This window comes from Hypanus sabinus, chromosome 18 (genome assembly GCF_030144855.1).
Source record: "Hypanus sabinus isolate sHypSab1 chromosome 18, sHypSab1.hap1, whole genome shotgun sequence".
NCBI classification, from domain to species: Eukaryota; Metazoa; Chordata; class Chondrichthyes; order Myliobatiformes; family Dasyatidae; genus Hypanus; species Hypanus sabinus.
In genome coordinates this window covers 74,208,007-74,280,095 of record NC_082723.1, presented here as the reverse complement: position 1 = coordinate 74,280,095, position 72,089 = coordinate 74,208,007, and positions in this window count along the sequence as shown.

The window sequence follows — 72,089 nt, the reverse complement described above, 5'->3', positions numbered from 1 at the left end:
ACCCACCCCTCGCAAAACAAAACAGTGACAACAACATCAAACCTCAACCCCCTCGCAAAACAAAACAGTGACAATCACATCAAACTACAAACCCCCTCGCAAAACAAAACAGTGACAATCACATCAAACTACAACCCCCTCGCAAAACAAAACAGTGACAATAATATCAAACCACAAACCCCCCTCGCAAAACGAAACACTGACAATAATATCAAACTACAAACCCCCTCGCAAAACAAAACAGTGACAATAACATCAAATTACAACCCCCCTCGCAAAACAAAGCAGTGACAATCACATCAAACTACAACCCCCCTCGCAAAACAAAACAGTGACAATCACATCAAACCACACCCCCCCTCGCAAAACAAAACAGTGACAATCACATCAAACTACAACCCCCCTCGCAAAACAAAACAGTGACAATCACATCAAACTACAACCCCCCTCGCAAAACAAAACAGTGACAATAATATCAAACCACAACCCCCCCTCGCAAAACAAAACAGTGACAATCACATCAAACTACAACCCCTCGCAAAACAAAACAGTGACAATCACATCAAACTACAACATCCCTCGCAAAAAAAACAGTGACAATCACATCAAACCACAACCCCCCTCGCAAAACGAAACAGAAACAATCACATCAAACCACAACCCCCCTCGCAAAATAAAACAGTGACAATCACATCAAACTACAACCCCCCTCGCAAAAATATCAGTGACAATCACATCAAACTACACCCATTCTTGCAAAGCAAATCAGTGACAATCACATCAAACCACAACCCACTCGCAAAATAAAACCATGACAATCACTTCAAACGACAACCCCTCCTCGCAAAACAAAACTGTGACAGTCACATCAAACCACAACCCCCTTGCAAAACAAAACAGTGACAATCACATCAAACCACAACCCCCTCACAAAATAAAACAGTGACCATCACATCAAGCCACATCCCCTCCTCGCAAAACAAAACGGTGACAATCACATCAAACCACAACCCCCTTGCAAAACAAAACAGTGACAATCACATCAAACTACAACCCCCCTCGCAAAACAAAACAGTGACAACAACATCAAACCACAACCCTCTCGCAAAACAAAACGGTGACAATCACATCAAACTACAACACCCCTCGCAAAACAAAACAGTGACAATCACATCAAACCACAGCCCCCCTAGCAAAACAAAACGGTGACAATAATATCAAACTACAACCCCCCTCGCAAAACAAAACATTGTCAATCACATCATACTACAAACCCCCTCGCAAAACAAAACAGTGACATCAACATCAAACCACAACCCCCTCGCAAAATAAAACAGTGACAATCACATCAAACCACAATCCTCCTCGCAAAACAAAACAGAGACAATCACATCAAACCACAACCCACCCCTCGCAAAACAAAACAGTGACAACAACATCAAACCTCAACCCCCTCGCAAAACAAAACAGTGACAATCACATCAAACTACAAACCCCCTCGCAAAACAAAACAGTGACAATCACATCAAACTACAACCCCCCTCGCAAAACAAAACAGTGACAATAATATCAAACCACAAACCCCCCTCGCAAAACGAAACACTGACAATAATATCAAACTACAAACCCCCTCGCAAAACAAAACAGTGACAATAACATCAAATTACAACCCCCCTCGCAAAACAAAGCAGTGACAATCACATCAAACTACAACCCCCCTCGCAAAACAAAACAGTGACAATCACATCAAACCACACCCCCCCTCGCAAAACAAAACAGTGACAATCACATCAAACTACAACCCCCCTCGCAAAACAAAACAGTGACAATCACATCAAACTACAACCCCCCTCGCAAAACAAAACAGTGACAATAATATCAAACCACAACCCCCCCTCGCAAAACAAAACAGTGACAATCACATCAAACCACAACCCCTCGCAAACCGAAACTGTGACAATCACATCAAACCGCAACCCCACCTCTCGCAAAACATAACCGTGACAACCACATCAATCCACAAACCCCCCTCGCAAAACAAAACAGTGACAATCACATCAAACCACAAACCCCCCTCGCAAAACGAAACAGAAACAATCACATCAAACCACAACCCACTCGCAAAATAAAACCGTGACAATCACATCAAACGACAACCCCTCCTCGCAAAACAAAACGGTGACAGTCACATCAAACCACAACCCCCCCGCAAAACAAAACACTGACAATAATATCAAACTACAAACCCCCTCGCAAAACATAACAGTGACAATAACATCAAACCACACCCCCCCTCGCAAAACAAAACAGTGACAATCACATCAAACTACAACCCCCCTCGCAAAACAAAACAGTGACAATCACATCAAACTACAACCCCCCTCGCAAAACAAAACAGTGACAATAATATCAAACCACAACCCCCCCTCGCAAAACAAAACAGTGACAATCACATCAAACCACAACCCCTCGCAAAACGAAACTGTGACAATCACATCAAACCGCAACCCCACCTCTCGCAAAACAAAACCGTGACAACCACATCAATCCACAAACCCCCCTCGCAAAACAAAACAGTGACAATCACATCAAACCACAACACCCCTCTCGCAAAACAAAACAGTGACAATCACATCAAACCACAACCCCCTCGCAAAACAAAACTGTGACAATCACATCACTCCACAAACCCCCTCACAAAACAAAACAGTGACAATCACATCAAACCACAACCCCCCCTCGCAAAACAAAACAGTGACAATCACATCAAACTACAATCCCTCGCAAAACAAAACAGTGACAATCACATCAAACCGCAACCCCACCTCGCAAAACAAAACCGTGACAATCACATCAAACCACAACCCCACCTCTCAAAACAAAACAGTGACAATCACATCAAACTACAACATCCCTCGCAAAAAAAACAGTGACAATCACATCAAACCACAACCCCACCTCTCGCAAAACAAAACCGTGATAATCACATCACTCCACAAACCCCCTCACAAAACAAAACAGTGACAATCACATCAAACCACACCCCCTCTCAAAACAAAACAGTGACAATCACATCAAACCACAACCCCCCTCGCAAAACAAAACAGTGACAATCACATCAAACAACAACCCCTCGCAAAACGAAACAGAAACAATCACATCAAACCACAACCCCCCTCGCAAAATAAAACAGTGACAATCACATCAAACTACAACCCCCCTCGCAAAAATATCAGTGACAATCACATCAAACTACACCCATTCTTGCAAAGCAAATCAGTGACAATCACATCAAACCACAACCCACTCGCAAAATAAAACCGTGACAATCACATCAAACGACAACCCCTCCTCGCAAAACAAAACGGTGACAATCACATCAAACCACAACCCCCCTCGCAAAACAAAACAGTGACAATCACATCAAACTACAACCCCCCTCGCAAAACAAAACAGTGACAATAATATCAAACCACAACCCCCCCCTCGCAAAACAAAACAGTGACAATCACATCAAGCCACAACACCCCTCTCGCAAAACAAAACAGTGACAATCACATCAATCCACAACCCCTCGCAAAACAAAACTGTGACAATCACATCAAACCACAACCCCCTCGCAAAACAAAACAGTGACAATCACATCAAACCACAACCCCCTCGCAAAACAAAACAGTGACAATCACATCACTCCACAAACCCCCTCACAAAACAAAACAGTGACAATCACATCAAACCACAACCCCCCCTCGCAAAACAAAACAGTGACAATCACATCAAACCACACCCCCCCTCGCAAAACAAAACAGTGACAATCACATCAAACTACAACCCCCCTCGCAAAACAAAACAGTGACAATCACATCAAACTACAACCCCCCTCGCAAAACAAAACAGTGACAATAATATCAAACCACAACCCCCCCTCGCAAAACAAAACAGTGACAATCACATCAAACCACAACCCCTCGCAAAACGAAACTGTGACAATCACATCAAACCGCAACCCCACCTCTCGCAAAACAAAACCGTGACAACCACATCAATCCACAAACCCCCCTCGCAAAACAAAACAGTGACAATCACATCAAACCACAAACCCCCCTCGCAAAACGAAACAGAAACAATCACATCAAACCACAACCCACTCGCAAAATAAAACCGTGACAATCACATCAAACGACAACCCCTCCTCGCAAAACAAAACGGTGACAGTCACATCAAACCACAACCCCCCCGCAAAACAAAACACTGACAATAATATCAAACTACAAACCCCCTCGCAAAACATAACAGTGACAATAACATCAAACCACACCCCCCTCGCAAAACAAAACAGTGACAATCACATCAAACTACAACCCCCCTCGCAAAACAAAACAGTGACAATCACATCAAACTACAACCCCCCTCGCAAAACAAAACAGTGACAATAATATCAAACCACAACCCCCCCTCGCAAAACAAAACAGTGACAATCACATCAAACCACAACCCCTCGCAAAACGAAACTGTGACAATCACATCAAACCGCAACCCCACCTCTCGCAAAACAAAACCGTGACAACCACATCAATCCACAAACCCCCCTCGCAAAACAAAACAGTGACAATCACATCAAACCACAACACCCCTCTCGCAAAACAAAACAGTGACAATCACATCAAACCACAACCCCCTCGCAAAACAAAACTGTGACAATCACATCACTCCACAAACCCCCTCACAAAACAAAACAGTGACAATCACATCAAACCACAACCCCCCCTCGCAAAACAAAACAGTGACAATCACATCAAACTACAATCCCTCGCAAAACAAAACAGTGACAATCACATCAAACCGCAACCCCACCTCGCAAAACAAAACCGTGACAATCACATCAAACCACAACCCCACCTCTCAAAACAAAACAGTGACAATCACATCAAACTACAACATCCCTCGCAAAAAAAACAGTGACAATCACATCAAACCACAACCCCACCTCTCGCAAAACAAAACCGTGATAATCACATCACTCCACAAACCCCCTCACAAAACAAAACAGTGACAATCACATCAAACCACACCCCCTCTCAAAACAAAACAGTGACAATCACATCAAACCACAACCCCCCTCGCAAAACAAAACAGTGACAATCACATCAAACAACAACCCCTCGCAAAACGAAACAGAAACAATCACATCAAACCACAACCCCCCTCGCAAAATAAAACAGTGACAATCACATCAAACTACAACCCCCCTCGCAAAAATATCAGTGACAATCACATCAAACTACACCCATTCTTGCAAAGCAAATCAGTGACAATCACATCAAACCACAACCCACTCGCAAAATAAAACCGTGACAATCACATCAAACGACAACCCCTCCTCGCAAAACAAAACGGTGACAATCACATCAAACCACAACCCCCCTCGCAAAACAAAACAGTGACAATCACATCAAACTACAACCCCCCTCACAAAACAAAACAGTGACAATAATATCAAACCACAACCCCCCCCTCGCAAAACAAAACAGTGACAATCACATCAAGCCACAACACCCCTCTCGCAAAACAAAACAGTGACAATCACATCAATCCACAACCCCTCGCAAAACAAAACTGTGACAATCACATCAAACCACAACCCCCTCGCAAAACAAAACAGTGACAATCACATCAAACCACAACCCCCTCGCAAAACAAAACAGTGACAATCACATCACTCCACAAACCCCCTCACAAAACAAAACAGTGACAATCACATCAAACCACAACCCCCCCTCGCAAAACAAAACAGTGACAATCACATCAAACTACAACATCCCTCGCAAAAAAAACAGTGACAATCACATCAAACCGTAACCCCACCTCTCGCAAAACAAAACCGTGACAACCACATCAATCCACAAACCCCCCTCGCAAAACAAAACAGTGACAATCACATCAAACCACAACACCCCTCTCGCAAAACAAAACAGTGACAATCACATCAATCCACAACCCCTCGCAAAACAAAACAGTGACCATCACATCAAACCACAACCCCCTCGCAAAACAAAACAGTGACAATCACATCAAACCACAACCCCCTCGCAAAACAAAACAGTGACAATCACATCACTCCACAAACCCCCTCACAAAACAAAACAGTGACAATCACATCAAACCACAACCCCCCCTCGCAAAACAAAACAGTGACAATCACATCAAACTACAACATCCCTCGCAAAAAAAACAGTGACAATCACATCAAACCACAACCCCACCTCTCAAAACAAAACAGTGACAATCACATCACTCCACAAACCCCCTCACAAAACAAAACAGTGACAATCACATCAAACCACACCCCCTCTCAAAACAAAACAGTGACAATCACATCAAACCACAACCCCCCTCGCAAAACAAAACAGTGACAATCACATCAAACAACAACCCCTCGCAAAACGAAACAGAAACAATCACATCAAACCACAACCCCCCTCGCAAAATAAAACAGTGACAATCACATCAAACCACAACCCACTCGCAAAATAAAACCGTGACAATCACATCAAACGACAACCCCTCCTCGCAAAACAAAACGGTGACAATCACATCAAACCACAACCCCAACGCAAAACAAAACAGTGACAATCACATCAAACCACAACCCCCTCACAAAATAAAACAGTGACCATCACATCAAGCCACAACCCCTCCTCGCAAAACAAAACGGTGACAATCACATCAAACCACAACCCCCTTGCAAAACAAAACAGTGACAATCACATCAAACTACAACCCCCCTCGCAAAACAAAACAGTGACAACAACATCAAACCACAACTCCCTCGCAAAACAAAACAGTGACAATCACATCAAACCACAGCCCCCCCTCGCAAAACAAAACAGTGACAATCACATCAAACCACAGCCCCCCCTCGCAAAACAAAACAGTGACAATAATATCAAACTACAACCCCCCTCGCAAAACAAAACAGTGTCAATCACATCAAACTACAAACCCCCTCGCAAAACAAAACAGTGACAATCCCATCAAACCACAACCCCCTCGCAAAACAAAACAGTGACAATCACATCAAACCACAATCCCCCTCGCAAAACAAAACAGAGACAATCACATCAAACCACAACCCACCCCTCGCAAAACAAAACATTGACAACAACATCAAACCTCAACCCCCTCGCAAAACAAAACAGTGACAATCACATCAAACTACAAACCCCCTCGCAAAACAAAACAGTGACAATCACATCAAACTACAACCCCCCTCGCAAAACAAAACAGTGACAATAATATCAAACCACAAACCCCCCTCGCAAAACGAAACACTGACAATAATATCAAACTACAAACCCCCTCGCAAAACAAAACAGTGACAATAACATCAAATTACAACCCCCCTCGCAAAACAAAGCAGTGACAATCACATCAAACTACAACCCCCCTCGCAAAACAAAACAGTGACAATAATATCAAACCACAACCCCCCTCGCAAAACAAAACCGGGACAATCACATCAAACCACAACCCCCCCTAGCAAAACAAAACAGTGACAATCACATCAAACTACAACCCCCCCTAGCAAAACAAAACAGTGACAATCACATTAAACTACAACCCCCCCTAGCAAAACAATTGGGAAGTTTTTAAGGAACAACAGAACTTAACTAAAAAGACAATACGTGGTGAAAAAATGAGGTACGAACGCAAGCTAGCCAGGAATATAAAGCAAGATAGCAAAAGCTTTTTTAAGTATGTGAAGAGAAGGAAGATATTTAAGAACAATGTTGGGCCCTTGAAGAATGAATTGGGTGAAATTGTTATGGGAAACAGAGAAATGGCAGAAGAATTTAATGAGTACTTTAGATCTCTCTTCACTAGGGAAGACACAAGCAATCTCCCAGATGTATGGATGGGCCAAGGACATAGGGTAACAGAGGAAATGAAACAGATTGACATTAGGAAGGAAACGGTGATGAGTAGACTGATGGGACTGAAGGCTGATAAATCCCCAGGTCCAGATGGTCTGCATCCTAGGGTACTAAAGGAGGTGGTCCTGGAAATTGCGGATGCATTGGTAATCATTTTCCAATGTTCCTTAGATTCAGGATCAGTTCCTGAGGATTGGAGAATGGCTAATGTTATCCCACTTTTTAAGAAAGGAGGGAGGGAGAAAACAGAAAACTATCGGCTTGTCAGCCTGACATCGGTGGTGGTAAAGATGCTAGAGTCCATTATTAAGGATGAAGTAGTGGTATATCTAGATAGCAGTGATAGGATTGGGCCAAGCCAGCATGGATTTACCAAGGGTAAATCATGCTTGACTAATCTGTTGGAGTTTTTCGAGGATGTAACCAGGAATTTAGACGGGGGAGATCCAGTGGATGTAGTGTACCTCGATTTTCAGAAGGCATTTGATAAGGTGCCACATTGGAGATTGGTGAGTAAAATCAGAGCTCATGGCATTGGGGGCAGGGTTTCAACATGGATAGAAAACTGGTTGGCAGATAGAAAGCAAAGGGTAGCGGTGAATGGGTGTTTCTCGGAATGGCAGGTGGTGACTAGTGGGGTACCACAGGGCTCGGTATTGGGACCACAGCTGTTTACCACTTACGTTAACAATTTGGATGAAGGCATAGAAAATAACATCAGCAAATTTGCTGATGATACCAAGCTGGGTGGCAGTGTGACATGTGATGAGGATGTTAGGAGAATTCAGGGTGACTTGGATAGGCTGGGTGAGTGGGCAGATACTTGGCAGATGGCGTTTAATGTGAATAAGTGTGAGGTTATCCACTTTGGGAGTAAGAACAGGAAGGCAGATTATTATCTGAATGGTGTAGAGTTAGGTAAGGGAGAAATACAAGGAGATCTAGGAGTCCTTGTTCATCAGTCACTGAAGGTGAATGAGCAAGTGCAGTAGGCAGTGAAGAAGGCTAATGGAATGTTGGCCTTTATTACAAAGGGAATTGAGTACAAGAGCAAGGAAATCCTCTTGCATTTGTACAGATCCCTAGTGAGACCACCCCTGGAGTATTGTGTACAGTTTTGGTCTCCAGGGTTAAGGAAGGACATCCTGGCTGTAGAGGAAGTGCAGCGTAGATTCACAAAGTTAATTCCTGGGATGTCTGGACTGTCTTACGCAGAGAGGTTAGAGAGACTGGGCTTGTACACGCTGGAATTAAGGAGATTGAGAGGGGATCTGATTGGAACATATAAGATTATTAAGGGATTGGACAAGATGGAGGCCGGAAATATGTTCCAGATGCTGGGGGAGTCCAGTACCAGAGGGCATGGTTTGAGACTAAGGGGTAGGTCATTTAGGACAGAGTTAAGGAAAAACTACTTCTCCCAGAGAGTTGTGGGGGTGTGGAATGCACTGCCTCGGAAGGTAGTGGAGGCCAATTCTCTGGCTGCTTTCAAGAAGGAGCTAGATAGGTATCTGATGGATAGGGGAATCAAGGGATATAGGGACAAGGCAGGAACCGGGTATTGATAGTAGTTGATCAGCCATGATCTCAGAATGGTGGTGCAGGCTCGAAGGGCCAAATGGTCTACTTCTGCACCTATTGTCTATTGTCTATTGGAGCAGAAGGGTCTGCTTGTGGTGTATCTCTGAATAAAGATAAAATGGCAAAGAGCCTGTTCCTCTCCTGACAGATGCTGACTGGCCTGCTGAGTGCTATGGTATTTGTAATGCATGGAACTTTGGTTAGCTGCTAATCGTGGACAAAAGGTGAAGGGGCAAGTTGAATGAGCACATGTGCGAGACTCCTGCTCGAGACTGGGCTATACGTCTGCCAACAACCCACCCTACCATCAAAAAGGTAGCATCCATCGCTAAGGACTCTCGCCATCCAGGACGTACCCTCTTCTCATTTCTAACATCAGGGAAGAGGTACAGGAGCTTGAAGACCCACACTCAATGCTTTAGGAACAGCTTCTTCCCCTCCACCATCACATAGAGTAGAATCAAACTTCATTGTCACTGCTGAAGACAATGAGGAGATGGTGGTGCTACTCCAGTCTGTGCAAAACAGATATTTACAAAGCATGCGGTACGGCTTAATTTTTAAAAATCTCATATTTACATACAATGTAACAAGTGACTTTGACAGTCCATAACACTCAAAGGCCATTGGCAAGCCGGGGTGTAGCATTATTCAGCTGCACAACAGCCCTCAGGAAGTAACTCTTTTTCTGTCTTACTGTCTTTCCTAAGATGTTTCGGTATCTTCTATCCGATAGCAGGGGATTGAACAGACGATGCCTGGGATGGGATGGGTCTTTAATGATATCACTATCACACCGTAGGCATTGAGAGTTGTAGGTTGTCTCCAGGTCCAGTGGTTGAGTCCCAGTGACGTGCTGAGAGTTGGAGCGTTTTGTGATCTGTCTTGCTGCAGCTAGAGTCCCACACTGTCACTCGGTGTCAGTATGCTCTATCACACATTGGTTCAAGTTGGTCAGCAATATTTGGGGCAGATTAGTTCTCCTTAGGCACCTCAGGTAGTCTAGTCACTGTCGTGCCTTCCCTACTTTTGAAGTTGTGTTGACAGACCAGATATCTGAACAGTCCTCGTACACCACTTCAGTATTCTTGTTTTTTCTTCCACAATTTATTTATTTTTGTATGTTACAGTAATGTTATGTCATTGCTCTGTAACGGTTCAATAGCTTAATTTAGTATCAGAAAATGTATTCAATGTTAAACCTGAAATTCTTACTCTTCACAGACATCCACAAAGCCGAAGAAAACCTCCAAAGAATGAATGACAGAAAACGTTAGAAACCCTAACCCTAACCCCTCCTCCTCCCACACGCAAGAACCTGCAAAAGCATAAAAACCTTTCAGCTCCCCCTCCCCACCTGTCCAGCAAAGGCATGAACCGCCACCCAACAAGCAAGCAAGAGCTGACCCCCAGAGACCATCAAAAACTATTGTCCACCCCAGCACGTCAACATCTCAGACAGGCTCTCTCTCACTAACTAATGCTGCTGCAAAACAGCAGATAATACATCAGATTCCCACGAACAACAAGTTTGACTTTTATGAAAAAAGTTCAGCATTCATGGAGACAAAAGAGATGATAGATTCCAGCATCTAGAGGAACACATCAAGTGCTGGATGAACACACGGAGTCAAACAACATCTCAAATAAATCCTCTGTCTGCTCAACCACCTTAATAATCCCCTTCTCTAATTGTCCTCCCACTAACCCCTTCGCCATTCATCCCTCCTCAGTAACCACTTCTCCATTCATCCCACTCCACTAATCCCTTCTCCATTCAACCCTCCTCACTAATCCCACCTCCATTCATCCCTCCTCACTAACCCATCGCCATTCATCCCTCCCCATAACCCCATCTCCATTCATCCCACTCCACTAATCCCTTCTCCATTCATCCCACTCCACTAATCCCACCTCCATTCATCCCTCCTCACTAATCCCATCTCCATTCATCCCTCCCCATAACCCCATCTCCATTCATCCCTCCCCACTAGCCTCATCTCCATTCATCCCTCCTCACTAACCCATCGCCATTCATCCCTCCTCAGTAACCACTTCTCCATTCATCCCACTCCACTAATCTCATCTCCATTCATCCCACTCCACTAATCCCTTCTCCATTCATCCCACTCCAATAATCGCATCTCCATTCATCCCACTCCACTAATCCCTTCTCCATTCATCCCACTCCACTAATCCCTTCTCCATTCATCCCTCCTCACTAACCCATCGCCATTCATCCCTCCTCAGTAACCACTTCTACATTCATCCCACTCCACTAATCCCATCTCCATTCATCCCACTCCACTAATCCCATCTCCATTCATCCCTCCTCAGTAACCACTTCTCCATTCATCCCACTCCACTAATCCCTTCTCCATTCATCCCTCCTCACTAATCCCACCTCCATTCATCCCTCCTCACTAACCCATCGCCATTCATCCCTCCCCATAACCCCATCTCCATTCATCCCACTCCACTAATCCCTTCTCCATTCATCCCACTCCACTAATCCCACCTCCATTCATCCCTCCTCACTAATCCCATCTCCATTCATCCCTCCCCATAACCCCATCTCCATTCATCCCTCCCCACTAGCCCCATCTCCATTCATCCCTCCTCACTAACCCATCGCCATTCATCCCTCCTCAGTAACCACTTCTCCATTCATCCCACTCCACTAATCTCATCTCCATTCATCCCACTCCACTAATCCCTTCTCCATTCATCCCACTCCAATAATCTCATCTCCATTCATCCCACTCCACTAATCCCTTCTCCATTCATCCCACTCCACTAATCCCTTCTCCATTCATCCCTCCTCACTAACCCATCGCCATTCATCCCTCCTCAGTAACCACTTCTACATTCATCCCACTCCACTAATCCCATCTCCATTCATCCCACTCCACTAATCCTATCTCCATTCATCCCTCCTCACTAACCCATCGCCATTCATCCCTCCTTAGTAACACCTTCTCCATTCATCCTACTCCACTAATCCCATCTCCATTCATCCCACTCCACTAATCCCTTCTCCATTCGTCCCTCCTCACTAATCCCATCTCCATTCATCCCTCCTCATTAATCCCATCTCCATTCATCCCTCCTCACTAATCCCATCTCCATTCATCCCTCCTCAGTAACACCTTCTCCATTCATCCCTCCTCAGTAACACCTTCTCCATTCATCCTACCCCACTAATCCCATCTCCATTCATCCCTCCCCATAACCCCATCTCCATCAATCCCTCCTCATTAATCCCATCTCCATTCATCCCTCCTCAGTAACACCTTCTCCATTCAACCTACTCCACTAATCCCATCTCCATTCATCCCACTCCACTAATCCCATCTCCATTCATCCCTCCTCACTAATCCCATCTCCATTCATCCCTCCCCATAACCCCATCTCCATTCATCCCTCCTCAGTAACCTCCATTCATCCCACTCCACTAATCCCATCTCCATTCATCCCTCCTCAGTAACCACTTCTCCATTCATCCCACTCCACTAATCCCATCTCCATTCATCCCACTCCACTAATCCCATCTCCATTCATCCCTCCCCATAACCCCATCTCCATTCATCCCTCCCCACTAATCCCATCTCCATTCATCCCTCCTCACTAACCCCATCTCCATTCATCCCTCCTCACTAATCCCATCTCCATTCATCCCTCCCCATAACCCCATCTCCATTCATCCCTCCCCACTAGCCCCATCTCCATTCATCCCTCCTCACTAATCCCATCTCCATTCATCCCTCCTCAGTAACCCCTTCTCCGTTCATCCCACTCCACTAATCTCATCTCCATTCATCCGTCCCCACTAATCCCTTGTCCATTCTTCCCTACCCTCTTCTCTCCCTCTGGGCATTTATTCCTAGAAGTGGCCAAAATGCTACACATGTCCTCTCTCACAGTACTGTTCAAAAGTCTTAGGCACACACATATATAGCTTGGGAGCCCATGACTTTTGCACAGTACTGTAGTGATTTTATGTATTGCACTGTGCTGCTGCTTCAAAAAAAAAACAAATTTCATTACGTACGTGAATGATGATAAACCTGATTCTGATATGGGTCTCTATAGTGGACTGAGAGTGGGAAGGGGGCAGGGAGAGGGGAATCATGGTTGGGAAAAGGCGGAGAGGTGAGGGAGCAGGAAGCACCAGATGATCAATAAACCAATTGACTGGAACCAAATGACCTTGCCTTGTGTCTTGGGGCTGGGTACATCTGCACCCACACCTTTTCTCACCCCAGCACTCCTCTACTATCCGTTCAATATCCCTCTCGCGGCACTCCACCCCCATGATTGTGAACATGTTTTGCTCCCACCAGATTTACAAACTCCCTCTTCAGTCTACACTGACAATACAGAACAGTAGAAAATTCTTAGACACCCTAGCTAATATGTGCCTAAGAGTTTTGCACAGTACTGTACCTCCATTCAGGGCCCCAAACAATCCTTCAAGGTGAGGCAACAGCTTCCCTGTTGGGGTCATCTACAGCATCCGGTGCTTCAGCTGCAGCCTCTCTACATTGGTGAGACTCAACAATAAATTGGGGAACTTCCGCTCCATCCGCAAAAAAGCAAAACTTCCCGGTGGGCAATAATTTCATTTGCTATCCCCACTCCTATTCTGACATGTGCCATGAAGAGGCCCCTCTCAGACTGGAAAAGTAGCATCTCATATTCCGTCTACATATTCCTCAAGGTAAGAACATCTATTTCTCCAACTTCTCGTAATCTTCCTTCTCCCTTCCCTCTTCTTCATTTCCTGCTCTCCGGGTCTCTTTATCTCTTCTCCTCATCTTCCTATCACCTCTCCTGGGTCCCCTCCTCCTTTCCTTTCTCTGATAAAATACTCTCCTCCCCTACCAGAATTCCTCTTCTCCAGCCCTTTACCTTTCCCAACTATCATCTCCCAGCTTCTTACTTCATCTTCCTTCCTCCCCCCACAGCTGGCTTCACCTATTACCTTCTTGCTTGTCTTCCTTCCTCTCCCCCCACTGATTGGGGACCTAGTCAGGGGCTACCCCTTGCCCAAGGGTGACCTGCAGGCTAGTGGAGCAAAGGCGTACTCTGCTCCTCCTCTGGTAGAGATGTATCTCTATCCTAACACCATGAGAGGAGGTTAACAGAAGCACGAGTTAACCCTCAGCCAGCAAAGATATTTTTAAGGGTGACAAAACGGTCAGTTATAGGACAGGCTTCAAAGTGGAATGATGCATTGGTTATCAAAAGGATTTCCAGATATGTGACCTCCGATGGTCAACCACGTGGCCATCAGTGTCACAATAAGCTACGTGCAGAAAACCAAGAGAGTGACAAAGAGTCATACAGCACAGAGTCAGGCAGGCCCTTCACCAGTACAGACATGCTGGTTATCAGGCACCCATCCTTACTAATTCGTCTTACCAACAAATAATACAAAAAGCTACAAAAATAGTCGATACTGTGCAGTCTATCACATGTAAAATCCTCCCCACCATTGAGCACATCTACAGTACAAAGAGCACTGTCACAGGAAAGCAGCATCCATCATCAGGGACCCCCACCACCCAGGTCATGCTCTCTTCTCACTGCTGCCATCAGGAAGAAAGTACAGGAGCCTCAGGACCCCACACTACCAGGTTTTAGAACAGTTACTGCCTCTCAACTGTCAAGCTTGTGAACCAAAGAGGATAACTTCACTCAACTTCATTCACCCATCACTGAACACAACTATGGACTCACTTTCAATGACTCTTCATCTCATATTCTTTATAATTATTGTTTATGTATTAATTATTATTATTTCCTTCTCTTTCTGTTTGCAGTTTGTTGTCTTTTGCACGCGGGTTGAACGCCCAAGTTGGTGCAGCCTTTCATTGGGTTTGTTCTGGTTGTTGTTCTATTATGGATTTATTGAGTGTGTCTGCAGGAAAATAAATCTCAGGGTTGCATATGATGACAGATATGTAGTTTGATAATAATTTTACTTTGACCTTTGAACAATATTTGGGCCGGAGATGCCTTGGAGATTCAAGCTCTCGTCCAGATATTTCTTAAATGGGGTAATTAATGCACCTCAGGGGTGTGTGCTTAGCCCACTACTCTACTCCCTCTATACCCAACACTGTATAGCTAGGTATAGCTCAAATACCATATATAAATTTGCTGATGATTCGACCATTGTTGGTAGAATCTCAGAAGGAGACTTGAGAGTGGATAGGAACGAGATATACCAGCTAGTCGAGTGGTGAAGTGGCAGCAACCTTGCTCTCAGTGTCAGCAAAATGAAAGAGCTGATTGTGGACTTTAGGAAGGATAAGACGAGGAAACACATATCGGTCCTCAGAGAGGGATCAGAAGTGGAGAGAGTGAACAGTTTCACATTCCTGGGTGTCAAGATCTCTGAGGACCTAACCTGGTCCCAACATATCGATGCAGCTACAAAGAAGGAAAAATAAAGGCTATATTTCATTAGGAGTTTGAGGAAATTTGGTTTGTCACCTAAGACACAGATGTACCATGGAAATTATTCTAATTGGCTATATCACTGTCTGATAAGAGTGTCTACTGAACAGGGCCGAAAGAGGTACAAAAAGCCATAAAATTAGTCATCTCCATCTTGGGTGCTAGTCTCTGTTGTAGCCAAAACATCTTCAAGGAACGATGCCTTCGAAAGGCAACATCCATTATTAAGGACCCCATAACCCAGGACATGCCCTGTTCTCATTGCTAGTTATAGGGAGGAGGTACAGGAACCTGAAGGCACACACTCATTGATTCAGGAACAGATTCTGCTCCTCTGCCAACTGATTTCTGAAGGGACATTGACCATATGAACACTCCCTCATTTTTTAAAATATATATAATTTCTGTTTCTGCACTACTTTAATCTATTCAATATGCATATATAAACTTACTGTAATAGATTTCTTTATTTATTTATTTATTTCTATATTATCATGTATTGTATTGAACTGCTACTGCTAAGTTAACAAATTTTTCAACATATGCAGATGATAATAAACCTGCTTCTGTTTTATTAAATGAGTTTGTTGGTATTAATAGATTTGAAGTAATTATATATATGATTATAACATGGGGTGCATGGGGCATCCAGGGAGGGGTAGCACCTCTGAAAAAGGGGTTTATCGTGTCTATTCCAGGGCAGCTCACTCACCTTTGGTGCCCACCGGACACTCAGCTCTCACCTGTGGCTCCAAGTAGCTGCTTGTCTGTGACAGTGACCACACCCCGGTACACTGCTTTGATAGGTGAACAGATGAGGGTAGTTGGCACCTAGTAGCCCAGTGAGATAGGTACATGCCTGTCCTAGCACGTGTAGTCAGCCCCGGCGTACTGGGCGGCTGAGATCTAAAAGGCCAGGAAGGTGATACTGCAATGCTTCATGGAGAACGAAGGGCATGGTGAGGAAGAGAGGATGTCATGGGCACCCACTGGAACAAAGGATGACCCCAGTTTGTGATGTTTGTTCGTACCACTGGACTTGGAATTCCGAGGTTAAGAGAGTGGAATTGTCCCACTGCCATGGCTTTTCCACTTTAAAGACTCTCCCATACAGGTCCCTGCCACTGTTGGACACCACTCATGTAATATGAAAAATATTTAAAGCTCCTTTCAGAAAAAGATCTTCCAAAAGACTCAGTTGGATCATGCTCTTTACTTGAAAATATTTTTCTTCCACATCAACAAATGTCAGAAAACCACCTTAATTATTTTAAGAAAACTTCTTCATTTGACTGAGATAAATGATTTAATAATGGTGGGTTAAGGGTCAGAAAACCATGTTCACCCTATCTCAGGGCAAAATAGGCTGGACAAACCTGGGCTGGTGTCTCTGGAGTAACAAAGACTGAGGGGAGATCGGGTAGAGGTTTACAGGATGGTTCTTAGCCCATCGATTTATTGAGTACACCTGCAAGAAAATGAGTCTCAGGATTGTATGTAGCAACATATATTTACTTCTACAATAAATTTACCTTGAACCTTGATTATGAGAGGCATAGATTGAGTAAACAGACAATATCTTTTACCAAACATCGAAATGCCCAATGCTAGAGGGCATGCATTTAAGAGGTAATTTCAAAAGAGATGTGAGGTGTTCATTTTTTACACAGAGAGTGGAGGGTGCCTGGGGTGGTAGCAGAGACAGAAACATGATGATCCCAGTGACGAAGCTAACGCTACCCCAAACGCTGTGACAGCGGTGCTCTTTTCCATGAAAGTTATTTAAACTTCAGCATCTTAACACAGATTCCAACACAGCTCCCAGACTGCCGCTGTGATGCTGCGGGGTCTCCCCTACGTTCCAGGCACCTCTCAGGCAGTGGGTTCCATCCACTCTATCAGTGGATTCTTGCTATTACTTTCAAATCTTATTTTCTTTTGCCTCTGGGTCCCGATGCTTTCTAGAAACTGGTTTGACTTGACACCTCCCACTCGATCGTCCCATGGAAACACTGGGGAGATCGCCAGCTTCAAAGGCAAACGTGGTGGTCCCAGTTCGGTGTTCTTACGATATATTGTTGACTTGACTTTCCATCTGTTCCCCAGCAGGTGGTAAGACAACCTGACGTCCCCGTGAAGGATGGTGGCTTGGATCCTGTCTTTTTCCCCATCAGAGATCGGATGCCTTGTTGTTACTTTCAGAGCTTTTGTCACAGGAACACTGTAGCTTGGGAAGATCCTGACTTTGATGTCCCTCACAATGCCTTTGCTGTCTGGATTAGTCTTGATAAATCTGCCAAGCTTCAAATGTCCTCTCAGTGCATTTTGGTCGCAACCTAGACGATGTCCCCGACAGTGACGTTTCTCTGTGCAGTATGCCACTTGCTCCTGATGAACAAATTAGGACCGGCGAGTTGGCTCCAACACCTCCAGAACTTGGTCACCTCTGACAGCATTGCTCGGAGTCTTTCGTAGGGGTAGCTGGAAAAGTCAAAGGTTTTGAAATCCCCACTTTGAGAAGCTCGACCGAGTAGAAGAGTGTTGGGTGTGACATACAATCTTCCCGGCTCTGTACCCTGGCGTCAATTGGGCGCTCATTGGCAAGGTTGGCTGCTATGTGAAGAGTTGTCTGGAACTCGCTGTAACTGAGCCCATACTCCTTCCCGAGACTCTGGAGTGCTCTCTTCACAATTCGAACAGCGGCTTCTGCAGCACCGTTCCTGTGTGGAGAATCCGGCGGATGGATTTTCCACATCCACTCCGCTCCAACTGTTGCTGCGGTCTCCTGCACGGCTGCTTCGTTCAGGTCATCCAGGAATCTGTACAGCTCCTCCAAGACTGGTTTTTCTCCAATGAAATTGGTACCTGGATCTGACCAGATCTTTCTTGGATGTCCCCTGAATGCTGTGAACCTTTGATAGGTCATCAGGAATCCTTCGGTTGAGAGGGTGTTTCCCAACTCTGTGTGGAGAGAGTGCAGAGAAGATTTACTAGTATGTTACCCGGGTTTCGGCACCTAAATTACAGAGAAAGGTTGAATGAGTTAGGTCTTCATTCTTTGGAGTGTAGAAGGTTAAGGGGGGATGATAGAGGTATTTAAAATTATGAGGGGGATAGATAGAGTTGACGTGGATAGGCTTTTTCCATTGAGAGTTGGGGAGATTCAAAAAAGAGGACATGAGTTGAGAGTTAGGGGGCAAAAGTTTAGGGGTAACTCGAGGGGGAACATCTTTACTCAGAGAGTGATAGCTGTGTGGAACGAGCTTCCAGTCGAAGTGGTAGAGGCAGGTTCGATATTATCATTTAAAGTAAAATTGGATAGGTATATGGACAGGAAAGGAATGGAGGGTTATGGGCTGAGTGCAGGTCGGTGGGACTAGGTGAGAGTAAGCGTTCAGCATGGACTAGAAGGGCCGAGATGGCCTGTTTCCGTGCTGTAATTGTTAAATGGATGGCTCAGCTATCCATGCAGCAAAAGACCACTCCCCAGACTTTCAGCATTATTCTTTTCTTGACATCAGCTTTTGCTTGATAGGATCCGAAGAGGTCCACCATTGTGAACTGGAACGGTGCAGCAGGTCACCCATTACTTGTTGACATTTCTTTGCTTTTGCCTCCCTGCAGAGCATCCAGCCATCAACATCTTTTTGGGCAATTTTCCTTCCCCTTATGACCCATGCCTTTCTTCTCATCTTACAGCAAGATTCCGGCCACTCCATCATGACTCTCATTGTGGGCTTCCCGAGTTAACAGTGTGGACACCCAGGCATCATAGAGCAAGATGGGGACACCAACTTGATCTTCTTTGAAGATTTGCACTCGGCCACCGCAAGCCAGCAGCCCAGTCTTGGTCTTTGTAGACTACCAGCTGTCTGTGGTGGTGCTTGGGAAGGTTGCGCCCTCTAGTGCTGCTAGAGAAATGTCTTAGACCATCTTCTCGTTCCCTTACTGAGACGACTCTGGTAAAGGAACTGCCTCCCACATTGGACTGTCCATGACTTGATTTCGTCCAATGAACTTTTTTGGGGCTCTCCAGACCCAGGCAACTGTTCTGACAAGTCGATTTAGAACACTGAACCACTTGATGTCCACAAGGCTTCGAAAGGCTGACGTTGCAGGCGGTCTCCGTTGTTCTGTTTTGACCTGGTACTGTTTTTATGCTGGTTCGTGTTTCTTTGCCTGGACCCTTGTCAAGGCAGCAACAAATGCCTTGTTTTGCAACTTGTTCATATTTTCCCTGGCAGTGGCTGCTAGTTCTTTGGCTGATTTCATCGGCCACTCATTCACTGGCAAACTCAAAAACTTTGGCCCATTTTGCCACTCTGAGTCTTCATCTAGGTCTTGAGGGCTGGCTCCTCTGGTGATTACATCAGCAATATTTTGCAGACCAGGAATCCACCGCCAGTCCTGGATCCCTGTGCTGTTTTGAATCTCTCCAATCCTGTTTACAAAGAATGTTTGGTAGCCGTAGCTTTCTCGCTGTACTGCACCAAGGACTGTTTGGCTATCAACGAAATGGCACCACCTTCCAACTTGGATTCAGCTATGCAGCTCAAAGTACTTTCTCAGGCGTGAGGCAAACACTGCTCTACACATCTCTGCTTTGACAGCATCACCTTTGTGATCCAAGGGAGTTAATTTGGCTTTGGACTCCACCAGCCTGACGATTGAGCCCGGGTCCGAGTTCCAGCTTAGGTACATCACTGCTCCATAGGCGTGCTCACTTCCATCAGAGAACACTTTTGCCCAGGGTTCCTCAGTGAAGCATGGGGGAGTCAGTGCCCTGGTGAACTTTACCTTGCCAAGTTGAGTGTACTCCTCAAAGAGCTTAATTGCATCCTCCCTGAGGCCTTCTGAGAGTGCCATGTCCCATGTGTCTTTGTCTGGACACCTTTTGCCTTTGCCTCTTGGAACGCCCTTCGTACCAGAATAGCTCCCTTCTGCTTAGCAGGAGTTACCTGGCCAGCTTGGTCATACAACCCTGATACTTGGCTGAGCAGTTCTCTTCATGTCAGTTGGTTTGGAGTCTGGTCTCTGATTTGCTCTTGTAGAAGGTCCTGGCCTAGTCTCACTTTTTTCTTTCACTTCGAGAAATTGATTGCAATCATGACATGGAGCTTGTCCTCTTCTTCTATGTAGCCCAGACCAAGTGCCTTGTTGTCATCATTACCTTGGTTTGGCAAGACCATGGTTTCTGCCTTGGTCTTCTCCAGCTTGTCATTGCACTCTTTCCTCCCACTTTGCCCAGAAAAGACCCAAGGCTTGAGCTCGAAACCTCCAGCCTTCAGGATCTGCTCCACGTTTGCTGTGATGGATTTCAGCTGGTCAAGGTTGTTGTGGGATGTGAGAATGTCATCAACGTAGCTGTTGTGTTGGAGCACCTGCCGCTCCTCCTTGAGGTGGGTGAAAGGAGGGAGGTTAGCAGTTTCACACATTGCTAGCTGTGCAATGCACCCTGCTGGTTTATCTCCGATGTTCACTTTTGTGATTGCATATCCCCCAGCTCCTCGTCCTCAGAGTCTCGCCAGAGGAATCTATGCAGGTGCATTTCCCGGTCTTCCAACCAAACCGAATTGTGCATCTTTTTTATGTCACCCAGAGCAGCGTATACGCCACTCCTGAATCCGAGTAGGACAGTGCATATCTGGTTGAGGACATCTGGACCTTTCATTAGCAGGTCGTTCGAGCTCACACCTCTGAGCGTTTGGCTGCTGTTCCACACGAGTCTCACTGGGTCGTGACGGAGGCCGGGTTCGGAGCAATAAGGCGACTCTCGTACCAGACTGGCCCATTCCAGTTGATGACCGTGTCTTTGGACAATTTCATTGCAGCCCTTCGATCGACCATGTCACGCCCTTGAGCAGTGTGGGCAGTTTTCCACTCGGGTTCTTTGGCTAGTTGCTTTTCCGTCCTGAGAAACGTAGCCTCGACCGTCCTTTTATGGTTTGGTAAGGAAGCTGGATCTTCTAACCAAGGATACCTGGCGTGCCAATGTGGTTCCTTGCTGTGGCGGTCACCTGTGACAGAGGTGAGGCCTCTTCTTACAACTTCAAGTTCCCTCTCTTCAGCACGAGTCATTCCTTTGCCGCCCAGCTGGCAGTTTCTGCAGCAGCAACCCCCCGCGTTTTGGCTGGCATGCTGCGCCAATACTATCCCACTTCCACCACTCTAGGAAGTCCCAGTTGGTGGTTGAAGTACCAGGTTTCCCCCGCTATCTGAAGGTAGAGCGTTCCTATGAAACGGTTCATAAGCCAGAATGTCGTAAAGTGAAGAAGCAATTACTATTTATTTATATTGGAAAAATCTGTGAGTGTTCACAGACCCAAAAAATAATCTACCAAATCATGCCAAATAACACATAAAACCTAAAATAACAGTAACATATAGCAAAAGCTGGAATGATGTGGTAAACACACAGCCTATCTAATGTAGGAATACTTTTCTACAATTATTGCAGCACTGGCCACGCAAGCGCTCTCGGCAGCACTCGTGGCAAAAACACACGGCTTTGAAGCTACCAAGTAACACATAAAAATACACAGCCTATATAAAGTAGAAATAATATACGCTCAGTGTAGTTTCACTTTCCGGAATCGGGAAGACAGTGAGCGCATGATGATGGTGTGTTAGGCTGTTGTTGGAGGTAGAGGAGACTGGGGTATCATCTCATTGTCGTCTGTTTCCATCAGGGCAGGCAGGTCACCTTCTTCCATGTCTGCCTGCCTCGATGTTGAAGGTCCAGTTTCGTCGTCTGCTGTGGCTGATTTGGAACGCTTGAAAAACGACAGTATGCTTGACTGCTTAGCCTCGCGCATTTTTCTGTCATACAGTTCTTTGTAAACACTCAAACCATCCTGCAAATACGCCCTAAACCTACGTACCCTTTCAAAATTAAAGTCGTACTTTTCTGCAACCATTGCAGTGTTGTCAATCACAGTGAAAATCTCACGCAATTGCTTTCCATTCAGTTCCTGGACATCTTCACTTTTGGGCCGTTCGCTACTGTGTTCGGTCAGTTCTTGGTCACGGGATGCCAAAACCTCTTCAACATCATCTTCGTCAACTTCCACAAACCCTTAGCCAAACTCACTATATTCTTACTTTGTTCGCCACAATCGAAACGCTTAATTATGTCTATTTTTATGCTAAGTTTAACACCCTTACACGCTCTTTTAGGCTTTTCCGATACCTTAGAACTCATCTTGCTAATGGATGCAGAAAATAAACCGACATAAAGCACAGATGCTCACAGGCATGTGTTTAAGCAATGCCGGCTAGAATGCAGTTCCGGGGGAGGAACTTGGCTGCTCCTTTTTCGCTGCCTTTTTTCATAACAGTGAAAACACCTTCTGTTAGCAAAAGCAGGTAACTAATGTAGGTCTTTCATAACAGCAAGTTGACGTAAAGCAAAAGTTGGAAAAATGGGGGACGCCTGTACCTGACTCCTGGAGCTTGATGCCATCCTGTCTGTTTGGTGGAAGTTGCTCAGGGACTCTGCTGATGAGCTTCTCGTACTGGACAGCAGCCGCTCTCATTGACACGTGGGCCGACACAGACAGTTCCTCTAAGAGATCAGGATGTGCTCCTCTGACCGTCTTCCCCAGGGGTCCGTCCCACAGCACGAGGTCTCCAATATCTCTGGTTCTCTGAGGCGTTAGCCGACCTTCTCTATGGCTTAAGAGTAAATCTATTTCTCTGGGTCTCACAAGTTCATCAAGCGGTATGTCTGGGAAGAGTTTCTGCAGCTGCTTCAGCGTCACATGCTTGTGGACATTTGCAATGCTCCCTAGTCCATAACAAACCAACTGGTGTGATTTGAGAGTGCTCTTGGGAGTGTTTACTCTGATTTTCAGAAGGTACCGCTTTGTCTCCACCTGAACCTTCATCCCCCCGCCCCCCCCCAACTCCATGGACAACGAGAGTGATTTCCTCACTTCTGAGGCTCAGTCTGCTTACAGCCTTGTCGGTTATATACTTGGTGTCTGAAGCCAAGTCAATTAACGTCCCAATTTTTTGTCCAGCATTAGCTGTGACCTCGAGAAGGTCTGGCAGTTCTTGTAATCCACCTTCCACCAGGAGGCCCGGTTTATCTTTCACAGTGCTGAAGGCTCTGGGTGCAGTGTTTGAAAATACATCGCGACATTGTTAGGCCAATTCCGGTGAAAGTTTGCTGAAGAACTCCTCTTGATCCTCCCTATATTTCTTTCTGCCTTTATCTTCCTCTGGACCAAATCTGCTCTTTTTCTGACCTGCGCTGCTTTTCTTTATTTCTGCATCGGGGCACAGATAGTAATGATGCTCGGGAGGACGCTCATCCTTGCAGTCTTGGTCTTTACACAGACAGGTGGGTTTGCAGTATGAACTGTCATCACGAACCTCGAGACGCATGTCCCCAGCTGACTCTGAGCTCCTCTTCAGACATGTCTTCATAGGTCCTGGTAATGCTGTTGGCCAGACGAGAAAATAATCTTTTTGCTGTCGTTCGCTCTACTTTGAGTTGCTCAACTGATTTCCCAATAGCCTGATCAGCCATGTTTGATTTCCTCTGCAGGCTGTTCACAGGGGAGAACGTAAGTACAACTTTTTAATGATGTTTTGATGTTGTTTTATCTTAACTTGATTTTCTTCCTTTTTCAGGATTCCAGGTTATTGCTCCTACTGTTCCAGCTCAAAGCTCCCAGATTCCTGTCTCCTGGTCTTCCAGTTTTTCACTGTCAAGCTAGATTTCTTTTTCTTCTTTGAACAAGTGCAGCTTCCCCACTTGAAAGAGATTGAATGCATCCACCCAAAGGTATTTTAACCAGATTCCGCTCAATGACCAAGCAACTTTTTCTTTTACCACCTTTTATTTTTCACAAATGCAGCAGTTTGATAGTTCCATCAACCATTAGCCATTAGATGAAAAAGCTGGCTGCCTCTCGGACTTTGTAGACGGATTCGACCTGCACAGGATCCGCTCTCTAATAGTCTCAAACTGGGCGACCCCTCCCGAAGGTTCCCAAGCTTTTCTTAAACCTCGTACCACTTCCCAGAAGCACCTGCGCGTGATGATCCCAGTGACGAAGCTGGCGCTAACCCAAACGCAGTGACAGCAGTGCTCTTGTCCGTGAAACAGTCTCTCAAGTTATTTAAACTTCAGCATCTTATTGCAGATTCCAGTGCTGCTCCCGGTCCACCACCGTGATGCTGCGGGGCCCCCCCAATGTTCCGGGCAGAAGCAGCTCTCAGGCAGCGGGTTCCATCCAGTGGATTCTTGCTATTACATTTAAATTTTATTTTCTTTTGCTTCTAGGTCCCAATACTTTTGAGAAACTCTAGTTTGACTTGACAACCCTTTAGGAGGCAGTGATCATAATATACATCCTGAAATTCTTTTTCTTCACAAACATCCACGAAAACAGAGGAGTGACCCGAAGAATGAATGACAGTTAAACGTTAGAACCCCAAAGCCCCCCAGCTCCCCCCTCCCATGCAAAAGCAGCAGCAAAGCAACAACCGCCCCCTCCCCACCAGCAAAAAGCAATGACCCCCCCCCCCCCACCGCCGAGCACTCAAGCATGCAGCAAAGCATCAATGAGACACAGACTTGCAGTACGCCAAAGGCTACTCGTTGACCCGGTGATTCAATATTTGACAGGCTCTCTCTCTCTCTCTCTCTCTCTCCCTAATAAGGGAAAAAGAGGTGTCCCAGTTTCACAGCGAGAGGGGAGACACAACAGACAACTCGCTGATTATGGTGTTAAAAGTCTGTTGCATCCTTTCTTCTGAGCTTTGTGCCCAAAGAAGTTGGGTCTCTGGGCACCCAGCCAGCATCCAACTCGTTCCTTATGATCTTCCATCTCCCACACCACATCAGGCGACAGCACCGGTCTTGAATCCACCCACCTCCAGAGCCACGAAAATCCGGCACCCTGAAGGTCTTCCAGGCTGCATCCTTGGCGTATCAAAATCCGGCCAGTCATGAGGCCCTGAGAGTGGGTCCCATTCCCACAAAGAGCCAAAGTCAGCATAGTCAGGGTCTTGAAAAGAACCTTGAAAAGGAAAAGGAAAGATATCAAAGACATAAATAGAGCTGTTTCCAAAGATGCAAGCAAAGGAGTCACCATTAGACGCCATTGTCCTAAGCTCCATTCATTTCAAGAGATCTACAATACAAGAGCAAGGATGTGATGCTGGAGCTTTATGAGGCACTGGTGAGGCCTCACCTTGAACATTGTGAACAGTTTTGGGCTCTTTATCTAAGAAAAGATGTGCTGGCTTCAGAGAGGGTCCTGAGGAGGTTCATAAGGATGATACTAGGAATGAAAAGATTATCATTTGATGGCTCTGGGTCTGTACACACTGGAATTTAGAAGGATGAGGGGGGATCTCATTGAAACCATTCGAATGTTCAAAGACCTAGACAGATTAGATGTGGAAAGTATCTTCCTCATGGTAGGGGACAAGAGGGCACAGCCTCAGGATAGAGAGGCATCCATTTAAAACAGAGATAGAGAAGTTTCTCTAGCCAGTGGGTGGTGAATTTGTGGAATTTGTTACAAGAGGCAGCTGTGAAGGTCAGGTCATTCGCAGTGGAGATTAATAGGTTCTTGATTGGTCACAGCATCAAAAGCTACGGGGAAAAGACCAGACAGTTGAACTAAGGAGGGGACTCGATGGGCCAAATGGCCTAATTCTGCTCCTTTGTCTTATGGTCTTACTTTGTAAGCCAGGTGAGGAGAAGGTTGGAGGTTGGGGGGCAGAGGCAAATGATGTCAGAAGCTGGGAGTTCATAGGTGGAAAAGGTAAAGGGCTAAAGGAGAAATAATCTGATAGGAGAGGAGAGTGAACCATGGGAGAAAAGGCAGGAGGAGTGGCACCAGAGGTGATGGGCAGGTCAGGGGAAGGGGTGAAAGGGGAGCCAAAATGGGGACTGAAAAAAGAGAGGAGGAAGAAGGTGAGAATTTACAAAAAGTTAGCAAAATCATTGTTTGTATCATCAGGTTGGAGGCTACCCAGATGCGTTGCTGCTCCAACTTGAGATAGGCCTCATCGTGACAGTAGAGGAGGCCATGGACCAACATGTCGGAATGGGAATGGGAAGTAAATTAAAATGGAGAGCTACCGAGAAATCCGACGTGTTGTGGTGGACAAAACTGAGGTGTTGAACGAAGAGGTCCCGAATTGACGTCGCGTCTCACAAATGTGAAGGAGACCAGATACAGCAGATGACACTGACAGACTCACAGGTGAACAGTGAGTAACCTGTACATTTAAGGCCGTTAATTCATCACCTTCTTTCCAGCATCCACCAGCATCAATGCTGGGAATTTAGGCAAGAGGTTTTTTTTTAAAACCACGTTCCCAAACAATCCCACTCTCCGAAATGTTTAAACTGAATGGAAAAACACACAGAAAAGTCAAGTGTAAATTTGTGCGGCTGATTTATTTTTGGGCAGTATTTTCACATGCTCAAATGGTACTCGCCTTGCAGCAGAGCCATTCAACCAAAACAGATGTCACTCATATACAAAGAAATAAATAACTATAAAAATTGTCTAAAATAATAATTGCTTGCATGGGAATGCCTTTCCAACTCATCAGGACCGGCTGGAATGTTTAAAGAATACGATACCCCATGCTCTGCCGGAGAAATTCATCTCTCTTAGGAATCCGGGGCAAGCCTTTGACTCCAGTGCCGTCTGTCAGCCACCTGTAATGAGCCGTCTGGGAGGCTAATTTCAGCCCACCCAAAGTCTGAGCAAGTCCGAGCAGCTGATGGCAGTGGGGGTAGGATGGGGGTGGGGAGGTGGTCAAAGTTGCCTGGCAGCACCATGGTTATCTGAGGAATGCTTTGCTGGTCAAGGCAGACCACATTCATTACTGTCCTTAAAAACAAATGGGCCCTAATTTTTCATCTGGGATAGCCAATAACTAATGTTTTATTAGCTCAGTGTGCTAATAATCCTGTGTTATTACTTCTCTGGCTTGTTGCCCAGAGGGGATCAGACCTCCAGTTTCAAGTCATGGGAGTCTTAGGATAAAAAAGTAATCGATTCTTCCCCAAACCATAATCGAAATTTCTTTCCTCAATTAAAAGGCACTTAGTCTAACATTCCCTCATTTCCTTGCTGTTCTGCCTCCCTTTGATAACAAGTATTTTCTTTGTGTCAATGAAATAGGTTTTGAGTGAGATGACTGCACAATCGAGCTGCAATTGTTTTATTGATCATTACAGGATGTCTCTCTGGTGCTTCCCGCTCCCTTCCCTTTCCCAACCATGATTCCCCTCTCCCTGCCCCCTTCCCACTCTCAGTCCACAATAGAGACCCAGATCAGAATCAGGTTTATCATCACTCACATATGTCATGAAATTTGTTTTTTTTTTGCAGCAGCAGTACTGTTCAATACATAAAATTACTACGTAAACTTATTTATTTAGTGGGATACAGTGCGGCATAGGTCCTTTCGGCCCATCAAACCGTGCTGCCCAGCCATCCCCCTATATTATCCTAGGCCAATCATGTGCCAACATACAATGAACACTTAACCTACTAACCAGTACATCTTTGGACTGTGGGAGGAAACCCACACAATCACGGAAAGAAATTACAAACCTCTTGTAAGCAGCAGCGGGAATTGAACCCGGGTCACTGGTACTGTAAAGTGTTGTGCTAACCACTACACTACCGTGTGATGGGAATTGAACCCGGGTCACTGGTACTGTAAAGCGTTGTGTTAACCACTACACTACCGTGTGATGGGAATCGAACCCGGGTCACTGGTACTGTAAAGCGTTGTGCTAACCACTACACTACCGTGTGATGGGAATTGAACCCGGGTCACTGGTACTGTAAAGCGTTGTGTTAACCACTACACTACCGTGTGATGGGAATCGAACCCGGGTCACTGGTACTGTAAAGCGTTGTGCTAACCACTACACTGACGTGTGATGGGAATTGAACCCGGGTCACTGGTACTGTAAACTGTTGTGCTAACCACTACACTACCGTGTGATGGGAATTGAACCCGGGTCACTGGTACTGTAAAGCGTTGTGCTAACCACTACACTACCGTGTGATGGGAATTGAACCCGGGTCACTGGTACTGTAAAGCGTTGTGCTAACCACTACACTACCGTGTGATGGGAATTGAACCCGGGTCACTGGTACCGTAAAGTGTTGTGCTACCCACTACACTACCATGCCACACTGCAATGTAGACCATGGAATTATAAGATGTAGGAGCAGAAATAGGCTATTCAGCCCCATAAGTATGCTCCACTATTCAATTGCGATGGATTTCTATCCCACTCTCCCAGCTTATTCCTGTATCCCTTAACCACCTTACCCAACAAGAACCCACCAGTCTCCATTTAAATATACCAATATACCCAATGACTTGGCATCTATAGTAATGAATGCCACAGATTTGTCAACATCTGGCTGAAGAAATTCCTCGTCATCTCACTTGTAATGGAAGTGAGTGTATGCTATTGCAGCTCCGGTGACCCTGGTTCGATGCCCGCCACCGTCTGTATTGAACTTTTACGTTCTTCCCGTGACCATGTAGGTTTCCTCCAGGTGCTCTGGTTTCCTCCCACAGTCCAGAGATGCTTGGGTTAGTGGTTAATCGATCACTTGGGTGTATTTGGGTGGCATGGGTTCGTTGAGCTGGAACCAGTTATTTTTGTTTTATTTATTTTTATTTTTATTTAGAGACTCAGAATGGAAGAGGCTCCCTCCCTCCCTCCTTCCCTCATTTCTCACATACACAAACACACAGTCTATCTCTCTCAATATACATCTCCCTCCCTTTTTCCTTTCCCCCAGTGGTTCACACAATCGGCCACTGGTCTAACCCAGAGCAAACTTCATGCATGGAAATGGCTAGCCACACTGAGTCCCGCCCACTGAATCATCTTGCCCCACCCATCAAGACGCCTTGCCCTGACAACTCAGTTACCTTGTCCTGCCTTCTTACCCCACTCACAGTCATCTTGCCCCCCACTGAGTACCTTGGCCCACTCAGTGATCATCTTATCCTGTCCATTAAGCCAACTTGCCCTGCCCATTGACTCAGCTAGCCCCACCTACAGAGATCATGAGCAAATGGCACCCATCACCTGCGTTCCTTGCCGTCCTTCCCTTGCCTGTTGTCTGGACATTGGAAGCCCAAAGCTGAACCCCTCTGATGAGAAACAGCACAAAGACAGTTCTGCCCTCAGATTTTATATTTGCTGGTTTATCTTATTCAGAGAGACAGCATGGAACAGGTCATTCCAGCCCAACGAGTCGCACCTCCCAGAATCCTGCCTATTTAATTGTGAAATTTGTTGTTTTACTGCAGCAATACATTGCAATACATAGTTCAAAGTTCAGAGTATGTATCCATTATACAACCTTGAGGTTCATCTCCTTACAGGCAGCCACAAAACAAAGAAACCCAAAAGAGTCCATTAAAGGAAAGACCATCAACACTCAATGTACAGAGAGTAAAAAAGACTGTGCAGACTATAAAAGTAAGCCAATAGCTTCGGAACAGAAAGACACAAAGCCAGGCGTCACTGTAGCCGGAGCAGGCAACAGCCACAGTTCATCGCAAAGCCGAGTGAACGTGAGACCATGGACACGAAGCCAGGCGTCACTGTACTCCAGCTCTGAGTAAATGTCACAAAGCAGAGTGAAGAACTGGCCCTCGCCTCGCCTCGCCTCCAGTCCTGACACCCTGACCTTTTCAATCTGGCCTGGTGCTTAAATCATCCAAACATTAGGCCATTCCTCGCTCTCAAACCGCTCCAGGTCCAGGACCCACCACCACAATTCAGCCCATACCTGACCTTTCCAATTCAGCCCAGCACTTTAATCGATAACAATAATTGATAGTAATAATGATGACAGTAATTATAAGACAGTTAATGAGGATTCCATAATGATGAAGGCCGCTTTTTTGAGCATCGCCTTTTGAAGATGTCTTCAGTACAGGAGAGCCTGGTGCCCATGATGGAGCTGGCTGAGTTAGTAACATCCTGTATGTTTTTCCGATCTGGTTCAGTAAGCTCTCCATTCAAAAGCAGTGAGAATGCTCTCCATAGGACACTTTTTTAAATTTATTGACATACAGTGCTGCCCAGCAAACCACGATTTAACCCTGGCCTACTTACAGGACAATTTACGATGATGAATTAGCCCACTAACCGGTACATCTTTGGACTGTGGGAGGAAACCAGAGCACCCGGAGGAAACCTACATGGTCACAGAGAGTATCTATAAACTCCGTGCAGCAGCAGTGGAAATCGGTAGGAATTTGCAAGGGTCTTCGGTGACAAACCAACTCTCCTCAAAGTCCTAATGAACTATAGCCACTGCTGTGACTTCTTTGTAACTGCAGAAATATGTTGAGCCCAGGATGGATCTGCAGAGATTTTGACACGCTTGATCTTGAAACTGCTCACCCTTTCCACTGCTGATACCTCGATGAGAACTGCCATGTATTTTCTTCACTTCCCTTTCTAGAAATCCCTGCCAAAGGGTTTCAGCCCAAAATGTCAACTGTACTAATTTCCTCAATGCTGCCTGGCCTGCTGAGTTCCTCTTGCTTTTGTATGTGTTTCTGCAATCATTTCTTAGGTGCAAGGTTGTTGCTGTGACACCGCTCAACCAGCTGATCTATCTCACTCCTGTACGTCCCCTTGTCACCATCTGAAATTCTCCCGACAATAGTTGTGTCATTGGCAAATTTATAGATGGTGCTTGAGCTATGCCTTGCCACACAGTCATGCGTGTGGAGAATTGAGCAGTGGGCTATGCACTGGTGTTGGTTGTCCATGAGGAGAAAGAGTTTACCAGAGATCATAAATTTATGAAGTAAGTCAACACAGATTCAGGCCCTTCAGCCCAACACATCTATGCTGACCCAATTTCCTGCATTTGGTTCATATGCTCCCAGTCTGCCCCTCCATGTACCTATCCAAGTGCTTCTTAAATGACACTGTTGTACCTGCATCAACTACATCTTCTGGAAGTTCGTTCCATAAATTCCCCATCCCCTGCATAAAGCCTCCAAGTGGACCACAATCTTCACACACAAAATGCTGGTGGAACACAGCAGGCCAGGCAGCATCTATAGGGAGAAGCACTGTCGACGTTTCGGGCCGAGACCCTTCGTCAGGACAATCTTGTTGTGCTTTGGAGGCTTGCATGCCTCAATGACTCGGAGAGCTATGTTGGCCGGAGTCAGGGCTTTATGCTTTGGCTCTTGGGAGAGTCACCCATGACAGACATAGGCCAGACTTTACTCCAGTCCTCTGGGTGTGGGGGTTCAGCTCAGGGCTAACAACCCTGACTGGTCATAGAAAACTCTTATGGAAACAGCAATAAAGATTCCGTTTATGTGACTTAAGGGCAGACAGAAAAGGAGAACTTTCATTGCTTCCCAAAATGCCAGTGGTGTAGTGATTAATAATTAATAATCATTTAGTAATTAATAATCTATACGGAAAAGCTGCCCCTCAGGTTCCATTTAAATCTTTCCCTTTTCATGCTGTATCTATGCCTCTAAGCTTTGGTCTCCGCCACCCTGGAGACAGCACTGTCACCAATATTAAACATTTCTATAAGGTCATTTCTTATCCTTTATTCCAAGGACCTAGTCTCGCTGACTCTCCATATACAGCACTGTGCAAGAGTCTAAGGCATATTATATATATATATCGCTCAGGTGCCTAAGACTTTTGCACAGTGCTGTACCTGTCGACATGGAGAGGAGAGCGAGTCTGTAAATCTGGTGGCAGCAAAGGATGCTGGGAATGGTGAGGGTGGAGCATTACGGGAGAGGAGTGGGACACGTGGCAGAGAACGTGAGCTAGGGGAGGGGAGTGGGACAGGTGGCAAAGGAGGAGTGCCAAGGGCAGGGGGTGGTGTGAACAGCCTTAAGACACTGGCAAGGTCATTCGATTCCAAACAATTGCTTTATTGATCATTATGGAATGTCTCTCTGGTGCTTTCCACTCCCTCCCCTCTCCCGTCCCCTTTTCCCAGCCATGATTCCCCTCTCCCTGCCCCTTTCCCACTCTCAGTCCACAATAGAGGCCCATATCAGTATCAGAAATCTTCTGGAATCTAGCTATATATTTGTGCCTAAGATTTTTGCACAATAATGTTATTCAGGCCCTCTAGTCCTGGAACTTCCTTGAAATCTTTTCTGCACTGTTTCCTTTTTAACCAATTCTTTCCTATAATAGAGTGACCAAATCTGTACAAAACTATTTCAACTGCAGCCTCACCAACAACATTCGTGAGACCTGTTAAAAACTGGGGGGATTACTTTTTTGAGCACCTCTGCTCCATCTGCCAAAAGAGGTACATCCCTGTGGCCAGAAGTTTTAATTCTGATTCGCATTATCATTCTGACAGTTTGGTCCATGGCCTCCTCTTGTATCAGGGTGGAGGAGTCTGGGTAGCGAACAACAATATCGATGCCTTCGACTTCCCACTCTGACCTTTTACCTCTTCTCACCTACCTATTACTTTCCCTTTGGGTCCCCTCCTCCTTCCCTTTCTCATATGGTCCACTCTCCTCTCCTATCAGATTCCTTCATCTCCAGCCCTTCACCCACCTGGCTTCAGCCATCACCTTCCAGCTGGCCCTACTTCCCCTCTCCCACCTTCCTGTTCCTTACTGTTCCTCCCCTCCTCCTGAGTCCTGATGAAGGGTCTATGTCTGAAACGTTGACTGTTTATTCATTTCAATAGATGCTGCCCAGGTATGGGAACATAGCCCCACTGCCTTTTGGGCAGCCTCGGGAGAGACGAAGGCCTTGGGAGTAAACTCAGACAGCAAATCCGGAGTGGAGCTCCGAAGGCGCCTGGACATCACTGAACATCCTTCCGGCAGCTAGTAACTACACTGTCGAGGCCGAGAGGGGGATCTTAATGACTGGTCATCTCAGGGTCTCCATGCCTTCTGCCCAGGCTTGTGATGAAGATGATCATCACCCATTGTCCTTCGAGTCAGATGGATGTCAACCAGATGCTGCCAGATCTGCTGAGTTCTTCCGGCATTTTGTGTGTGTTGCTTTGGGTTTCCGTCATCTGCAGAATTTGTTATGTTTATAATTTATACAACTGTGGTGTAACAACCTAACACAACTGCAAGATAAGAGAGTACCTCCGTGCTCAATTAAGATGAAATAATTTTTGAGTCATCCAGCAAGGAAGCAGGGCCTTGGTTCATATGGTCCATGCCAACCAGGCCATTCCCACCCGTCCATATTCAAACACTTCCAATCCATGTATCTGTCCAATTGTCTTTTAAAAGCTGTTATTGTCCCTGCATGGGTGTGGTATATGGTGGTACACCAATGGAGGTGTAAGGTGCTCCTTCCTTCCTCTGGCCTGCAGATCACCTCTCCCTCCCGTCTTCTTCTGCTCCCTGCTCTGGATTCTAACCTCTTCTCACCAGCCTATTACCTCCCCCGGGTCCTCCCCTCCTTCCCTTTCTCCTATGGTCCACTCTTCTTCCCTATCAGATTCCCTCCTCTCCAGCCCTTTATCTTTCCTATCCACCTGGCTTCACATCATCTCACAGCTAGCCTCCTTCCCCTCCTCCCACCTTTTCATTCTGGCATCTTCCCCCTTCCTTCTCAGTCATGATGAAGGGTCTCGGCCCAAAATGTTGACTATTTATTCACTTCCACTGATGCTGCCTGACCAGTGGAGTTTCTCCACTATTTTGTACATGTTACTCTGGATTTCTAGCATCTGCAGAATCTCTTGCGTTTAAGTACAAGAGTACATTTTAGGACCCTGGTGAGATGGTTCGGCTTAGTTCTGGTTTCCTTGCCTAAGGAAGGATGAAATTCCATAGAATCAGTTCATCTGATTTACTCGGGGAATTTAAGTTATCAGGTAAGATGCTACTAATACTGTAACTCTACTTCAGGAAAGTGAGAGGTGGTCTCACTATAAGCAAAGTTCTTCCAAGTAGATGCTTGTCATGATTAGGGTATCCAGACCAGGGATTCACAACATCACTGGCACAAGCCTATTCACATCAAGGACATGCAGTATATATAGAAAGGTGCAGGAAAAGGACAGGTAACATCATGGAGGGCGGAGAATACGTAGCATCCATGTTAGGACCACCAGACTCAAAAACAGTTACTTTCCCCAAGCAGTAAAGCTGATTAACACCTCCACCCATAAACCCACCCATCCACTCAACCCCCCCACCACTTTATTATTTCCTGACAGTCACTTTATGTACAGAATCTACTGTGCATAATGTCATTCTATGGATATAAACTATCTTATTTATTTATATTTATTTGCAGTCAGCCCTCCTTATCCATGAGGGATTGGTCTGGGACCCCTCACGGATACCAAAATTTGCGGATGCTCAAGTCCCTTATTCAATCTGTATCAATGCAGTGGATCTTAGGACCCAGCGGAACCCCAGACCTTATTTAACCTGGCTCAGTGCGGTGGACATTAGGACCCAGCGGAGAAGCTCTGAATCCGCAGTGTTTCTGTTCACAAAAATAATCACAATCACAATTGAAAATAAAGTGGAAATAATAAAGCGATCGGAAAGGGGTGAATTGGAACAATGCAGTATAACAACTATTTACATAGCATTTACATTGTATTAGATATTATAAGTAATCTAGAGATGATTTAAAGAATACGGGAGAATGTGCAATCGGTCACTGGAAAGGTGTTAGGCTACAGTCGGTCAACGATTGAACAATTTTAAAGATTAAAGTGAGAAAGGCCCTGCCCCGATGAAAGCTACAATTATTACTAAGCAAAACAGTGGTGTAATTAGTGGGTTTTGGGGTTTTGATCCTCCACATCAACCCGGCACGGATGGACAGCGCGCTCAGGAGCGATCTGTCACTGGATCGCCTGGCGCTGAAACATACAATTCTTAAGTGTTTTATGTTCATAGAAAGGTAAAATATATACTATATGCTAAGAGAAACGTTTGACTAACTGACGCTAAATAATACCGGACGTACCTGTTCCGACTTGCTTAGTAAGAGAACTTCCAATTTTTTTTCGATCCCGATCCACGATAACCTACGCACATTCCCCCCCCCCCCCCCCGTTTACTTTAAATCATCTCTAGATTACTTATAATACCTAATACAATGTAAATGCTATGTAAGTAGTTGTTATACTGCATTGTTTAGGGAATAATGTCAAGAAAAAAAGTCTGTACATGCTCGAACAACAAGTGTTGGAAGAGCACTTCCGTGTTTTCTCGATTCGCGGTTGGTTAAATTCGCGCATGCAGAATTCGCGGATAAGGAGGGCCGACTGTATTGTGTTTGTAATTATTATTGTATTTCTTCACTAATTGTGTTTTTTTTTGTGCTGCATCAGATCCAAAGTAACAACTATTTTGTTCTCCTTTATACTTGTGCACCGAAAATTATATTAAACAACCTTGAAACTTGAACCTTGGAATATAAGCTATTCTGAACCAAAGTAAGAACTTTTTGTTTTACCCAGAAGACGGTAAACTTTTGAATTTACCTACCCTAAAGGACTGTGGAGAACGTTCAGCACTGGACAACAAATATTTTCGAAAGTGCTGCTTCCTCAGAATTTTGTTTTGTTTATGATAGACCATTTGAAGCTGAATACACAAATATGATTTCAGACTACTTGTATCACAAAGGAATTTAGGGAAACAAAAAATCAACTTTTATTGAAAATAATGCGTTGCATTGCATAACAGTGCTGACACTTTGCTAACTAGGCTAAAAATGTTCTGTTGATAATTTTCATTTGTACTCAGTGTCAAAAACTTTTTGCTTAAGTGTCCATTGATAATCAGCCAGCACTGATGGATTCCAGTTGCCCTGATACAGTTTCTCCATGACCGTATTGTCCTGGTGAAAACTTTCACCATGGTCACCACTGACTGCACCAAGATTTGCAGGGAAGAAGTCTAAATGGGAATGCAGAAAATGAATCTTCAGTGACCTGGTGCACTTCATGGTTTTGTATGCTTGAACCATGTTGTTAACCAGCTGCACGTAGTTTGGTGCTCTGTAGTTGTCAAGAAAATGTTCAAAAACATCCTTGAAAGCCTTCCATGTGATTTTCTCCAGTCCCACTAGAAGTTATAGAAGACCAACACAAATGCCTTCCTTAATCTTGGCATCAGTTATTCTGACTTGAATTATGAATTGAAATAACAAATACAAGCAATATTTTTTAAATGCTGAGATAGGAAAAATTCGTGGTGACCTTCATGATCAGCAGCCTAAAATCCATAAGATACATCCAAAGGTATTCAGGAAGCAAAACCTTTGTTGTTTGCAAAATCTTTGTTGTCCAGTGTTTTCATATATTAAGGTATTGGATTAGTTCAGAAAAGAGGCATTGAAGTTAAGATCAACCATGTTCTTATTGAATTTTACACCAGGTATAAGGGCCACGATGGGGTAGACTAGATGATTTTAGCATATAAGAGGTTCTTTCTAGATTAATAACAGTGCAATAGAGGCTACTCTCCAGTCCAGTGGTACAAGCTCACAGGATTTAGCATCTTCTGCCTGACAAGAGGGAAGGATTGGGATTGGAGGAGTTCTCAGTTGTGTTAACTACCTTCCCATGCAGCACAATGTTGGGACAGAGACAGGGGGGCTGCTTTTTATGGTGGACTGGGCAGAGTTCATAAACCTCTGCAATTTCTTGCCTTCTTGGGCAGAGCAATTCCCATACCAACACATACCAATGTTCTATGGAACACCCATAAGATTTTTATTAGAAATATTTAAGGATCAAGCCCTTCCAACCCTTAACATCGCGTCATCAAGCAACCCTACCCTAATCACCAATGAACCTGTTAAGCAGTACATCTTTGGACTATGCGAGGAAACCGGAGCACCCAGAGGAAACCCATGCATGCCACAGTGAGGATGTTCAGACTCCTTACAGAGGACGCAAGGACTGAACTCCTTACTCCAGTGCCCCGAGCTGTAATAGTTTACTGCTAACCAGGTGCCTAAGTTTGGTAAGAGTCAATGGGGACATGTTGAACTTATTTAGCCTTCTTAAGACCATAAGATAAAGGAGCAGAACTAGGCCATTTGGTCCATCGAGTCCACTCCACTATGTCATCATGGCTGATCCAATTTTCCTCTCAGCCCCAATCTCCTGCCTTCTCCCCATATCCCTTCATGCCCTGGGCAATCAAGAATTTACCAATCTCTGCCTTAAATATACATAAAGATGACCTCCACTGCTGCTTATGGCAAAGAATTCTATAGATTCACCACTCTCTAAAGAAATTCCACCTCATCTCCATTCTAAAAGGACATCCCTCTATTCTGAGGCCACTTCCTCTGGTATTAGACTCTCCCACCATAGGAAACATGCTCTCCACATCCACTCTATTAAGGCCTTTCACCATTCAATGAAGTCACGCCTCTTTCTACAGAACTCCATTGAATACAGACCCAGAGCTGTCAAAGCTCGTTATATAACAATCTATTCCAGCCTGGAGTCATTTTTGTGAACCTCCTTTGAACACTCTCCAGTTTCAGCACATCCTTTCCAAAAGGGCCCAAAACTGCTCACAATACTCCAAGTGAGGCCTCAACCAGTACTTCATAAAATCTCAGCGTTGCATCCTTGCTTTTATCTTCTAGTCTGTTGAAATGAATGCTAACATCACATTTGCCTCCTCAACATTATTGGGAAGTAGACTCATTGACGTGCTGTGAATATGCAGTGCAGTAACAGGCCATTCAGCTCAATCTAACCTCACTGGGCCCTACTCTCCCTCCTCCATTGCCAATTATTAAAACAGATGAATAACTAGGAGAAGCTCTACTTGACTCATTGCAATTAGAAACCATTCCATAACCCAGATAAATGCAGCTTCCCCTTTATAGAGTCACAGAAAAGTACAGCACAGAAACAAGCCCTTCAGCCCATCTCATCCATGCCAAAACATTTAAACAGCCTGGTCCCATCGACCTGCATGGGGACCATAGCCCTCCATACCCTCCCATTCAAACTTCTCTTAAACGTTGAACTCAAGCTCAATTTGACCACTTACGCAGGCAGCTCGTTCCACACCCTCACCACCCTCTGAGTGAAAAACTTTCCAATCCTGTCTCCCTTAAGCTTTTCACCTTTCATACTTAACCCATGGCCTCTAGTTGCAATTCCACCGCCCTCAGTGGGAAAAGCCTGCCAGCATTTACCCTATCTATACCGCTCGTAATTTTGTAAAGCTCTATCAAATCTCCCCTCAGCATTCTACATTCCTAGGAATAAACTCCTAACCTATTCAATCCTTCCTCATAATTCAGGCCCTCCAGTCCCGGTAACATCCTAGTATATTTTCTCTGTCCTCTTTCAGCCTGATTTACATCTTGGGGACAACTGAGAAACCACACACGGTCAATTGTAAACAGCTATGGATCCCTTATCTAAGAGCATATGCCGGCATTGGAGAGGGCCCAGAGGGGCTTCACGAGAATGAGCCCAAGAACAAAAAAGTTAACATACGAGGAGTGTTGGATGGCTCGGGGCCTGTATGCACTGTAGTTTAGAAGAATGAGGGAGGAATCACATTGAAACTTAGCAAATATTAAGAGTCCTAGATAGAGTGGATGCTTCTTATAGTGCAGAAGTCTAGGACCAGAGGGAATAGAATCAGAAAACAAGGACATCCCTTTAGAACAGAGATGAGGAGGAATTCCTTTTGCCAGAGGTTAACGGATCTGTGGAATTCATTACCACAGACAGCTGTGAGGGCCAAATCATTGGACATATTTAAAGTGGAGGAGGATAAGAATGTCAACAGTTATGGGGTGAAGACAGGAGGACGGGGTTGGAAGAGAAAATAAATCAGCCATAATGGAATGTCCATGTTCAATGGCGAATGGCCTAATTCTGCTCCCATGTCTTATGGCCTTAAGGAGGGTAAAGCACTTTTTAAAAAATTGTTTATATTGCTGAGTGACAGCAGGATTTGGAAGACTGGTTCTGCATCAGGCGGTGTGATACAGAACACAGGCCGCCAAGAATCTTTGAGAAATTATGTTGTGTGTGCTTATCCTGTGACTGAAGCTGAGATCTCTCGCAGTGAGTAATGAGGCCTAACACTCCTCTGAGACTTTGGAAAAAGATTAGAGTTTGTTTTGTCAGAAAAATAAAATAAATGTGAGAGCTGAACTATTAGAATGGTTCATTAATGTCAGCCATATTTTACTGTTTTGATGTTATTTACAAACCTTCTTACTTTATTATTTTAGTAGTAAATATTTTACCTTGATCCCAGACACAATTTGCCCCCTTCGGTTTTCCCATGGAAACCATCAGTCCTGACCCAGTTGTGTTTATAGCAAGTCAGGCCAGGAGTCAAACAGTGTTGTGTCTAAATACTTTCACCCACTGCTTGTTTGACCAACCAGTTTCCACTGCCACACTGAGGCCACAGTCAGAAGTGGGAATTTTCCTGGTGGCCACCCATTTCAATTCTACTCCCCCTTCCTATTCCAGCGTGTCAGTCCACAGCCTCCTCTACTGCCACAATAGGGCCACACTCAGGTTGGAGGAGCAACACCTTGTATTCTGTCTGGGTAGCCTCCAGCCTTATGGCATGGACATCGATTTCTCAAACTTCTGGTAACTGCAACCCCCCACCCCACCCCCAGAGCTTCACCATTCCCCATTCTTGTTTGCCTCTCACTTTCTCTTCTTACCTGCCCATCACCTCCCTTCCTTTCCAGTCCTGACCAGGGGTCTCGGCCTGAAACATTGACTGTTTACTCTTTTCCACAGATGCTTTCTGGCCTTCTGAGTCCCTCCAGAATTTTGTTTGTGCTTCTTAAAACATGATCCCCTTTCACCATTGTCCATCTTTGTGACATTGGGCCATCTCTCCTCATGGGAGCTCTGTTCTAGTCAAGGACATGGAAAGTGGCAGATGCCTTTGCAGGCCAGGACCTATTCTGGAGTTAGGGTATACAGAAAATAATAACCTCAACAGCAACCATTCTTCTGATTTGAGTGTGGATTGCAGCTCAGAACAATGGGTTTCCTAGAGCCGCAGGTTGGGGTCAATCACAAACAAGAAACACTCCACTTGGACCTCAGATGCCCACATATGCATGAATGTGGCCCAGAGTCAGTGTGCTTTAACATTCATTTTGGGTGTCTGGAGTGTGGGTGCGAAGGAGGAGATGTTTGAAAACTGTATGTAATTCAAAGGAAGCACTGCAGATACATTGTACTATAGAATTGTCCTGCTGTTACCTTTGATCTTCAGCATATAAAATGTCATGTAATATTGGGTCAAACAGGCCGCTCTTCCAAGAGAGCCTTGAATGATGAATAAACTGTCAGTTTGCTCTGATATGGCCCAAGTGCAGTGAGAGACACTGAAGCAGGCCAATAGTTCATAGACTTTAATGCAAACAGGATTTTAAGGGAAAAGAAAACAATAAACACTCGGCCAAACAGGGACCTGAGCTAAAGCTCTCAAAAGAAAAACTAGTTGCCAATACTATGGCTCAAAGGACTATCAAAATATGAAATGAATACCACTAGTCTTCAGCATCAGTTGACTCGATAGTCCACTTTCTCCGGCAAGACCGAATACAAGCAGGCAGCTTGCTGTACTTTGCTCAAGTCTTGAAAAGCACCACAATAAAAAGAATGGAATTAACTACTGTAATAATGAAATAGTAAGTAGTTGACAAGTACATATTCATGAGTGCATTGCTGAATCTACTGTACAGCCAAGTCCACGGTTGTGACATTAACATTTCCATATCCACTAGCTTCAGTGTCTCTCCAAAGTGAGCGACTGTCGGACTTTGGCGAACAGACTGGAACTATGAGGAACACTTGGCTAGCATAGATCCCTTTGCCCAGGTCGTACCTTTTCAATTCTTTGGCTATTCGGGAGAGTCAGGGAAATACAGGTACTTAGTTTATGAATGCACTTGCTTGTTGGTTGAGTCAATGTAAATATTTGTCAGTAAATACATATTCTCTCTATACCTAACAATCATTATTATTAAGGGGTAATCTCTGTAACACCTCATCCAAGTGACTATGCTGCAGCCTGAGTCTAAATGCCTGCAGATTGTCCAACCACCTGGAGGGCCGTGACTGAAGCAGGTTCTAACTTGTTACAACTCTCTGCAATTACAAACTGTATGGTGAGAGTCCAGGTTATGTCCCACTGAGAGTAACAGACAAACCACTGGGGGAGCTTAGCAGGTCTGGCAACATCGTGGATAGAAATTGGCAGTCACTATTCTGGACTGGAAGAGAAGAGGGGAGGGAGGCAGTCAGTATAAAGAGATGATGATGTTCACTTTCTTTGAAAGTGGCATCACAGGTAGATAGGATCATAAAGAGAGCTGTTGGTACCGTGACCTTTATAAGTCAAAGGACTGAGTACAGGAGTCAAGGTGTTATGTTCAAGTTGTATAAGAAAGACATTGATGCCAAATTTGGAATATTGTGTACAGTTCTGGTCGCATACAGTGTTGGGCACATATACATAGCTCGGGAGCCTGAGACTTTTGCACAGTACTCTATTTGTCAACGTGGAGTGGAGAGTGAGTTTGTAAATCTGGCAGTTGCAAAGGATGCTGAGAGTAGCGAGAGAGGAGCACTGCGGGAGGGGTGTGGGACAGGTGGCAGAGGAGGAGTGCCAGGGGCAGGCGGTGGCAGCATAGGTGAAGACACAGCCACCCCTGTGACACCAGGCAGGGTCTCTTGATTCCAAATGGTTTATTGATTATTACAGAATGTCTCTGATGCTTCCCACTCCCTCCCCTCTCCCTTCCCAACCATGAATCCCTTCTCCCTGCCCCCTTCCCACTCTCAGTCTTCAATAGAGACCCATATCAGAATCAGGTTTATCATCACTCACATATGTCATGAAATTTGTTTTTTTTTTGTGGCAACAGTACAGTGCAATACATAAAATTACTACAGTACTGTGCAAAAGTCTGAGGCAGCCTAGCTCTATATATATAAACACACACACACCTGGGACTTTTGCACAGGACTGTAGATACCTGTCCAAGTACCTTTTCATAGTTTCCTACTACAATAAGATAGGGTCTTGACCTCACCCTCAGCCTCATTATGACTTAACACCTTATTTTCTGCCTTCAGAATCAGGATCCAAATCAGGTTTATTATCTCTGACATAAATAATGTGAAATTTGATCTTTAATACATTTGCCTCAACCACATTCTCTGGTGGTTCATTCTATACACACACCACAATCTGGAAAAAATTGCCCCTTAAGTTTCTGTTAAACTTCCTCCATCTCGCTTTATCCCCCCAGTTCTTGATACCCCAAACATAGGCAAGAAGACTGTGTGCATTCATCCTATCCTGGCCCCTCATTATATACAAGGTTCTAGAGAATAGATTTACAACAGACGAAGAGAAATTGCTTTCCCCAGAGATGAGTGATTCTTAGGTTCCTTGAGGTTGAGGTTCCAGGGGTGGGTGGGCATTAGTGGGATTAAGCTCCACTACCTACTAAATGCTCCCATTGACGTGCACCTCAAATAGCCTCTGACAACCAAGTCCAGCTCCCGACCTTAACATGATGCTCAGCTACTAAGCCCAGTGGAACTGTTTCTTCTTACAGAAGAAGGGGCAAAGGCGGGTTACTGGCACCAGGTAGACGGGGCTCATCACCCATAGTTGGCAGCTCAGCTAGGAGAAGGAAAACTACAAACTTCTGCTGCCTTGAGCTGTACCTACTCGTGGGGGAGGCTTCGGGAGAATCCCAGGAACAATCCAGAGCAGGAAAGCCAAAGGCTACATTGAGTTAAACACTATCTGGAAACTTCTGTGATGTCACTGGTGCCAAACTGGATCAGTCTTAAGGAAAGGTAATCTGCCCCAAATATTGCTGGCCAACTTGAACCAATGTGTGATAGAGCATACTGACACCGAGTGACAGTGTGGGACTCTAGCTGCAGCAAGACAGATCACAAAATACTCCAAATCTCAGCACATCACTGGGACTCAACCACTGGACCTGGAGACAACCTACAACTCTCAATGCCCACGGCGTGATAGTGATATCATTAAAGACCCATCCCATCCCAGGCATCGTCTGTTCAATCTCCTGCCATCTGGTAGGAGATAGAGAATCATCTTAGCCAAGACAGTAAGACTGAAAAACAGCTTCTTCTCAAGGGCTGTTGTGCAGCTGAATAATGCTACACCCCGGCTTGCCAATGGTCTTTGAGTGTTATGGACTGTCAAAGTCACTTGTTACATGTAAATATGAGATTTTGTTTTAATTACACCATAGCACGTGCATTGTAAATATCTGTTTTGCACAGACTGGAGTAGTACCACCATCTTGTTGCCTTTAGCAAGGACACTAAAGTTCTATTCTATTCTCTGCCATTCTTTTGGGTTCATCAGCTGTATGGAGGGAGGTAGCTGCTACATAGGAACAGATTGCTCTCCATATCGTACTGCCCTGGCTAGCGTATTGGTTGGCATATCATTTGGACAACTAGGATGCAACATCCAAGGTCGGTCTCAACCAACAGAAGGCCTCCAGTGCTTTTGTGGAATTCTCTGCCCAGGGAAGCAGTAGATGTCACACAGCTGGATAGGTGATTGCATTGCAGTTATGGAGAAAAGGCAGGTAGACTGAGCTGAGTCCATAGCCAGAACAGCCATGATCATATTGAATGGTGGAGTAGGCTCGACGGGCCAGATGACCGACTACTGCTCCTGTTTCTTTGTCATCGTCATCATTATGTGCTGTGTCGTATTGACGTGTGTGATCAGGGTCCATGACCAAGATTTATCTACACAAGTGCTGTGCCATTGCTTTCCTCTGGTCAGTGTCTTTACAAGATGGGTGACCCCCGGCATTATCAATAATCTTCTTAAAAATCAGTAACAGCAAACAAGCTCAAGCCTGCAACCGAGACATCAGAACTGGAGAGCAACCAGAAGCAAGAGTAAAGACACCCCCAGGGTTTCTGGCACCACCTCATAACTGGCAGCTCCTGTCTGACCTGCAGAAACAACTAAAGGTCCCACAGCACGTCGGCAAGACCACCTTGAGATCTAACATCATTCTTGTCTCACACACAGCAAATCACAGACCAGAGCCCTCAACCTATTGGGCATCACTGGTGCAAGGTTGCAGAGAGTCGCTGGCAACATCACCAAGGCAGCAGAGAAAGCCTCAGGATAGTGACAGCAAGTCCATGGGGACCTGCAGCACTTGCTACCCGAACACAAGTTGTGACTGGATCAACCACAATGAGATCGATGTTGAAAGACCCAAAACCTCTGATTACCCAGGTGACATCACTGATGATGTGTTCAGAGCATCGTGAGATGAATTCTTCTTATTCAGAGACTGCCTGCCTGGTGTCGGTGGTCACATAACCAGGATTTGTGATATCCACGGCCTGCTCCCATGGCTTCATGGTGGGTGGGGGTGGGGGTGAGCTGGGCAGTGCTACACCTTGCCCAAGGGTGACCTGCAGGCTAGTGGAGGGAAGGAGCACCTTACACCTCCTTTGGCAAAGATGTATCTCCACCCATTACCCATGTAACAAACACAAAATGCTGGAGGGACGCAGCAGGTCAGACAGCATCTGTGGAGAGGAATAAAGAGTCGTCATTTTTGGAAATCAGGTCTGGAAAGGAAGGGAGAAGAAGCCAGAATAAAAAGGTGGTGGGTGGGGAGGGGGGAAAGGAGTGCAAACTGGGAGGAAGTAGGTGAAGCCAGGTGAAGGTGAATGGTCACACTTTTGGCCCCATTCTCAGATGCCTTAATGATGAATGTTCTCCCCCCCCCCCCACCCCAGGGGATAGGATTGCAGAGATGTGGAGATTAACACATGATCATCACCAGTTCCTGGCAAGAAAGCTCCAAACAAACATCTACAAAATGGCCACATGTCCTTCAGGGAATTTCACACCTATAGGTGGCAATAACGAGGTTCCCAGCAACTCAAAAGCCACATCTGTTGAAGTGATTTCTTTGGGCTGAGGATCCAAAATGTGCGCTGACCTGGGCAGAGTCTCCCAATCGATAAGCGGCTGGCTGTGGAGAAAGCCCTTTCTTCATTTCAAAGGCTGTAACTGATACTGAAAGATGTCGATCATCAGGCCTGCTCGCTGCTGGGATCAGATCACTGATGTGAGGTCCCCCGCCAGACCCAGCCGTCACTCAGCACCTAGTTTGTTCACTGGACCCACAGGCTGTTGGTCTCCTGCTGAAACACAACGTTAGCATCTGCTGGAAGAGTCACAGCTCCCATCAACACTGCCATCGATGTTGTTGGACTTACACAGGGAAGCGTGGCAGATGTTTCATTGGAACTCAATGGCCCTCCCATCAGAGTGTGCAATGGCACGAGAGGGCTTAGTGACAAGGCTGCAGTGACAGCTCAAGTGCAAAGGGAGAGTCACAGATACACAGCACCGTGCAGAAGTCTAACCCACATTATATATATATAACCAGGATTCCTAAGACTTTTGCACAGTACTGTGGTAATTTAATGTGTTGCACCATACTGCTGCCACAAAAATGAATAAATTTCATGACATATGTGAGTGATATGCAACATATGTAAAGGGAAACAGCAGGGTACTGCAACCGTTTGCTTCACAAAAATCAAGAGTTGCCCATCCAGGATAGTGGTCAAACGTCTTTTTATCTCTCTGAGGATCAAGAATCTTTGGAACACATCAGCTGCCACAACATCTATTTCATCGAGTCATACAGTCATAGTGCACAACAGCATAGAAACAGGCCCTCCAGCCCATCTAATCTGTGCAAAACTAATCTGCCTAGTCCCAACAACATGCAACTGGACCACAGCCTTGTACTCCCCTCCGTCCACGTACTCATCCAAACTTCTCGTAAATATTAAAATCGAGCCCATGTCCACCACTTCTGCCAGAAGCTTGTTCCACTCTCTCATCACCCTCTGAGAGAAGCAGTTGTCCCTCATGTTCTCCTTCAACATTTCACCTTTCACCCTTAACCCATGACCCATGACCCATGTGTAGAAGGCTATGGCCCTGCTGGAGGTTGGTGAGGACATAGTGGCCCAAATGGTCAGTTTCCATGACAATATGGTTCGATAACTCTTCAATGAGTGAAGGAGCCAGCAAATCTCTCCAGAACTCAGCTGGTAGACCACCATCCAGACCATGCCCTCTTCTCACTACCACCATCAGGCAGGAGGCACAGGAGGCTTGGGTCCCACACTACCATGTTCAGGAGCGGTTATTACCCTACAGCCATCCATGTCCTGAACTCACCTCAATGCCCAACTGAATCCACAGCCTACAGTCTCACTTTACAATCTCTACAATCTATGATCTCAGTATTAGGTTATTTATTTTTATTTAGACAATTTGTCCTCTTTTGCAAATTACTTGTTTGCCAGTCTTTGTTTATGTATAGTTTTCATAAATTCTATAGTATTTCTTTAATTTCCTGTAATTTTCTGCAAGAAAATGAATGTCAGGGTTGTATATGGTAACATATACATTACTTAGGCACCTGTATATAGCTAGGGAGCCTAAAACTTTTACACAGTAGAACATAGAACATAGAACAATACAGCACAGTAGAGGCCATTCAGCCCACATTGTTGTGCCAACCCTTAAACCCTGTCTCCCATCTAACCCTACACCTTAAATTCCCCCATATACCTGTCTAGTAGTCTCTTAAACTTCACTAGCATTTCTGCCACCACTGACTCAGGCAGTGCATTCCACGCACCAACCACTCTCTGAGTAAAAAACCTTCCTCTAATATCCCCCTTGAACTTCCCACCCCTTACCTTAAAGCCATGTCCTCTTGTATTGAGCAGTGGTGCCCTGGGGAAGAGGCGCTGACTGTCCATTCTATCTATTCCTCTTAATATCTTGTATACCTCTATCTTGTCTCCTCTCATCCTCCTCCTCTCCAAAGAGTAAAGCCCTAACTCCCTTAATTTCTGATCATAATCCATACTCTCTAAACCAGGCAGCATCCTGGTAAATCTCCTCTGTACCCTTCCACATCTCCTCTGTATGCTTCCACATCCTTCCTATAGTGAGGCGACCAGAACTGGACGCAGTACTCCAAGTACTACAACCCATAAAAAATCAAATTTCATGATATATGATGATAAACCTGATTCTGATATGGGTCTCTATTGTGGACTGAGAGTGGGAAGGGGGCAGGGAGAGGGGAATCATGGTTGGGAAAAAGGGAAGGGAGAGGGGAGGGAGTGGAAAGCACCAGAGACACTTTCTGTAATGATCAATAAATCAATTGTTTGGAATCAAATGACCTTCCTGCTGTCTCAGCACTGAGTGTGTCTGTACTCACGCCAAAACCCACCCCCTACCCCCAGCCCCGGCATCTCTTCTCTGCCACCTATGACTTTTGCCCAGAACTACACAAACATGGATAATAAATTTAATTTGAACTTTGACCTTGGCCGCAAGCAGTTCCAATCAAACTCTCAACAATATTCTCAGAGCTTCTACCCAGTAAAGCCCCTTTAGAGTTGTGCATGCCTTCCTGAGAAAACTTCTCATTTTTCTAAGCCAGACTTAGTCAGTACAGTCAGAATCATTTCCCCAGTGTATAAATGTCAAATACTAGTGGACATGCATTTACGGTGAGAGGGCAAGAGTTTAGAGGAGATATGTGAGGTGTGTATTTTACACAGAGAAGGCTGGGTGTCTGGAACTGGCTTCCAGGAGTAATGATGACGACAGATATGATGGTGACCTACAGCAGATTTTTAGATAGACACCATGATTCTGTAAGGAAAGGAAAGATATGGATCATGTGCAAGCCAAAGAGATTTTATTTAATTTGACATTGTGATCGGTACAGAGGGGCCTGCTCCTGTGCTATGTCCTATGTTCTATGTAGCATGCACTATGTTCCTTGTTCCATGAGATCGTCTGGAAGAGGCCTTTGAAAGGAAGCTCTCCAAGTACGCAGGACTGGTCAGGCTGGATGGAGAGCGAGGTGTCTCCCAGTGGAAGTTGGTTGTAGGGGATTCGCAGCCCGTTCCTTAGCCAGAGCCTTCAGCAATTTGAGCATTGAGGGAGAGAGGAAGAGGAGAGCCATCCACAGAACCACCGATGCAGCAGAGAGGGCCTCAAGATGGCTGTGGATCAAGAGAGGGGAGCCATGGAGTCATGTGTAGCTAGCCATCTGGACACAAGCTGGGGTCTGATCAGCCCCAGCTGGGTCATCTGGAGAAGGGTGTATGATGCTGAAAGATCTGAAACACCCGACGATTCCAGGAACGTCACTGATGATGTGCCAGAAGCATCAGTAGATGTATGCACACAGCTTGTTCGAGGTTACAAGGTTATATCATGAGATTGTGAAATTACTGGTTTGTTTGTTATGTGCTGTGTAATATGATGTGCACAATCATAATCTTTCCATATCCATTGCTGTTCCCACAAATATTTCTACACAAGTGGTTTGCCATTGCCTTCTTCTGCCTGGTGTCTTTACAAGATGGGTGACCCCAGCCATTATCAATACTTTTCAGAGATTGCCTGCCTGGCGTCAGTGGTCACATAACCAGGACATGCGTTATGCACCAGCTGCTCGTACGACCATCCAGCGCCAGCTCCTGTAGCTTCACATGACCCCTGATCGGGGGCTAAGCAGGTGTTACACCTTGCCCAAGGGTGCTGGCAGAGGGAATGAGTGTTTTACACCTCCTTTGGTATCTTCACCCAGTGAAATCACTATGACGGAATAATTCATCATAGTAATGAGAATGTATAAATATGTAGATGTTGTTTGTATACTGTATTTACGGTAGATACTTCTGTTTATTTTGTAATATGATTGTAACTACATTGTGGGGTGCATCATATTCTAATTCAAATGTTGTCTTAAGTTAACTTTGTTGATAATTAAAGATGGTGTGTCCTGGTGCCTCAGAAAGAAGCTCATCGCCCTCAGTAGGGGAGAGATGTGAAAAGCATCTTGTGCCAAGATGAGGGCACCCTCAGAATGGAGGGAAAACACCTTATATTCCGTTTGGGTAGCCTCCGATCTGATAACATGAATATTGATTTCTACCTCCAGTAAAATAAACTTCCCCTCTTTCTCAATTCCCCACTCTGGCCTTTTGTCTCTCCTCACCTACATATCACTTCCCCCGGGTCCTCTCCTCCTTTCTTTTCTCACATGGTCAACTCCCCTCTCCTATAAGATTCCTTCCTCCTCAGCCTTTTACCTAACCCACCCACCTAGCCTCACCTATCACCTTCCATCTAGCCTTCTTCCTCTCCCCCACCTTTTATTCCCCCTGTCCTTTCCAGTCATGAAGATGAGTCTCGGCCCAAAACATCGACTGTTTATTCATTCCCATAGATGCAACCTGACTTGCTGAGGTCCTCCAGCTTTTTATACCGGAAGAGGATGGTTCCTTTGGTGGGGGAACCAAAGACCTAAGGGTCCAGCCTCAGAACAGAGGGACATCCATTTAGAACAGAGATTAGGAGGAATTTATTTAGCCAGAGAGCGGTGAATCCATGGAATTCATTGCTACAGGGGGCTGTGGAGGCCAAATCACTGGGCGCATTTAAGTCAGCGGTTGACAGATTCTTGATCAGCCAGGGCATGAAGGGATATGAGGAGAAGACAGGAGATTGGGGCTGAGAGGAAAAATGGATCGACCATGATGAAATGGTGGAGCAGACTCCATGGGCAAAATGGCCTAATTCTGCTCCTAATGGTCGAACAGTTTATGACAGTGATCCCCAACCACCGGGCCGTGGACCGGTCCCGGGCATGTGCTACCGGGCTGCAAGGAAACAATATGATTTGGCGATATGAGTCAGCTGCTCCTTTCCTCATTCCCTGTCACACCCACTGTTGAACTTGAATGCACATAAGGTCATTACCCACACGAGGTCATCAGTCACCTAAACACAGTGCCAGGGATCACTGGTTGGCCTGGGGTAACCGGCTGCCCCTTGCACCGCCGGCAGGAAGTACCTTTGCTACTGGCCTGGCGCGCGGATCGATGGGCGCCATCTCTGAACCTGTTTAGGACACCGAATGTTCATGGGGAACCCGGTGCTAATATATTTGCAGACGAGCTAATTCGAGCGCAGTTACCTCACTGTGACCTACTGAAAGTCATCCCTCCAGCCAAACTTTTGTCGGCCAATAGAATCTACAACGGGGGCGGGCACACGGCCTGTCGCGCTCCTCGCTCGGTAGGTCGCTCTCTCCAGACTGTGACCACCGTGGCCCCGGTACGAGGACCTCTGGCCCTTACCTTGTCCTCTCACTGGTGCGTTGCAATGATTTTATATGTTCATACGAGGAAAATATGCGCTGTGTGTTTAATATCCAAACGTTACTTAAAATGTTGTGATGCTATTGACTTATCAGTGAGTTATAATTGACTTATCACTATATTCATGCGAGGAAAATACGCGCTGTGTGTTTAATATTAAATTCATTAGATAAACCCTTTTAGAAACAAAATTGAGAGTATTAGCTACTTATAAGTGACTTATAAACTTATAAGTCAAACCAGGATGGTGACCCCTGGAATAGAGTACAGTAGACATTTTGGGCCTAGACTTTAAGTTAGTTAGTTACTGTCTGTAATGTCACTGGTGTTTAGGGCAGCAATAAAGTTTCTCTTCCTCTGTCTGTACGTGGCTATCTTCTCTATTGTACCCCAGGTGTGGTTAGGGTCCTCATTTCTGCCTCTACACTATGGCGCTAAGTTGTCTTTAGTCTTCCATACTTCCTCCACCCTTCAGGGGTCCAATGAGGTGCTATCCTGATGATGGAGTTGGCCTCTCTTCTCCAACGTTTCCTCATGATGACTGTGACCATGTCCCCTTGATGACATTGAAGGAATAGGGCGTATTTGGAGATCTCTCTTAGCCAGAAAATACAGAGGATCTTCCAGGGTTCATGGTGTGGAATGACAACAGCTTGGCAAGATCTGTCATACGCCAGCATTCTGACCGTACAAGAGTGTGGACAGAACACAGTTCTGGTACAACTTCACCTTGGTGTAGATGCTGTAATTGGTTGCTCACTGATCTGAAGGCATTTCTTGCTTTGTTGAGTCTGTACTGGATGTTACCTTTGGTCCCGCCATCCTGCTGAATGATGCTACCCAGGTAGGTGAATCTGCTGGTGCTGGGTAAGACAACACCATATGCCTTAATGGGAGGAGTACACTACACTGAGGGTCATGGTCTGGCTGACTCAGTCCAAATTGTCTACCAAAGTCACACAAGTGCTGAGTTTTCTCTTGCATCGAAAACTGAGAGGTAAACTTAATTTTTCATTTTAATTTGCTTCTTTCTTGTAAAAATTGGGTATACGTAATTTACTATGCATTTATGATTATCCACTGATTTAAACCTAGCCTAATCACAGGACAATTTACAATGACCAATTAACCTACCAACCAATACGTCTTTAGACTGCACGAGGAAACCGGAGCACCCGGAGGAAACGCACGTGGTCACAGAGAGAACATACAAACTCCTGATCAGTAGTCAGAATTGAACCCGGGTCACTGGTACTGTAAAGCGTTGTGCTAACCACTACACTACCGTGTGATGGGAATTGAACCTGGGTCACTGGTACTGTAAAGTGTTGTGCTAACCACTACGCTACCGTGTGATGGGAATTGAACCCGAGTCACTGGTACTGTAAACCGTTGTGCTAACCACTACACTACCGTGCGATGGGAATTCAACCCGGGTCACTGGTACTGTAAAGCGTTGTGCTAACCACTACACTACCATGTGATGGGAATTGAACCCAGGTCACTGGTACTGTAAAGCGTTGTTCTAACCACTACACTACCGTGCGATGGGAATTGAACCCGGGTCGCTGGTACTGTAAAGTGTTGTGCTAATCACTGTGCCACCCTATTTGTTAGCATGTGTTAACAGAATGCTGGTGGAACACAGCAGGCCAGGCAGCATCTATAGGGAGAAGCACTATCGACGTTTCAGGCCGAGACCCTTCGTCAGGACTAACCGAAAGGAAAGATAGTAAGAGATTTGGAAGTAGTTGGGGGAGGGGGAAATGCGAAATGATAGGAGAAGACCGGAGGGGGTGGGATGAAGCTAAGAATTGTTTGCCTGTTCTCCATCTCCCTCTTGTGTTCCCCCCCACCCCCGCTCCTTTCTTTCTCCCTCGGCCTCCCGTCCCATGATCCTTTCCCTTCTCCAGCTCTGTATCACTTTCGCCAATCACCTTTCCAGCTCTTAGCTTCACCCCACCCCCTCCCTATAGATGCTGCCTGGCCTGCTGCGTTCCACCAGCATTTTGTGTGTGTTGTTGTTTTAATTTCCAGCATCTGCAGATTTCCTCGTGTTTATTAACAGAAGGGCTGGTTTGGATAAAGTATTGGACTACACCAAGAGGTCACCAGATGTCCCCACCTCATCAACTTCAACTGTTCAGTATTCATCACCTTTTAACACTTAATCTGGAATGGGAAACATCTATTGACACCTTCGGAGCGCCATTGTCAGGCCGATCACCTTTCTCACCTCCATTCAAGGTGTCCTCCTGAGAGTCCTCTGTTCACACTGTCTTTCAGCTGTTTGCTGTGAGCCGTGGACATTCCACATTCTTCATACAGTGTTTGAACACAGCTCCCCGCCCCCCCTCCATTTTCGAATTGTTCTTCTGTTTGCCATCTGCCCAACTGGGAACTGGGAACGGACAGCAAACAAAGGCCAATGAGAAAGTGCAGTCCAGGATGGGGACAGGAAGCACAGGAATTCACAACATCTCATGGGAATGGGAACGCGGAGAGAAGAAACTGCACTTGTGTGGGATCTCCATACCAGGATGCTCAATGGGCGGAAGATGCGCATAGCTTCAAACCGCCAGGTGTCAGCATCTCAGGGCACCTAACCCAAGCCCAGCGCACAGATGCAGCTATGAAGAAGGAATAAACATGAGAAAGTCTGCAGTTGCTGGAAATCCGGAGCAACACATAACATGTGCTAGAGCAACTTAGCAACTATGCAAATAGGTAGCCGATATTTTGGTCCGAGACCCTTCTGCAGGAAGTAATGGGCAGGTGAGAAGAGGAAGGAGGCTAGAGTCTCCTTCTTCTTCCTTTTGGAGCAACATTGCAGGCTAACGGGCCTGTCCTACCCTTCAACATTGCAGGCTGACGGGCCTGTCCTACCCTACAACATTGCAGACCGATGGGCCTGTCCTACCCTTCAACATTGCAGACTGACAGGCCTGTCCTGCCCTTAAACTTTGCAGGCCGACGGCCCTGTCCTACCCTTCAACATTGCAGGCCGACGGCCCTGTCTTATCCGTCAACATTGCAGGCTAACGGGCCTGTCCTACCCTTCAACATTGCAGACTGACAGGCCTGTCCTGCCCTTCAACTTTGCAGGCTGACGGCCCTGTCCTACCCTTCAACATTGCAGGCCGACGGCCCTGTCTTATCCGTCAACATTGCAGGCCGACGGGCCTGTCCTACCCTTCAACATTGCAGGCCGACGGCCCTGTCTTATCCGTCAACATTGCAGGCCGACGGGCCTGTCCTACCCTTCAACATTGCAGGCCGACGGCCATGTCCTACCCTTCAACATTGCAGGCCGACGGCCCTGTCTTATCCTTCAACATTGCAGGCCGACGGGCCTGTCCTACCCTTCAACATTGCAGGCTGATGGCCCTGTGCTACCCTTCAACATTGCAGGCCGACGGCCCTGTCCTACCCTTCAACATTGCAGGCCGACGGCCCTGTCTTATCCTTCAACATTGCAGGCCGATGGGCCTGTCCTACCCTTCAACATTGCAGACTGACAGGCCTGTCCTGCCCTTCAACATTGCAGGCCGACGGCCCTGTCTTATCCTTCAACATTGCAGGCCGATGGGCCTGTCCTACCCTTCAACATTGCAGGCCGACGGCCCTGTCTTATCCTTCAACATTGCAGGCTGATGGGCCTGTCCTATCCTTCAACATTGCAGGCTGACGGGCCTCTCTTAACCTTTAACAATGCAGGCTGATGGGCCTGTCTTACCCTTCAACATTGCAGGCCGACGGTCCTGTCTTATCCTTCAACATTGCAGGCCGACGGTCCTGTCCTATCCTTCAACATTGCAGGCTGATGGGCCTGTCCTATCCTTCAACATTGCAGGCTGACGGGCCTCTCTTAACCTTTAACAATGCAGGCTGATGGGCCTGTCTTACCCTTCAACATTGCAGGCCGACGGCCCTGTCTTATCCTTCAACATTGCAGGCTGACGGGCCTGTCCTACCCTTCAACATTAAATTAGGTTTGATTAGCTTTATGTCTCACATACACATCACGACATCAGAATCAGGTTTAATATCACTGGACACAAAATGCTGGAGGAACTCAGCAGGCCAGGCAGCATCTGTGGAAAAGAGTAAACAGTCTACATTTCAGGCCAAGACTCTTCCTCAGGACTGGAGAAAAAAGGTGAGAAGTCAGAGTAAGAAGGTAGGGGGAGGGGAGGAAGAAATACAAGGTAATAGGTGATAGGTGAGGGGAGGAGGTAAAGAAACAAGCTGAGTTGATTGGTGAAAGAAATAAAGGGCTGGAGAAGGGAGAATCTGATCGAAGAGGCCAGTAGGCCATGGGAAAAGGAAAGTGGGAGGTACACCAGAGGGAGGTGGTGGGCAGGTAAGGCGAGAGAGGGATAATGCACCATCAATAACTCACACTGAGACGTAGGCGAGATATCGGCTTTTATTGACTGGAAGAAGGAACCAGGAGTGAGTGTCCATCATACTATGTCCTGGAGACTGAGGCCGCAGATCTCCTTTATACAGGGGCCTGTGGGAGGAGCCACAGGAGCAGTCAGCAGGGGGCGTGTCCAGACAGGCACATAGTTCACCACAAGGGAAATGGGAATGAGGATGTGCAGGAGAGGGGCGTGGGGTTAGGTTGAGATTATGCGGGCAGTGGGCTAAAAAGCCCTCTTGTGATTTCTGATCTCCTCACTTGAGATTCCGTTTCACATGACCCTGCCACTTTGATCTGGCCCACGCCTTCATTAACCAGGTCCCACACTTGCCTTTGTTGAATCTTGCCCCTCTCGGCATAGGATATCCGGTTTGTGGGGGTTTAGCAAGGGTTAATCGGAGAGTGCCTAGGGTTTGTGGGGCTGTGTGCCCCTTTTGGAAGTTGCCCAGGGTTTGTGGGGGTGTGTACCCCTTTTGGAATTTGCCTAGGGTTTGTGGGGGTGTGTACCCCTTTTGGACTTTAGGATTAGGTTTGAGTGTAGAGCTGGTGGATGTATATGTTTGGCTGGCAGAGGTTAGCCTGCAGAATTTGAAGTATGAGATCGGGGAGTGCCTAGGGTTTGTGGGGTGTGTGCCCCTTTTGGAATTTGCCTAGGGTTTGTGGGGGTGTGTGCCCCTTTTGGACTTTAGGATTAGGTTTGAGTGTAGGGCTGGTGGATGTACTTGTTTGGCTGGCAGAGGTTAGGCTGCAGAGTTTGAAGTCTGAGCTGCTATGCTGGCTAGGCTTGTACAGGGAAGTCAGGTTAATCTGGGCCATGCCTTTCATTATCGTGGTCCGACACCACTTGGTTCAGCGAACCGGGTGTGCACTGGGGCACATCGTCAGTAGTGAACATTCGGATCCTCGGCTGTTTTGGGCCTTTAATCACTAGACAGCTTACAGAAGCGGCCCAACAGTGTCCGACTCGGACCCTGCTTGTGTTTTTCCCAGGGACCAATAATGAGAGGCATGTAATTCTGAGGGTAATGATATTTTTAAGTGTCATTACCTGGCACCTGTATGCCTGGGATTGCCTGGGTTAAATTGAGAGTGTTTACTGGGCATTCAGCAGAGCTGTACCTGAGTTTAGCACTGACCTGTCTGCTGTCCCCATCCAGGGTTTAATTTACTGGTTCTCTCTCGCCTTGTGTGTATCTGGGCTTTCTTATTGGCCTTTCGTGGGCCGGGAGAATGAAGAGCGTGTCACTGATAGGTTAGGTTGAAATTATGCGGGCAGTGGGCTAAAAAGCCCTCTTGTGATTTTTGATCTCCTCACTTGAGATTCCGTTTCACGTGACCCTGCCACTTTGATCTGGCCCACGCCTTCATTAACCAGGTCCCACACTTGCCTTTGTTGAATCTTGCCCCTATCGGCATAGGATATCCAGTTTGTGGGGGTTTAGCAAGGGTTAATCAAGGAGTGCCTAGGGTTTGTGGGGGTGTGTGCCCGTTTTGGAAGTTGCTTAGTGTTTGTGGGGGTGTGTGCCCCTTTTGGAATTTGCCTAGGGTTTGTGGGGGTGTGTGCCCCTTTTGGAAGTTGCCTAGGGTTTGTGGGGGTGTGTGCCCCTTTTGGAATTTGCCTAGGGTTTGTGGGGGTGTGTGGGTTAGGTAGCGATTATGCGGGCAGTGGGCTAATTAGCCCCCTTGTGATTTTTGATCTCGCTACTTGAGATTCAGTTTCACGTGACCCTGCCACTTTGATCTGGCCCACGCTTTCATTAACCAGGTCCAACACTTGCCTTTGTTGAATCTTGTTCCCCTTGACATAGGATATCCAGTTTGTGGGGGTTTAGCAAGGTTTAATAGGGGTGTGTTTAGGTTTTGTGGGGCCAAAGTCAGGGTTAATCGGGGAGTGCCTAGGGTTTGTGGGGGAGTGTGTCCCTTTTGGACTTTAGGATTAGGTTTGTGTGCTGGGCTGGTGGAGGTATATATCAGGTATGTGGGGGTTTATCAGGGGTCAATCGGGGTTAGGGTTAGGGTTAGGTTGTAAAATTTGTGGTTATGTGGCAGCAGTACATTGCAATACATAATACCGTAATAAAAATTGTGAATTACAGTAAGAAGGATAATTTTTTTCTTGTTTAAAGGTTAAATTAAATACGTAGTGTAAAAAGAGAGAAAAAATAAGTAGTGAGGTAGTGTTCATGGGATCAGTTGTCCATTCAGGAATCGGATGGCAGAGGGGAAGAAGCTATTCCCGAATCGTACCTCCTCTCCAATTGTGGCAATGAGAAGAGGTCATGATCTGGGTGATCAGGGTCCTTAATGATGGACGCCACCTTTTTAAGGCATGTCCTGGATATTATGGAGGCTAGAGCCCATGATGGAGCTTACTGAATTCACAACTTCATGTTCCTCTTCTTCTTGGGCCCTTATCTCGCAGTGAAGCAGAGGGCATTGATGACCCGCCTTCTCTATCATCCCCTGTTCTTCTTCTCACAAAGTCGATGGTACGGGTGGAGTGCATCAGTGCTTCTGTAATCCATTGTGTCCACTGTACAGGGGATTGGTCTATAGAGCTTCAGCAGAGCCTGTTGGCCGGCCTTACCCATTTCCACCTCTCACAACGGGAACGTAGGATTGAATTTTGAGAGGTAAAACTTTCTGCAGCTTATTTCAATCCTGTGCAGAGCTTCCGCCCCCCCCCCCATACCAGGCGGTGATGCAGCCAGTCAGAAAGCTCTCCACAGCACATCTGTAGAAATTTGCCAGTGTCTTTGCTGACAAACCAAACCTGCTCATGCCGTGAAATGTTCTGTTTACATCATAACACAACATTGCAAGCACCATCAGGCAGGTAGGAGAAAGCAGAAGATGTGAGCTCAGTCAGTAAACTTAAATCCAAGGTGGGTTGGAGTGAGCCCGGGATATTGAAGGGTTAGAGTTAGGCATTCTGGATCTCACCAGGCTCGTGAATCCATCCCACATTCCGCAGTCTACTCACTGAGCTTGAGATTATTTTATACCAACTTCAATTACAGAGAAAAAGCTCACAGGGTTTTCTATGTCTCTTTAAATAATTGAAGCATGGATTCCTTCAGGTGGTGATGGGGATAAGCTCCCACTGCCTATTAAATGCTCCCAATGGCGTGCATCTCAAATAGCCTCCGACAACCAAGTCCAGCTCCTGGCCTCCACCTGGCTTAGCCACTAAGCCCATTGAAACCATTTTTACTGACAGGGGAAGGGGCAAAGGTGGGTTACGGGCACCTTAAAACCAGTTGCTTCCGACAAATGGGGCTGAACTACTCTGGGAGAAGGAAATCTCTGATCCTAAACCTCTGCTGCCTTGTGGCTGTACACACTCATGGGGAAGGTTTTGGGAGTAAACCCCCTGGGAAAATTCCGGAGCTGGATCCCCTGAGGCAGTCCCACATTGAGTTCAACTCCTGCGACATTGTTGGTGCCAAACTGCGTTGGTCTCTGCCATTCCTTTGGGCTCATCAGATGCGTGGAGAAAGGTGCTTGCTACATCAGCAACAGCTTGCTCTCCACCTCGAACAGCCAGGTTTGCACATCTAGCGGCTAGGACGCAACATCCATGGTGGACCTCAACCACCATTTTAAAACATTAAATTTCAGTAACTCAATTGTTATGAGATTACTGACTCTCTGCCTGTTACCCACTGGCGTTTAGGGCAGCAATGAAGATCCTCCATCTCTGGTGGTGTTCTCTGGTGGCTTCCTTCATCATGTCAGTAGCTTCCTCTCAGTTTTCACTACTGTCAGTCATACACGTCCCAGGTGGAGACTCTGGAATACCGTCACACTCAGATATAGACAGCTTCTTCATTGCTGTTTCTGTAACAGTCCTGTTTGACCAGTCAGGGTTGTTAGCCCTGAGCTGAGCCCTCAAACTTGGAAGAATGGTAGAACGTCTTTAGCCTGGCCTCTAACCTTTGACCTGTTTGGCGTGGGTGACCCTTCCAAGAGGCAAAACATAAAGCCTTGACTCCAGGCAACACAGCTGTCCGCATGCTAGCCTCCATACCCTACAACAGTGTTGTGGTCCTCTTAGGGCTTCATTGTGCAATGTTACTCTATAATTTTCACAGCTGTCCTGACTTAGAGATGCAGAGTGGCCTGGAAGCAGGCTGGCTCTTGGGGACTCTCAGTCCAATCCAGTCCAGATGGAACATATTAACCCCAAGTGTTGGGTATCCGTCTCCCTCCACGGATGCAGCCTGATGGGCTGAGTTCTTCCAGCACTTTGGCACTGCCTGAGGCCCCAGGAAGTTTATTACTGTAATTCCTGAGAAGTTTAGTAAGCCCCCGAACCACGGCAAGGTTGTGGTCCTCTTGGAGGAGTTATGAGACAACAGCAGATTATGAGATTACAAAGGATCATGAAGTAATACAAGGTTATAGTTCCCTTTCACAAATAGACTACCAGGGACCAGTGACCAGTGTTACTGGTTGACAGCAGGGTGGCATAGCAGTCAGTGTATCTCTTTACATGACTGTTATAAGAATTACGTACACAAAATGCAGGAGGCACTCAGCAGGTCAGGCAGCATCTGTGTAAGGTCTTCTAGTTTAAGACGGCGCTATTAAAGCAGAGTGACGACCTTCTGGTTGCACACAAAGCAAAAACAACCTCTAAATTACTGTACTAATCATACACTTTTTATTATGTACTACTGCCAGAAAACAGCAGATTTCACAACAGATGCCAGTGATGTCCTCCAGCATTTTGTGTGTGTTGCTCCAGATTTCCAGCACCTGCAGAGTCTCTTGTATTTATCTGTTACAGTTTTAATTAGATGGGAAAATTACTGAGACGGTGAGTGATGCATTTGAGGAGTCCCTGAAACCCCAGAGAAACACAGAAAAGAAATAATGGCATCATTCTATTATACCTTCAAAAACTGATGCCCCAAAAAGGTGGCATCCTTCACTAAGGACCCCCATCACCCAGATCATGCCCTCTTCTCATTGCCACCATCAGGAAGGAGGTACAGGAGCCTGAAGATACACACTCAACAATTCAGGAACAGCTTCTTCCCCTCTTTCCCCTTCTGAGGGGACGTTGAACCCATGAACACCAACTCACTACGATTTTTCCTTTTGCACTATTTATTTAATTTTGTGTGTGTGTGTATTTCTTATTGTAATTCAGTTTGTTTTTTCTCTCTATTATCATGTATTGTATTGTACTGCTGCTGCAAAACAACAAATTTCACAACATACACCAGTGACAGTAAACCGGATTCTAATTCTGATTTCAGTGTAAAAATGCTCCAAGTTGCTCCTCAAGGTGGAACAGGTGATTCTGATTCTGGTTAAACGGACAGCAACTGAGATCCTGCAGGGATAGGTAACGTTGAACTTATCTGAAGGGGCGGCAAATGACCGGTTGATTTTGTAGACAGGAGCAACATGTCAGGGTTTGAAAGCCACTTACAGCCAGGGTTCTCACCTTTCTGAGATCTATCTTCTGAACTTCAGAAAAGAAAAGAAAAACAAACCTTTTACTTTCAATGTTATTCCCTTACAGTTTTCAAAAAGCTCTCTTAGCTCACCGACGTGAACTCACTGATTAATTTGCTCTGGTAAATATCGTTCAGAGGATCTTCAAAGCGTGGAGCCCATGAGAGGCCAGAAGGAATGCAGAGATGTGTTGGGTCTGAGCGTTGCTGTCATGAGAGTGCAGAGACTTTGCAGGCTCTGCCACCCAGGTAGACGGCGTGTTTAGTGGTACATAATCAAAGCGGCAAAGAGCCGTCCCTTTTCATACCAGACAAGAACAGTAATGATGAAGACACCTGATCCTACCTCAGACAGCAGGTTGTGCACAGTAAACACAACCTTGAACTGGAAGCAGTTTTGAACAAACGGCAGAGAAAATGCCTCTGTGTTTGTGTGTGAAAGAGAGGTTGGGCAGAGCTAATCTTACATCGTGGAGGGTGGGAAATAGAGAGCCTGCACATTCTTCAGCTCAGTCTTGTAGCAGGACAGTAGCGTGAGAAAAGAGATTCAGCCAGGCTGTGAAAATCAATAAACAATCTGCAGATCAGAGACCATAAGAGCATAGAACACAGTACAGGCCCTTCGGCCCAGAACGCTTACCCTACTCAAGATCAATCTAAACTTTCCCTCCCACATAGCCATAGAGTCATCGAAAAGTACAGCACAGAAACAGACCTTTCAGCCCCACTACTCTATGCCAAACAATTTAAACTGCCTACTTCCATCAACCCCCACCAGGACCATAGCCCTCGGTATCCCTCCCATTCATGTGCCTATCCAAACTTCTCTTAAACGTTAAAATCAAGCTGACATGGACCACTTCATTCCACACTCTCACAACCCTCTGAGTAAAGAGGTTCCCGCTCATGTTCCCCTTAATCTTTTCATCTTTTGCCCTTAATCTATGACCTCCAGTTGTAGCCCCAGCCAACCTCAGAGGAAAAAGCTCTGAAGATCTCAGAAAAAGGACCCTATCTATACCCCTCAAAATTTTGTATCAAATCTCTCCTCAAATTTCTACATTCCGAGGAATAAAGTCCTAACCAATTCAATCTTTCTTTACAACTCGGGTCCTCCAGTGCCGGCAACTTCCTTGTGAATTTTCCCTGCACTCTTTCAACCTTATTTACATCTTTCCTGTCTGTAGGTGACCAAAACTGCACACAATACTCCAAATTAGACTCCATGAATGTCTTATACAACTTCAACATAACATCCCATCGCCTGCACTCAATATATTGATTTATAAAGGCCAACGTGTCAAAAGCTTTCTTTATGACCTATGTCACCATTTTCAATTAATTATGCATCTGTATTCCCAGATCCCTATGGTCTACCGCACTCTGCGTAAACCTCCATTTTTCTTTCATCCACATGCCTATCTAAGAGACTCATAAATATCCCTAATGTATCTGCCTCTAGCACCACCCCTGGAATCACATTGCATGCACTGACCGCTCTCTGTATCCCCCCATAGCACCTTGAAATTATATCCCCCCCACCCCATATTAATCATTTCTGTTCTGGGAAAGAGTCTCTGGCTGTCCATACTATCCATACCTCTTATCTTGTACATCTCTCTCTGAGGTGGAGGATGGAGTTATGTCTCTACCAAAGGAGGTGTAAGGCACTCCTTCCCTCTGCTAGCCTTTAGGTCACCTTGAGCAAGGTGTGGCATCTGCTTACCCCCTCCCACCACCGATCAGGGTCACGTGAAGCCATGGGAGCAGGCGCTGGATGGTCATATGAGCAGCTGGTCCATATCATAAGTCCTGGTCATATGACCACTGTCAGTCTCTGAAGAGTATTGATAATGGCTGGGTTGCCTGTCTTGTAAAGACACTGCCCAGAAGAAGGCAATGGCAAACCACTTCTGTAGAAAAATTTTCCTGGAACAATCACAGTCATGGGACCATGATCACCCACATCATGTGACACAGCATGTAATGATGATGATGGTGCCTCATTCAAGTCATTTCTCATCCTCTTTCACTCCAAAGAGAAAAGCCCATGCCCGCTCAATCTATCCTGAGCTATAGAGGTAGTATTAGGCCTTTTGGCCCATCATATCTGGTCTGCAATTCAGTCACAAGTGACTTTTTCAAGCACGTTCCCGTCTTCTCTTCGTGATTTTTATAAATGACCTGGATGAGGAAGTGAAAGGATGGGTTATTAAGTTTGCTGATGACAAAAGTTGAAGGTGTTGTGGATAGTGTGGAGGGCTGTCAGAGGTTACAGCGGGACATTGATAGGAAGCAAAACTGGGCTGAGAAGTGGCAGATGGAGTTCAAGCCAGGTAAGTGTGAAGTGGTTCATTTTGGTAGGTCAAATATGATGGCAGAATGTAGTATTAATGGTAAGACTCTTGGCAGCGTGGAGGATCAGAAGGGTCTTGGGGCCTGAGTCCATAGGACACACAAAGCTGCTACACAGGTTGACTCTGTGGTTAAGAAGGCATACGGTGCATTGGCCTTCATCAATCACGGGGTTGAATTTAGGAGCCGAGAGGTTATGTTGCAGCTATATAGGACCCTGGTCAGACCCCACTGGGAGTACTGTGCTCAGTTCTGGTTGCCTCACTACAGGAAGGACGTAGAAACCACAGAAAGGGTGCAGAGGAGATTTATGAGGATGTTGCCCGGATCGGGGAGTGTGCCTTATGAGAATAGGTTGAGTGAACTCAACCGTTTCTCCTTGGAGAGACGGAGGATGAGAGGTGACCTGATAGAGGTGTATAAGATGATGAGAGGCATTGATCCTGTGGATAGTCAGAGGCTTTTTCCCAGGGCTGAAATGGTTGCCACAAGAGGGCACAGTTTTAAGGTGCTGGGGAGTAGGTACAGAGGAGATGTCAGGGGTAAGGTTTTTACGCAGAGAGTGGTGAGTGTGTGGAATGGGTTGCCGGCGACGGTGGTGGAGGTAGATATAATTGGGTCTTTTAAGAGTCTCCTAGTCAGGTACATGGAGCTTAGAAAAATAGAGGGCTATGGGTAACACGAGGTAATTTCTAAGGTAAGTACATGCTCAGCACAGCTTTGTGGGCCGAAGGGCCTGTATTGTGCTGTAGGTTTTTGTATGCTCTATGTTTCTACCCGTAACCCTTAACCTCCTAACCAATCATGAGCTTACCAATCTCAGCCTTAAGTGAACCCAGTGATTTGACCTTCAGCACCCTGTGGCTGAAGAATTCTTCCTCATCTGAGTTCTGAAGGGATGTCCCTTTGGATCCAAGACTCCACCACTACTGGAAACATCCTCTCTGTGTTCAATCTCAAAAATTCAAAGTTTTATTATCTATTTATTATCGAGCTGTCCCAGACTGGGCATTACAAGTCTCTCCACCAGAGGTGCTGCCCTCCCTGGACACCCCGTACACTCACCAGGCACTCAGCTCTCACCTGTGGCACCAACTAGCTGTTTGCCTGTGACAGCGGAATACCCTGGCACACTGCTTTGGTGGTTGGGCTAAACCAGGTGAGGGTAGCCAGCGGACCTCATACCCCAGTGAGATAGGGACATTCCTGCTCTAGCATGCGAAGTTAGCTCTGATGGACTGGGTGGATGAGATCTACGGTGAGATCCAATGGGCAGGAAGGCGGTACTGCAAAGCTCCATAGAGAGCGAAGGGCATGACAAGGCACAGAGAACGTCATGGTCACTTCCTGCAACCCAGGAAACCCCAGTTTGTGAAGCTTGTTCGTACCACTGGACGGGACTTCTGAGGTCGAGAGAGTGGAAGTGCAAGTGGCTTTTCCGTTTTAAAGACTCTCCCGCACAGATTTCTTGTCATTGTTGGACATGAAGGACGACAACCATTATCAAAGTACATATATGTCACCATTCACTATCCTGAGGTTTGTTTTCTTGTGGGCATTCACAGAAACACAAAGAATCATTGAAAACCACACCCAATGGGACAACTATTGTGCAAATACAAAAAAAGAGTAAAAAATAAATAAATTATAATGACCAAAGATACGAGCCATTAAAGTGAATGTAGCAAGACGTTGGAGTACTCTGGAAACACTCTGACCGAGGGTCCCTGTGCACCAATACTGTTCCTCTTTGCACAGGCACTACCTGACCTTTCGGGTGCTTCTTGCTCCTTTTCAGTCCCAGACGATAAGGAAAATGTCACGTCATAGAGACATACGGCACAGAAACAGGCCCTTCGGTCCATCTAATCTGTACTGAACTATTATTCTGCAATGTCCCATCAACCTGCACCTGCCTCCACACCCTTTTTCCATTCATGGATGTATACAGACTTCCTGTAAGTGTTGAAATCAAGCCCTCTTCCACCACTTCCACAGGCAGGTAGATCATTCCACACTCTCACCACCTTTTGGGTGAAGTTTCCCCTCATGTTCCCCTTAAATATCTCACCTTTCACCCTTAACCAATCACTTCTAGTTCTAGACTCACCTGAGCTGAGTTGAAAGAGCCTGCCTACATTGACCCTGTCTGTATCTTCATGGTGACTGTTACAGCCGCAAGACATTCTGCGGATGCTGGAAATGCACAGAATGCTGAAGGAGCTCAGCAGATCAGGCAGAGTCCATGGAAACGAATAAACAGTCGACGTTTTGAGCTGAGATCTTTCATCGGGACTGGAAAGGAAGGGGGAAGATGCCAGAGTGAGAAGGTGGGGGAGGGGAGGAGTACCAGCTGGCAAGTAGTAGGTGAGAACACGTGAGGGCAAGGTGGGTGGTTGGGGGTGAAATGGGAAGCAGATCAGACAACATCTATGCAGAGGAATAAAGACCCAAAATGGCAAATTTTATTCTTCTCCACAGTTGTCAACATTTGAAGGGAGAGGGGGGAGAATGGGAAGCATCAGAGAGACATTCCGTAATGATCAATAAACCAATTGTTTGGAATCAAATGACCTTGCCTAGTGTGTTAGGGCTGGGTATGTCTGCACATGTGCCACGCCTCACCCTTGGCACCCCCCTGCTTCCTGTCCTACACCCCTCCCACGGCGCTCCATTTGCACTCCCCAATATCATCTGCTCCCACCAGAGTTACCATCTTGCTCTCCATTCCACATTGACAAATACAGCCCTAGGCACCTGAGCGATACATATAAATATCCCTGGCATTTGCACAGTACTGTACGTACATGACACATACCGTACACTGACAAGACTTATTTTCTTGCAGGCATCTACAGGAAAAAGTGTGAAATATTCTGGGATGATTCTTGTGAGACCCTCTCCAATGCCAGCACACACTTTCTTCAAGCGGGCCCACCCTGCACATCACAGCCAACACAATCCCAGACTAGCTATAAATTTGGCGTTTTAGAAGAAGCCAAAACAAATACTTTAGGTCATCTTTCATTTCAATATGCTTTGCCCTATTTAAACATGTTGAATGGAGGCCAATGGGACCGTGTGTATCAGATGTCCAGTACTTCAATGAAAACATTAAGAATTTCTCAAGTGGACTCAGTTTCCGCCTGCATACTATATTTACTCCAGAAGCTGGCACATCCAACTTAAACAAGTTCCTGTGATATTTTAACACAGACAATTCTCTGTTTAAACAAGATCATGGTGCATTAAAATAGTGCAGAGAGGAATTTAATATAAATTAAGAACTCACCATCCCCCTCCCCCCGCCCCACACTCTCACCACCACTACTTTATCATTTCCTATCACTCACCTTGGGTCCAGACACTCCTGTGCTAAGAACATAAAATCAATAAGCAATCTTGTCCGTTTACAGTTCTGTGCAAAAGTCTTAAGCACATGTAGGGCAGCATGGCAGCCCAGTGGTTAGCACAACAGTACAGGTAACCCAAGTTCACCACCTGCTGCTGCCTGTAAGGAGTTTGCACCTTCTCTCTGTGACTGCATGGGTTTCCTCCGGATGCTCAGGTTTCCTCCCACAGTCCAAAGCCGTTAATTGGTCATTGTAAACTGTCCTGTGATTCGGCTAGGATTAAATCAGGAGTTGCTTGGTGGCACAGCTCAAAGCCATATCTCAATAAATAAATAAAAGGATATCGCTAGGGTGCTGAAGACTTTTGCACATTGCTGTATTTGCCAACATGGAACAGACAGCAAGTTTGTAAATCTGGCGGGAGCAAAGAATGTTGGGAGAGGTCACGGTAAAGTGCCCGAAGAGGGGTGTGGGATAGATGGCAGAGAAGGAGTGTCATGGTGGGGTTGGAGGGGGTGTGGGTGCAGACGCACCCAGCCCTGAGTCACCAGGCAAGGTCATCTGATTCCAAACAATTGTTTTATTGATCGTTACAGAATGTCTCTCTGGTGCTTCCTTCTCCCTCCACTCTCCCTTCCCCTTTTCCCAACCATGATTCCCCTCTCCCTGCCCCCTTCCCACTCTCAGTCCACAATAGAGACCCAGATCAGAATCAGGTTTATCATCATTCACAACTGTCATGAAATCTGTGGGTTTTTATGCAGCAGTACAGTGCAATGTATAACATTACTACAGTGCTGTACACAAGTGTGTGTGTGTGCGTGTGTGTGTGTGTGTGTGTGTGTGTGTGTGTGTGTGTGTGTGTGTGTGTGTGTGTGTGAGTGTGTGTGTGTGTGCGCACGTGCGTGTGTGTGTGTGTGAGTGTGTGTGTGTGTGTGTGTGTGTACACGCGCGCAGTAATTTAAATACATAATGTGTTTTTATTATTATTTTTATTATGTTCTGCATTAGATCCAGAGTAACAATTATTTCATTCTCCTTTACAGTTTGGTACTGGAAATGGCATTAAATAATCCCCAGGCCCAGATAGTATCAATGTGACACAGCCCAGGGCCTAGAGTGAGGAGCAACCTGATGTTTGGACGATTTAAAAGCAGGGCCAGATGTAGGGTATCAGGGCCAGAGGCAAGGATCTGGCCAATTCTGCACGCTACTCCACAACACTTACACGTTCTTCACTGAACTGAGGCCGAGGCTCTGGGCCTGCTCCAGGCTCCCAACGTTTACTCCACTCTGTGCTGAACTGAGGCTCTGGGCCTGCTCCGAGCTCCCAATGTTTACTCCACTCTGTGCTGAACTGAGGCTCTGGGCCTGCTCCGAGCTCCCAATGTTTACTCCACTCTGTGCTGAACTGAGGCTCTGGGCCTGCTCCGAGCTCCCAATGTTTACTCCACTCTGTGCTGAACTGAGGCTGTGGGCCTGCTCCGAGCTCCCAACATTTACTCCACTGCGTGCTGAACTGAGGCTGTGGGCTGGTTCATTGGCTATATTTAAGAGGAAGTTAGATATGGCCCTTGTGGCTAAAGGGATCAGGGGGTATGGAGAGAAAGCAGGTACAGGGTTCTGAGTTGGATGATCAGCCATGATCATACTGAATGGCGGTGCAGGCTCGAAGAGCCAATGGCCTACTCCTGCACCTATTTTCTATGTTTCTATGGTTCTATGTTTCTATTGAGAATAACATCAGCAAGTTTGCTGATGATACTAAGCTGGGTGACAGTGTGACGTGATGAGGATGTTAGGAGAATTCAGGGTGACTTGGATAGGCTGGGTGAGTGGGCAAATACTTGGCAGATGACATTTAATGTGAATAAGTGTGAGGTTATCCACTTTGGGAGTAAGAACAGGAAGGCAGATTATTATCTGAATGGTGTAGAGTTAGGTAAGGGAGAAATACAAAGAGATCTAGGAGTCCTTGTTCATCAGTCACTGAAGGTGAATGAGCAAGTGCAGCAGGCAGTGAAGAAGGCTAATGGAATGTTGGCCTTTATTACAAAGGGAATTGAGTACAAGAGTAAGGAAATCCTTTTGCATTTGTACAGGGCCCTGGTGAGACCACACCTGGAGTATTGTGTACAGTTTTGGTCTCCAGGGTTAAGGAAGGACATCCTGGCTGTAGAGGAAGTGCAGCGTAGATTCACGAAGTTAATTCCTGGGATGTCTGGACTGTCTTACGCAGGGAGGTTAGAGAGACTGGGCTTGTACATGCTGGAATTAAGGAGATTGAGAGGGGATCTAATTGCAACATATAAGATTATTAAGGGATTGGACAAGATAGAGGCAGGAAATATGTTCCAGATGCTGGGAGAGTCCAGTACCAGAGGGCATGGTTTGAGAATAAGGGGTAGGCCATTTAGGACAGAGTTAAGGAAAAACTTCTTCTCCCAGAGAGTTGTGGGGGTCTGGAATGCACTGCCTCAGAAGGCAGTGGAAGCCAATTCTCTGGATGCTTTCAAGAAGGAGCTAGGTAGGTATCTTATGGATAGGGGAATCAAGGGATATGGGGAGAAGGCAGGAACCGGGTATTGATAGTAGATGATCAGCCATGATCTCAGAATGGCCGTGCAGGCTCGAAGGGCTGAATGGTCTACTTCTGCACCTATTGTCTATTGTCTATCTCAATCACCATTCAACCAGATGATCTGTGAATTGATCCCATGCACATGCCTCTCCCCACGTTCCCTGGCATTTATATCAACTACAGAATAAAAACAATGACTGATCACTTGTCATTTCAGGAAGAAATTCTCACATTCTGAATTCTCTGTAGGTGTAAAAACCATTCCCGATTTCACTCCTAAAAGATTCCTGGATTGTCTGGACAGTGAGAATGAAGGGTGAGGGGCCTTAATGGTGGACTCTGATGAAGATAAGCGGGAGACCATGCTACAATGAGATCGAGTGAGAGGGATCGAAACTTGTTAGACAGAGTTTAACATAGGCAAGTGTTCAAAATAAAAGATACAAAGTAAGTTTATTACCCAAATGCACGGCATGGTAGTGTAGTGGTTAGCACAACGGTTTACAGTACCAGTGACCCGGGTTCAATTCCCATCACACGGTAGTGTAGTGGTTAGCACAACACTTTACAGTACCAGTGACCCGGGTTCAATTCCCATCACACGGTAGTGTAGTGGTTAGCACAACACTTTACAGTACCAGTGACCCGGGTTCAATTCCCATCGCACGGTAGTGTAGTGGTTAGCACAACGCTTTACAGTACCAGTGACCCGGGTTCGATTCCCATCACACGGTAGTGTAGTGGTTAGCACAACGATTTACAGTACCAGTGACCCGGGTTCGATTCCCATCACACGGTAGTGTAGTGGTTAGCACAACGCTTTACAGTACCAGTGACCCGGGTTCGATTCCCATCACACGGTAGTGTAGTGGTTAGCACAACACTTTACAGTACCAGTGACCCGGGTTCAATTCCCATCGCACGGTAGTGTAGTGGTTAGCACAACACTTTACAGTACCAGTGACCCGGGTTCGATTCCCATCACACGGTAGTGTAGTGGTTAGCACAACGATTTACAGTACCAGTGACCCGGGTTCAATTCCCATCACACGGTAGTATAGTGGTTAGCACAACGATTTACAGTACCAGTGACCCGGGTTCAATTCCCATCACACGGTAGTGTACTGGTTAGCACAACACTTTACAGTACCAGTGACCCGGGTTCAATTCCCATCACACGGTAGTGTACTGGTTAGCACAACGCTTTACAGTACCAGTGACCCGGGTTCGATTCCCATCACACGGTAGTGTAGTGGTTAGCACAACACTTTACAGTACCAGTGACCCGGGTTCAATTCCCATCGCACGGTAGTGTACTGGTTAGCACAACACTTTACAGTACCAGTGACCCGGGTTCAATTCCCATCACACGGTAGTGTACTGGTTAGCACAACACTTTACAATACCAGTGACCCGGGTTCAATTCCCATCACACGGTAGTGTACTGGTTAGCACAACACTTTACAATACCAGTGACCCGGGTTCAATTCCCATCACACGGTAGTGTACTGGTTAGCACAACACTTTACAATACCAGTGACCCGGGTTCAATTCCCATCACACGGTAGTGTACTGGTTAGCACAACACTTTACAGTACCAGTGACCCGGGTTCGATTCCCATCACACAGTCGTGTACTGGTTAGCACAACACTTTACAGTACCAGTGACCCGGATTCAATTCCCATCACACGGTAGTGTAGTGGTTAGCACAACACTTTACAGTACCAGTGACCTGGGTTCAATTCCCATCACACGGTAGTGTAGTGGTTAGCACAACACTTTACAGTACCAGTGACCCGAGTTCAATTCCCATCACACGGTAGTGTAGTGGTTAGAACAACGCTTTACAGTACCAGTGACCCGGGTTCAATTCCCATCACACGGTAGTGTAGTGGTTAGCACAACACTTTACAGTACCAGTGACCCGGGTTCAATTCCCATCACACGGTAGTGTAGTGGTTAGCACAATGCTTTACAGTACCAGTGACCCGGGTTCAATTCCCATCACACGGTAATGTAGTGGTTAGCACAACGCTTTACAGTACCAGTGACCCGGGTTCAATTCCCATCACACGGTAGTGTAGTGGTTAGCACAACACTTTACAGTACCAGTGACCCGGGTTCAATTCCCATCACACAGTAGTGTAGTGGTTAGCACAACGCTTTACAGTAGCAGTGACCCGGGTTCAATTCCCATCACACAGTAGTGTAGTGGTTAACACAACGCTTTACAGTACCAGTGACCCGGGTTCAATTCCCATCACACGGTAGTGTAGTGGTTAGCACAGCGCTTTACAGTACCAGCGACCTGGAATCAATTCCCATCACTGTCTGTAAGTTGTTTGTATGTTCTCCCCGTGACCGCATAGATTTCCTCTGGGTGCTCTGGTTTCCTCCCACAATCCAAAGACATACCAGTGGTAGGTTAATTGGTTATTGTAAACTTTTCTATGATTAGGCTAGAGTTAAATCAGGATTTGTTAGGTAGAGGGGCCTACTCTACGCTGTTTCTCGATTTTAAATAAAGTATGTGTCACCTTATACAACCCTAAAATTAATTTTGTTGTGGACCCTTACAGTAGAACAGAGAAATACAATAGA